General features: G+C 31.7%; 4 protein-coding genes across 24 annotated transcripts; 3 read left to right on the forward strand and 1 right to left on the reverse strand.

The window, feature by feature from the left end:
• The first annotated feature begins 22,705 nt into the window (after window positions 1-22,705).
• On the forward strand, window positions 22,706-23,994 carry LOC105766108 (uncharacterized). 2 transcript variants are annotated; one of them, XM_012585434.2, is made up of 3 exons: window positions 22,706-23,116; window positions 23,199-23,429; window positions 23,598-23,994. In XM_012585434.2, the coding sequence occupies exons 1-2, from the start codon at window positions 22,843-22,845 to the stop codon at window positions 23,378-23,380; spliced, it is 456 nt and encodes a 151-aa protein (XP_012440888.1). In that variant the 5' UTR covers window positions 22,706-22,842; the 3' UTR covers window positions 23,381-23,429; window positions 23,598-23,994. The 2 variants fall into 2 exon arrangements, with proteins under 2 accessions (XP_012440888.1, XP_012440887.1); XM_012585433.2 differs by having other exon boundaries at window positions 22,710-23,116; window positions 23,199-23,326.
• Window positions 23,995-24,087: 93 nt separating this feature from the next.
• On the reverse strand, window positions 24,088-26,706 carry LOC105766107 (protein PLASTID REDOX INSENSITIVE 2, chloroplastic). Its single transcript, XM_012585432.2, has 3 exons — window positions 26,318-26,706; window positions 26,119-26,217; window positions 24,088-24,488 (listed from the first exon to the last, which is right to left on the reverse strand). The coding sequence occupies exons 1-3, from the start codon at window positions 26,558-26,560 to the stop codon at window positions 24,294-24,296; spliced, it is 537 nt and encodes a 178-aa protein (XP_012440886.2). The 5' UTR covers window positions 26,561-26,706; the 3' UTR covers window positions 24,088-24,293.
• A 1,728-nt stretch (window positions 26,707-28,434) lies between these two features.
• On the forward strand, window positions 28,435-29,818 carry LOC105767037 (serine/threonine-protein phosphatase 7 long form homolog). The gene is made up of 5 exons (XM_052630386.1): window positions 28,435-28,491; window positions 28,605-28,696; window positions 28,753-29,316; window positions 29,403-29,484; window positions 29,582-29,818. The coding sequence occupies exons 1-5, from the start codon at window positions 28,435-28,437 to the stop codon at window positions 29,816-29,818; spliced, it is 1,032 nt and encodes a 343-aa protein (XP_052486346.1).
• An 8,948-nt stretch (window positions 29,819-38,766) lies between these two features.
• On the forward strand, window positions 38,767-42,457 carry LOC128041377 (uncharacterized). Of its 20 annotated transcripts, XR_008196380.1 has the most exons (6): window positions 38,768-39,001; window positions 39,140-39,298; window positions 39,578-39,611; window positions 40,256-40,351; window positions 40,848-40,868; window positions 40,967-42,457. XR_008196380.1 is itself a non-coding variant. In XM_052631762.1 (5 exons), exons 1-4 carry the CDS (start codon window positions 38,904-38,906, stop codon window positions 40,851-40,853), a joined length of 228 nt encoding a protein of 75 aa, XP_052487722.1. In that variant the 5' UTR covers window positions 38,767-38,903; the 3' UTR covers window positions 40,854-40,868; window positions 40,967-42,457. The 20 variants fall into 20 exon arrangements, 7 of the variants coding, with proteins under 7 accessions (XP_052487722.1, XP_052487723.1, XP_052487725.1 ...); XR_008196377.1 differs by having other exon boundaries at window positions 38,767-39,001; window positions 39,535-39,611; window positions 40,848-42,457; XR_008196383.1 differs by having other exon boundaries at window positions 38,767-39,001; window positions 40,256-41,257; window positions 42,140-42,457.
• Window positions 42,458-57,506: the final 15,049 nt, after the last annotated feature.

Consider the following 57,506-nt stretch of genomic DNA (forward strand, 5'->3'; position numbering starts at 1 on the left):
AGTTTCGAATATGACTTCTGTCTATCAAAAGCCACCTTAAGACTATCTTGAATCAGTCAAACTTTATCCTCAGTTTCAGCAACCAATTCAGGACCTAAAACCCCTCGTTCACCCAACTCAATCTAACACAATGAAGTGTGACACTTACGACCATACAAAGGCTCGTAAGTTTCCATCTGAATATTGGACTAAAAATTGTTATTATATGCAAACTCGACTAATGGTAGAAATTTCTCACAACTACCTCAGAAATCAATGACACAACTCCGAAACATATCATCCAATATCTAAATCACCCTCTCAGATTGACCATCAGTTTGAAGATGGAATGATGTACTGAAGTCTAATCTCGAACCCGGAGCCTCATGAAGCTTCCTACAAAATCAAAAAGTGAAACGAGGATCTCTATCAGAAATAATCGAGACTAGAACCCCATGAAGTCTCATGATCTCAAAAACATACAACTTGGCCAACTTCTGAAGGGCGGATATTCCTTGCTCATTATCAGACAATCACTTATTCACAAACTTAGTGTGGGGCTAATAGTTTTCATTTCCCGTCTCGTGGAAAATCCTATCTCCCTCTAAGGGTATTTTAGTGATAGGTTCTATAGGAACTGGACGATCCTATTTGTTCAAATACCTAGCGACAAACTCCTATGTTCCTTTCATTATAGTATTTCTGAACAAGTTTCTGGATAACAAGCTTAAAGGTTTTCTTATTGATGATATCGATATTGATGATAGTGACGATATTGATGCTAGTGACGATATTGATACTAATGACGCTATTGATGATAGTGATGCTATTGATCGTGACCTTGATACAGAGCTGAAGCTTCTAACTATGATGAATGCGTTAACTATGGATATGATGTCAGAAACAAACCGATTTTATATCACCCTTCAATTCAAACTAGCAAAAGCAATGTCTCCTTGCATAATATGGATTCCAAACATTCATGATCTGGATGTGAATGAGGCGAATTACTTATCCCTCGGTCTATTAGTGAACTATCTCTCCAAGGATTGTGAAAGATGTTCTACTAGAAATATTCATGTTATTGCTTCAACTCATATTCCCCAAAAAGTGGATCCTACTCTAATAGCCCCGAATAAATTAAATACATGTATTAAGATACGAAGGCTTCTTATTCCACAACAACGAAAGCACTTTTTCATTCTTTCATATACTAGGGGGTTTCACTTGGAAAAGAAAATGTTCTATACTAATAGATTCGGGTCCATAACAGTGGGTTCCAATGCACGAGATCTTGTAGCACTTACCAATGAGGCCCTATCGATTAGTATTACACAGAAGAAATCAATTATAGACACTAATACAATTAGATCTGCTCTTCATAGACAAACTTGGGATTTGCGATCTCAGGTAAGATCGGTTTAGGATCATGGGATCCTTTTCTATCAGATAGGAAGGCTGTTGTACAAAGTGTACTTCTAAGTAATTGTCTTTTAGATCCTATATCTATCTATATGAAGAAGAAATCATGTAACGAAGGGGATTCTTATTTGTACAAATGGAGTAGTCTGTCTGAACAAGAATGAAATGGGCAAACTTGGTCAGCCGATCAACGATGATCCACACAGAATCCTTCTTAATGGATGTTAAGGGCAACCCATACACGAAGCTCATAGTCTCTTGTTCTTATTTCCATAGGGGAATCTTAACTGGTTGAAGCAAACATGAAGGTAATTGGTGCTCAGCCTTAACTTACTGGCACGTCAAACATCGAGAAACAAAATTCGTTACCTCCATTTCAAACCTGACCACAATACAACTCATGTAGATCACAATACATCTTATTTTTATCGGGATGCATAGCATAAGGGCTACTATGCGCTTCCTGCAAAATGAACTGCCTCAAATCAGAGTTGTTAGGCACATAAACTTGCCCTCGAAAACACAGAACCTTATTACTGTTTAACGCAAAATCAGAAGTACTACCTTCCTCAACTTGACTAAAGCACAGAACCAAAGAATCATCCCTCCACTGCTTAACCCGAATATGCTCAATCCAAGTCGACTTAACTTGTAGCTCAGCTAATAGACTTCCATGATCAAATAAACTTAGGCGAGCAAATATCACCTTCAAATCAGATATTACTCTACGACTAAGAGCATCGACACCACATTGGTCTTATTGGGATGATATTCAATCGTGCAGTCGTAATCCTTAAGCAACTCTATCTATCTATATTGTCTAAGGTTTAACTCATTCTGAGTAAAAAGATACTTGAGGCTCTTGTGATCGATGTAAATGATATACGTCTTACCATACAGATAATGTCTCCAGATTTTCAAAGCGATAACAACCGCAACAACTCAAGATTGTGTGTGAGATAGTTGCCTTCGTGTGACTTAAGTTATCAGGACGCATAAACCACTACCTTACCGTCTTGCATGAGAACGCAACCCAAACCAACATGTGATACACCACTATAAACCACGAACTCTTTGCTAGATTTAGGCTGTATCAGAATAGGAACCTGGGTTAAAATAGATTTAAGCTTCTCAAAGCTCGATTGCTGATCATTAGTCAAAACAAATGGCGCATTCCTTTGCAAGAGTTTAGCTAGAGGAGCTACGATAAGTGAGAACCCTTCAACAAACCTTCGATAGTAACCCGCTAACCCAAGGAAGCTACATATCTCAAAAACATTCCTAGGTTGTTTCCATTCAAGCACAACCTCTATTTTCTTAGGATCAACTCGAATTCCCTTAACAGAAACCACATGGTCTAGAAATATGACTTCCCTAAGCTAAAATTCACACTTGCTCAACTTAGCATAAAGCTGTGTCTTACGGAGTATTTGAAAAACTACTCTAAGATGCTCATCATGATCATCCACAGTCTTAGAGTATACCAGAATGTCGTCAATGAAGACCATGATGAATTGATCCAAATACAATTGAAAAACCCAGATTATAAGGTCTATGAATGTAGCCGAAGCATTCGTAAAACTAAAAGGCATAACTAGGAACTCTTAATACCCATAATGAGTCCTAAAAGTAGTCTTATGAACATCTACTTCCTTAACCTTAAGCTGATGATACCAAGAATGGAGATCTATCTTGGAGAACATAGAAGACTCAAAAAACTGATCAAACAAATCATCGATCCTCGAAAGTGGGTACTTATTCTTTACCGTCAATTTATTCAGTTGAAGGTAATCTATACACATCCTCATAGTATCATCTTTCTTCTTTACAAACAGAACTGGTGCCCCCATGAAGACACACTAGGATGTATAAACCCTCGATCGAGGAGTTCCTGAAGTTGAGCCTTTAGTTCTATAAGCTCCTTCGATGCCATGTAGTAGGGAGAAATAGATACCGGAGTTGTCTGGTAAAACCTCAATACCGAACTCAACCTCCCTATCCTGAGGAAAACCTAAAAACTCTTTAAGAAAGACATCTGAAAAATCCTTAACCGTCTGAATGTCTTCAATAGACGATCCCACAGAAGCTGAATCACATGCATATGGCAAAAATGCTTCACATCCTTTACGAACCAACTTTTTGTCCACAAGAGCAGAGATCACTAATTACGACGCTCGCTGATCATAATCGCTTCCACATCATTCTCAAATCTTAGAACCACCCTCTTAGTAGCACAGTCCAAACTGACCCGATGTTCCACAAGCCAGTCTATTCCCAGAATCAAATCGAATTCTCCAAATGTTAGTTCCAACAGATTAGTCAAAAACATAACCTATTGTATATCCAGCGGTACATTCCTATAAAGCCTATTAACCCGAATTGACTGACCCGGTGGAGTAATAATAGTAATTTCTCCAAAAGTGCTCTCAACAGACATACCCAAGTTCATAGAGACAGAACTAGTTATATAAGAGTGTGTTGGTCCTATGTCTATCAAAGAAAAATAAGGATCAATATGAATGAAGAACGTATCAGTGGTAACATCTGTACGTCTCTATCTTTACGGCATCTAGTCACATATACCAGTGCAGGCTGCCTAGCCTCTATCTAATTAGTACCTCTGCCTAGTACTCTCTGACCTCTACCCAAACCGTTGCCACCTTGACCAGACCAGGGCCCCTATGTGGCTGTTGAACTACCAATTGAGGTTGAACTAAAGCTGGAGCTAGAGCTTGCACCTGATCAGACCGTTATGGATTATCTCTGATGCAATAATCCATCGACCCACATCACAGACAAGCTCGTAACTTCCTTCAAAATTCACTTGGATGGCATCTACCGCAATCCCTATACAGTTGAACCACAATAGGAGCTAGAACCTCAACCTTCGGAGGCTCATCAGATCTAGCTCGTTTCTTAGGCCTTGAAATAGAACTAGAGGACTCTGAATCCTTCTTATTCTTACCCTTCTCATGCTCTCTATTTTCGCACTCAATGCGCTTAACCTCTTCAACAATTCTTGCATTGTCCACCAAGACGGCAAAAACCGTTCCCTCTTGTATTGATACCAACCCACGAGCATATATGTTTTGTCTCAAAAATTCGGCCTTATACTCATCCCCAGTTCTATTCCCCTGAGTAAGGCTCATAAACTCGAGTCTGCGAGCATCCACACAGCTTGCACTCACATAATTACTTTGAAAAGCACTCTTAAAAGTTTCCCAAGATACCTGATTTGGCTAAGTACCCTCTTTAATCGTCAACCACCACTGATACGTCTCATTGCAAAGCAAGGATAATGCACCCTTCAATTTCTGCTCAGGCATCCATTTGATTTCATTCATAATCCTCTCTGTGACCTCTAACCAATATTCGACCACAGTTGAGGCGACTTTAGTGACACCCCTAAATAATTCAGCACCGTTGGACCGAAGTTGTTCAGGTACCGACCCACGACTCCCAGAACCAAATTGGGGTCCAACGACCCTCTTCAAAACTCTCATCATGGCTTGGGATAATGTGTCACCCCCAGCCGAGCGACTTTGAGACTTAGTCTCCACAGTAGATGTAACCAGTGTCTCACTCGTATCCAGATTGGGCATACTGCCCATTCAGGATGACTTAGCTTGAGCTCCTCTTCAGCGCCTACCGCGCCCACAGGTACTGCATCCACGTGTTCCACAAGTACTCATTGTATATATTATCCACATTACTATTTTTTATATATTAGTTCCAGTATTTATTAATAAATATTTTATACTCAAAAAGTTTATTAGAAAAATTTTCAGAGATGTTTTAGTCTTTAACTATCGCAGTACAGTTCTAATCATTTTAGAGTTTTTCTAAACTAAATTTTATCTAAGTCAGAAGTACTTACAGGACCAGCGCTAAAAACTCAGTATTTCACAAAATTATTTTTTAGATTAATGCAAAAATAAACTTTACTCGAAAAATAGTTTTCACAAAAAAATTTAAACCCGAAATTTCACAGCCCGAGTTTTGTAACCTAGCTCTGATACCACTAAATGTAGCAACCCAAACCTGGCCTAAACGTTATGGTCAAATTTGGATATGTTAAGTATAACGGTCGAAAATACATTTCTTGTAAATTTTGGAAAGAGTCATGCAGTTTTATCGTTTAAAAACCTCGATTTAAAAGAAAACATATCTAATTTTACTTTTTAGTTGAAAATGACATTTCCTTACATTTTCTAGAATGTATACTTTGCAGCAGAAATTCTAATATCTTTATGTATAAGAAAACCGAGTTTATTTCCTAAAAATCAGTTGTTTTGAAGAAAAATAAATTTTGTTGATAAAATGTTTAAGTAATATTTTATGAAAAATGAAAATAAAGTTTGAAACCCCAAACAACCAAAACATCCAAATAGTTCAAAATTTACAAAACACTTTAACCCAAATTAAAATAATAATAAACAAACTGAACGAAATACTTTTATAACCAAGCTCCGGTCACACCGAACCGCCTAAGTTTGAGGATTACTTGAAAATAACAATCAAACAGAATATGAGTTTTCGAAACTCAGTGTGTAACAGATAACATAATAGTTAAATTATATCAAACAGATTTAGCAGAAACAGATTCATATTAGAGTAGTACAGATATGGATATATAATCCTACCCCCATCCGCAACACACCAATTTCGACCATCTCAGCACACTATATGGGGTATGAAACACTCATCCAATCCTACACACCACTTAGTGTCAGTCTGACACTTTACAGAATACTTGCAGCTAAGCTGCCATATAAATAGACGAATTATCTCCTTTTACAGAAACACTTCCTCCACATAGCATAACATAATAGATACATAACATACATAACATTTTTCGGTTTACTCATAACCTATTACATAATTTACTTATCATATGACGTCTCAGATATACGAACAGATATCAGAATTCATACAAACAGATTATCGGATTTCATATTTTACAGTCTATTTGAGCACATACCGTCTCCACGGAATCCCCACTGTCTTTCAAAATGACGTGTATGGCTTTAGGGAAAAATTTAGAATTTTGGGCCGATACGGCCTGGCACACGTCCGTGGGATCCACATATCCTAAAAAGCCCAGACTATGTGACTCACATGGTTTAGCACACAGCCTTGTGGCATCGACAGACTACTTTTTCAGTTTTTGCCGATCACTATTTTTCGTGTTTTGCGTTACACACCTGATAATTCTTGAAACGAAATCAACCACGAGATGTCAAGAACCTAAATTCAGTAATTAAACAATTAATTTATCAATTCTTAATATCGTTACACCAACTTCCAAAACCTCATTCAAATCAATAAGAAACACTAAATTTATCACGCCTAAATTAAATATTCTAACATTCAAACACTTATCGTTGAACAATCAGCAACCGCTCGTTGTTTATGTTGTTGGAAGAACAACTCTCACCTCTTATTCTCCTTCTAACGAAACACAACACACACATTAATTTCTAAATACCTCCTTCACAAAAGGGATAATTAAACAAACCTGAATAGCATAAAAACCATATGAAACTTATTCTCTTGCCCAAACCACGAATACACACGAGCCCAAAATCGTGAGGAAAGAATCGAAAATAACAAAATATGGCAACACCTTTATAGCAAGTAGAATAAAGAAGAACAAAAATTGAACTAACCTTTGCTTGGGATGAAACAAAAGGCGACAATAGGAAAGAAGAAAGTAGGAAAGAAATTAGAGAAAAAAAACCTTGAACTTCTTTATTGGAAACTAATTGAAACACACAAATGGGGATTTGGGGAGAAAGAATAGGAGACGTAACTAGGTAGCAAATTTTTAGGAACCCTTTTCTTTTTTAATTTCAAAAACCAAATGAAATAGGATAAAAACAAAATTAACCAAAACATAATGAAGAAAATAAACCCATTATCTCAACAAACCCCAATACACATCTAACAGATTTCTTTGATTTCAAATTGAACTCAATTTCCTCTAGCCCTGCAACTGCAACCCACAAAATGTTAACAAAAAAAAATCCTAATAGCCTATTGCAGAGGTTCAAACTTAAGACCCACAATCCACCTTCAAGGCCCTTAACCACTCAAATAAACACTCAACTATGACATAATTTGACAAAATGAAAACTAAGATTTTTGTGGTGTTACACTAAAAAATTCATCAATTTTAACCTTGATATTTACACAAAACTATGGGATAAATTTATTAAATTAAGACCAAAATGATAAAATGAGTAAATTTTGAAGGCTAAATTTATTATTATACCAATGAAAATAATGTACAATTTATGAAAAATATTAACGTCGTGATTAAATGTCTTTAATTACTCACTTTTAAAATTGATAGAGATTAAATTATTTTTATTTTTTGAGGGGACGAATTTCCATAATTTTAAAATTGAAAGAGAAAATCGTTTCACTTGAAAAGTTTTATATCTTTGAACTCAAATCTTATTGGTAACTCAATTCGAAATCCGATATATTTATTAGATAACATAAAATTTCAAACCAAAAGAAGATTAAAAGGTAGTCAAAGATGGAAGTCGAAATGATAAAAGAAAAAAAAAGGTAAAGGCATTGTAGGTTGAAAAGAATTGACAAGCAATGAAACCATTCCCTTTAAGAAATAAAATTAGGTCATAAAAATCTTTTTATATATATAGGTGTCTGAAGAAAGAGGGGCAAACCCCAATGTTTGATTTGATACAATTCAGTAGCAGAAGGTGACAAGCAGACCAGCATGTAGTTCTTACTGTTGATGTGTCGTCGCCTAACAAATCAATAATCGGTATTAAATATGTCTATTACCTCTAATTTCACATGCATGCAAAAGGAACAATTGCAATCATATCAGCCTTTACAATCCTAAAGGAAATGAAAAAGTGATTTCATGCATGAATTTGGATGTAATCTTTTCTTGTGTGGTTTAAGAGAAAATGAGGTTGGTAGAGTTGCATTAAGTATATACTCTCAGTATTTTTAAGAAGAAAAAGTTATTTATTAATGAATGTAGTGATAGATAAGTCATCCCTTATTTATTTTTTTAATGATTTTTTGTTAAACATATTCTATCAAATAATATAATATATTATCTTAATACAGGTAATTTGGATGTATAATCTCTTATATTTTATCATATGATTTTTAAAAGTAAATAAAATAAGCCATTGATATATGTGGAATAATGAGTTACAAATTTAGGTTATGTTGAGTAAATTGAAAATTAAGTGTTGAGAAAATATATTTATGTTTTTATAAAATAAAATAAAATATAAATAAAATAAAATAATTAGATTTATTTTCTATTAAGTGATAAGTAGGTTCATATCTATTTATCATTTTCTATACTTTTGTAAAAAATTCTATCTAGTAGTTTTCATTTGAGTTAACAAACGTGCTTAAAAATAGTTTGTTGAAAATATTAATTTTAGTTGATTGAATATTTTCAACATTTTATCAAATAGGGTCTTATACTATAATGATAGATTTAGAAGGATAAATATCAAAACTGTACATTAACTTTGGTATAATGTACAATTTTATATATAAACTTTTATTTTGTACAACTTTATACATAAAATTTTGATTTGATCTCGTTCTCACAAACTATTAACCAATGCTGTTGCAGATTCATTAGCAAAATCCGATATATTTCCATCTCATATATGTTTTTTACATCCTGATGTTAACTCTGCCTCTTTTAGCATTGACGCTGTATACTCCATTTTCTCATTAATAAAAGCTTTGTCTTAACACACAAAAAAAGAGGAACAACTTTTACAACTCCAACTAACAAGAAATAATATTCTTATAAATTATTTGGCAATCAATGGTTGTCCTATCACAATTGAAAAATCTTAAGACACTTCTAGAAGAGTTAGCTGATAGCAAATGTATGCTCAACAGTAACATAGACGATACGGAGGTGACCTCATGGATGCTACTTAGAGGTGGTATAACAATTTTACTAAGACAATGGAGAAGTTATAAAGTGACCTCTGCCGAGACTGTTAAAGAAATTGGTAATCTTCATTGTGGCTATGGAAGGAGTTGATGAATTTTAAGGCGTAGGGAGTTATATATTTTCAATTCTGAAAATGCAAAATTTATATTTTAAAATGTACATCAAATTTGGGCACCAAAATAAATATGCAAGATGTGTTTTAAATTACGTGTCTTTTGATGAGTCGAAATAAATAAGTATTAATGATAAATGACATAGGTATAACATTTTATATCTAAATAAATCGTTAACCTTAAATATATACTTGAAATTACCTTTAAAATTAACATTCATTCAAACAAAAGTTTAATCTATACTACAATAAGGCATTCTTTGGCTCCTGAATTGCCTTTTTTTTCTTTTACATTCTTATGTCTCTACTTTTTAATTATATAAAATAATTAAATTTTAATTTTGATCCCTATAATATATTAAAATTTGAGATTTCATCTTTATACTTGAATTTTGTATATAATTTAGTTCATCAACGTTTATAATGTCTTTAGTTACTCTAAATATTTTATTCTAATTAAATGATAACTTAAATTTAAAGAATCGTTAACATTGTTAAATTTTTGTTAAATTCAAATCTATTATAATTCCATTTTTGTGATATGATTATCGAGTGAGTACTTTTTTAAATTTTAGAATGTTACACCAATAAATTTAACGAAGGAATTTTAACGATATTAACAATCGGACCTAAATTTTTATATTAAAAAATAGAGAATTAAATTATCAAAATAAAAATTGGGGATTAAAATTGTAACTATTTAATCCAAAAATAATTAAATAGTAGCTAGATATAAAATAATGTGTAAATAATTAAATCAAGAAAAGTTGTTTGATTATATTGGAGAAAAGATGTAGACATAAATAAGAGTAAGGGATGCTTATTTTGTAATCAAGCAATGATTGAATGTCAATTCTTAGGTGCTTAAAAGTTTAGGTAACTCTTTATTCGGAAAATCCAATCATCTTTTTTCAACACCTTCTCACTTACAAGTTGACCGCATTGAATTGAATTTTATTTTTATTTTTATTATATTTAAAATAGTAAAAATAATTTAAGATTTATCATTTTTAACAAAGATTTAAAATTTTATGATCGGATATTCAAAATCCACAAAACAAAACTTATTTTATAAAATAAGTCTTAAAAATTATAACTTAAAATCAAAAATCATATTAAGTTAAATTAAATTATAGTCAATGTTTCTTGATCAAATCAAACTAATATCACATCTATTAGCAATGTTGCTAATTGATATTATTTTATTATCCTAACACTTGACCATCATCATGTGTAAAACCAAAATAATATACATTTTAGATAGAATTTTTAACAAATTATTGGTTTGGTTGGATAGATTCAATAATAGAGATTAAATAGATTGAATTAATGGTCTCTAAATTGATTCTTACATTCTTATTATATTTTTAAATTATTAATATTATATCAACCGATCTTTTATTATTAAAATTATTAATTTAATCGTTATATAACAGATCAAATCTTATATACCATAATTTATGAAGAAAATTTTAAAGAAAAGAAAACATTATTGCATAACTTTTAAAAGTTAAAACTAAAATAAACTAAATTCAAAAAGAGAGTGAACAATAAAACTTTGGTAAAAGTTCGAAAACCTCAAGACTAAAACTTTTACAATATTCTTTTTTTTAATTTTTAATTTTAAACTCGCCATCTAAGATTTAACATATCATTTAACTATTAAATTAACGATTTTAGTGATAGAAAGACTTTATTGATATAACATCGATAATTTAAAGATGTCTTTAGAATATTTTAAAATTTGGGGACCAATTTAAAATGAATGTTATGATTTGAAAATGTATGCTTCAATTAGCTTAAATAGATTTTATATACATTTATTGTTGGGTTATTATTATGTGAGTGAAAATTGAGAACTTGTTTTTAAATATATTTTTTTCGGTTAATATGTAGTTTATCTCTTAAATTTGTCCAAAAGTACTTAGTTGGTATCTAAACTTTTTTTTTACCTAGTTGGTACTTGAACTTGTATTTCATCACCTAGGTTGGTACTTTTGTACTAACACCGTTAGTTTGTGCTAATGTGACACTGATAGTCAATCCGTTGGTGACACATGATAGCCTCTTAGTATGCCATGTGACAGATATAAATTTCAATAATTAAAAAAATTAAAAATATTCTCTTTTTATCTCTAAGGCAATAACTATTTTTGTTACTTTTTATACAGGTTGTGTAGATAACACGAGGTATGGTAAAAGTACCATGGAGGCCCTTGTACTAAGAGTTAAATTGCATTTTGCCTCCTCTACTATAAAAAAAAGGGTAAATTAATCTACATTAGATCAAAGTGTAAACTGATCTTTCGATAAAAATTTATCTATTTTTACAATTAAAATTAGTTCTTATATGTCAAAATAAAATACATGTGACACGCCACGTGTAATTATCTAATTATTCTGTCACACTAATTTTTAGTAATAAAAAATTTAAATTTTAACAGAAAAATTAATTTACTATTTAATTTAATATATAAAATTAATTAACTTATATTTAAATAAAATAATATAATTCAATTCTTAATATAAAAATTACATATCACTTTTACCGAGGACGTATCTTTTAATATTCTGCTATGATACTACATAGCCCATATCTTTGACCTTGGCTTTTGTGTTTTGAACCAACTTTTATTCTGAGCAAGTGTAAATCATTTTTCCACTTCTCTTTATTTTTAAAATTTATTAAATAATGTATTTTTACAACATCAAAAGTATACTTTAATAATTAAATAAAGATTAGACTAATTTGATTAATTTGAAAATGATGGAAAGAATTATACAATATCCTAAAAGTAATTAAATAAAATAATTAAAATTCTTAATTAATTTACTATGATTTCAAATTACAATTTATTTTTATATGATACTTTCATTTTTGTTTTCATTGTTTTAAAATTTTTAAAAAAGTATGATATTAAAACCCAAACTAATAATATCTAATAAAAGTAAAAAAATATATAATGCAAAAGATAAAATATAAATAATTGTATTAATATAAGTAATTATTAGCATAAATAATTAGACATAATATTCAGAAATTTGTGATAAAAAATTAACAGTAAGTATTATTAAATATCAAATAATTATAAAAATTAAGCATATGAAATAGTAATGAAAGGCACGCCATTTTTGCGACGAAAACAAAGCATATAAAATAATACTGGTTAGTACACCAAAAATGGAGCCCAAACATATTGAATATTGATAATGGCAAGTTTGGTTCTTTCTGTATAACCCAAAAATCTCATTCTCACACCTTTAACTGTTGGTCAAAAATAGTCCTTAGAAGTTTAGCTCAACTAAGAGAGCACACAAGGATGCATTGTCCCCAGCACCTACCCCATCGTTTTAGTGCAAACATCAAGGACTTTTAAAAACCACCAGAATGACTCTCCATCTGATCATGAGTTGAATCACTCTGCTGGAAAGTCTGCCCAAAATGTAAGAAGATTTAAATAAAAATATAGGCCTAAAAAATGGGCTTGGACAAAAAAATAAGACCTATTTAAAAAATAGGTCAAGCCTCGGGTAAGGTATTTTTGACCCAGACCCGGCCCGAATTCACTAAAAGACAAAAAAATCTGCTCTTTTTTTTTGTTTTGTTTTTGAATGTTATTCTTTTTGTTATTTCCCCTATTTTGCTACCGTTTTACTATTATGTTGCTACTATTTTGTTGTTATTGTTTAGATATTGTATAATAAAAATTATTTTATTGTTAATTTTGTTATTATTTTAAAGGCATTTGTTAATTTTGTTATTGTTTTAGAGGCATTTGCTTGTTAAGTTGCATTTATCTTAGTGTTATTTAAGTCTACATATTTTTAAAATTTATTTTCAATTTGTTGGGAAATATTTATTTTGATGTTTTTAGTATTTTGATGTATTATATATATTTAAAACTTATATAAAAATAATATAAAAATTAATATGGGTGGGTCAAGTCAAGCCCGAGTTTTAGCATTTTTATCCTGGTTGGGCTTGGACAAAATTTTAGGCCCATTTTTTGAGCCAAACTGAGCCCGAACCTAGTAAATGGGCTAAAATTTTAGTTGAACCCGACCCAGCCCGACCCATAAACACCTCCACTCCGCACTAATAAGCCTTTTATTCTACCCAAAATCATCTTTACCTTACTTTACAAACCTCTATCACTTATGAAAGTCCCAACTCCGCTCCCTTCTAACTTTTAACTATAATTACTAGATTAGGCTTATATACACCAAAATTTTAGGTTGTGTTTGATAGGGGAAAACCAATTCCGGAATTGATTTTACACGTTTTCCAGTGTTTGATAGCAGGAAAATATTTTCCTTTTGTAAAACCAATTCCGCAACACGGGAAAACCTATTACAAATTGGGGGAAAATGTCTTACGCTTTTGAACTCGGTAAGACATTTTCCGGAATGACGCCTTCTTCTCCCCTTTCCCCTTTCCCTTCCCCTTCCATTTTCCCTTCCCCTTGGGTTGCAAATCAGTTTGGTCAATGACCTCTTCCGGTTCCTCCTTAATCCAGGTAAGGCTCATTCTTCTTCTTCCGTTCTTCATTCCTTTTTCTTCTTCTGTTCTTCATCTTCTCTTCTCAGCATATTCTGTTTTGTTTCCTCTCTTTCTCTCTCGTTCTTGATTTCTAACATTTTTATTTTAATGAATTATGTTGATTGTCATCAAATTGAGAGAAAGTATAGTAGCCGATGAAGATTACAGATTATCTATTGGGCTATTCACCTCCTATTTGGGCGACTTTTCTTGCTGGATGATATTTTGGTTATATTTTGGTTATATACAGATGGTTGATTATGTCATTTAAGCATATATTCTTCATAAATCTCCCATGAAAAAAAAAAGAAAAAAGAACTTTCTTCAGTTCAATGGTGTTATTCAATGACTACCTTTTTTACCATGCTGGGTGATGTATACGCCATAGATATGATTATGGAGCCATCATCCTACTAGGTAATCATTTTGGATTTGGTTTTAGCTATTACACAAGCTTCTGAATATACAATGCTAACATCACACAACTTACTTTCTGTTTTGATAAATCACACAACTTATTATCAAATGAATATACAAGGGAACATCTTTGTGGCCAATGTCTAATCCCTTGCTCAAATTACCAGTGATGCCATGGACTTTTGATAGTTCACTATTTGTCTGCTAGGTGAGCAGATATGGAAGAGAGCAAAGCTCTTCCCCAAAACGTAGATGGATAGGATAAGAAGTGGACTAGGGTAATCTTTTATATGAAACAGAGTATTCATTGATGGTTTATTGTATTGCCTCTAGTGAGATTCATAGGCATCTTCACTAAATGTATATCATATGATAACCAGTTGGGTTTGGGTTAAGTCTAGAACTGTTTTCTACTTTTTCTTTGTGCATTTTTTGGCTAGGATGAGTTGTACAGGGCAAGTAAAACAAATCTTTAGCTTCTGAGAATTTCCTATTTCTTTTTCTCAAGAATTTTGTCACTCTACTTGATTGTACCAAAGCATCAAACTTGTATAAATATGTGAAGCAATGCCCCTAGAAATGTGCGATGTTACTATTAGCTAGTAGTCGCACTTCCTTAGAGTCTTCTATTAGATGTTTTCGTACCAAAGTTCAAAGAAGATATGATCGACGCCATATATTTATTTAACTAAAATATGGCTTGTGATATTTTCTTGCATTTGAGGTAATGTTCTTAATAACATTAAGAAAATGATAGTAATTATCCCTTCGTTTTAATGCATATTTAAATGGAAATGGTTTTTGTGATCAAGATGAAAAGAATAGAGCACATATTTCAAGTGGCTAAGGTTATCCATTAGAATGTATGGAAGTTTTGAGAAGTCATTGGACGAGTGAAATCCTTTTCGTAGAAGTCAAGGTCCGTTTGAGTTCCTTTATTAATATTTCCTTTCTTTTTAGACTGCTTGGTTTTCTTGTGCATGGACTGTGGTCTAATGGTGTTACATAAGGTCTTTTCTCTGGCTTCATTTGTTTGCAGGACTTGGTTTTCAAGAACAAGGTTTGTAATATGAACCCCATATTCTTTTAGGGAAATATAGTCATTTTTCTCATGTTGTACTAGCTGAATTGTATTGTTCTTTTATATATGTGCTGCTATAATTTTACCGGGTTGTTAGACATTATCTTAACTCACACGACTTGTACCTGATGCAAATGTCTATATATACATGACAAACACATTCTAAACATGAAAATATGAGTTGCATTTTACTAATATCTCTTGCGACTGGTGCCTGTGATATCCATATATCCAAACATGAAAATGTTGGTTCCAATTTACATATCATGAAGATGGTAGTTATATAATTTTACATTCATGTGTTTTGGTGTGATTGCAGATCAAGGATGGTTTTTTGAGGGAAAGACCTGGTTGTGTCTCATTATGTTCTGCAATGGGGAAGAGCAGATCTGTGCTCTCAAAGACATTGGTCCTAAGTAGTTTCAAATTCATTTATTGCAAATCTTAGATGGAACCATAAAAGACTTTGGCAGTACTAAATGCGGTTTTGATGTTTTGTTTTAGGTTTGGATAGAAAAAAGAGAACAACAATATAACTAGTTTCTTGTTGTGCTATGGATTACTGTTTTGCTTTTCTTTTTCAATAATTTTTATTATCTCGTCTTTAATTTTTGTGTTGGTAACATTTAAATTCTAGCTTTTAATTGCATATTACACTTGCATTAGTTACCCAATATATATTAATGTAGCAATTTAAGTTTGACATATCATTTAGTACAAGTTAATACAATATACTAGTTTTTTAAAAATGAAATTTTCTAATAATTACGATTTTTTATTTTAATTTAAATCCCATGTTAAATATATGTATCACAAGAATCGATTGGATAAAAGTAGAATCAAATTAATATAAAATTTAAATACAAATAAATGTTTTAATAATGAAGAAGTAAAATCAAATCGGTATAATCTACAAATAGATGAACATTTCAATTTAATTAGATAAAACTTTTATTAATAAAAATTTATTTATAAATAAATCATTGCAATATGTGTAAAAATAATTTAAAATATAAAAATTTATTAATATGTATATAAATTTATTAATATATGTAAAACAACTTTTCCGAAAATATTTTCAGAAATCATCAACAATGAGAAAATATTTTACATGATTCAATCAAACACCGTAAAATATTTTCCAAGAAATCATTTACAGAAAAGTAAAACATTTTCCGTAAATCATTTTACGGAAAACATTTTACTGCCAATCAAACAGACCCTTAGTTTCATTTGCTGTTTTGTGGGATTCACATTATTAAAAAAATTCAAAATTGTTCAGATTATTTTTTCAAAAATTAATTGGACAATTAAAATTTTAATTGTAATGACATAATAATTTATGTGACAATGGGTGTATACTTTATAAAAATTAAAAAATAAAAAATTTAAAACTTTCAACTAAATTCATAAAATGTCAAAGAAAAATATCCACTTAGGTAATGAAGTACATAAAATTGACATCCCAATTGTCACAACAATACTATTGAAAATTTAATAATTCAATAAATTAAAAAACAATTTAATTAAAACTTGAAAACTCAAGAGCTAAAGTTATAAAAAAAGAAATAATAATCAAAATGACAAAAAATAAAAATAAAATTATCATTATATCATAATTAAGCTTAAAAAATGAACCATGCTTAAATAAAAAGGGTTACTAAATTTATCAAATAAAATATATAATATTCAAAAAATTATTTATAAGATGGAAAGCATAGTTTTACCTAAATTTAAGTATTAATTAATAAAAAATTAAAATGAGATATGGATGAAAATTATGAAATAGAAATAGAAATAGAAATAAAAATGGAGATGATATGAAATTAATGAGCCGGTCTTTGACATATTTTTTTAGGGTTTGAAATTAGAGTAGATGAAGTTTCCATTGAATTAGTGGGACACCTTCAAATTCATCTTGTCTTTCACTTTGTTCCTTTTCCATGTTTGTCGTTTAGATGTTCAGCACCTTTGCAATCATCTTTCACATACAGACATTCTTTTAAGCCACTCTGGTCTTAAAATTCATACTTTTAATTGCTTTGTATTTATAAGGGTGGAAGAAGAATGTAGAGACAGCAACTTTAAAATTTAATGTCCTCCAAAAAATAATTATAAATGTTTTGGGATTCAGCTCAACATAAATTTATCATTTCATCAATCATCATTTGAATTTTTTGAAATAAATGTATTGATAACATAAATTCAAACACACTGAAATATGTTTATCCTCTTATTATTTAATTCAATTAATTCCATTATATCTATTTTTAAAATACCTCTATTTCTCCATAAAATAAAAACAACTTTTGCCGACTTTACAGATAACTTTTAACCCTCCATCTCAAATCATGATGAAACATGCATGCAACTGACAACCCAAAGGTGAATTTGAAGGACTTTGGCCCAAAACTATTTTTTTTTTAATTTTATCCTTAATAAAATGAAATTTTTTATGTTTAATCCCTTAAAAAATATGAAATTATAAATTAATGCATAATAAATTTATATTTTTAATCTATAAAAAATTATGATTAAATTCAACCCCTGCTAAGAGGACCTAATTTAGTGAGAAAAAAAATAAAAACCTAACTGGAATAGCAAGTTCATAAAAATTAAAACCGAAGATATAAAAATTAGAAAGCATAAGAGGCAAGGGAACATACATTGAATACCTAAATTTGGTGGCCCCCACAATGTAGTGGCTAAATTCAATCCACTCATCATTTTTTTTTATTCAATGTTGTCTTCTAACACTAACAAACTGCAATTTTCATTTTAAAAAAAATTGGAAGTCCCCAAAGCCATAGCAACTAAAGGTGGGTGCCTGGGTGTAGTCCCCTACAGGTACAGGGGTCATGTTTGAACAAAAAAAATATAGTCCTTTTCATCATTTAATATGTGAACCATGGATACCCAACATCTCACATGCCATGCATCTACTCACATTAATCCTACATGTGAGTATAAATATATCCTTTTTTTTTCTTTTACCAATTTTGGGATTCAAATAGTTTAAGCTGAATCACATCACAAGAGTCAAGGAAACTTCCTATGTAAAAAGCTAGTCTTTAGCTATAATAATTTCATTAAAAGCTCTATTTTCTATGGAAAATGTAAATGTTGAGTTTTTAAAGAGTGGTTATGTAAAATTATAATTAAAAAGTTCGTATGTTTTATATGTACATTTATATGTTACCAATAAATAATAAATAAAATATTAAAATATGTCATAAATATTTGTATTATATTGAAAAGTTTAGTTCTGACCTAAACAATAGCAATAAAATTTAAATCCAATTACTAGTCATGTACTCTTTGCATTGTTATAGGTTTAGTCCATATTCTTCAACCTGAATCATTCTAAATCCTTATACTTTTTCAAAATTTGATTCCATTCTGATGCAAATAATAGTCGCTAATTCATTAACTAAATTTTTAGCAAGTAATATGTGAAAATAACAAACTAACATGGCATTACACATATGATAATATATTTTTCGTATTCTGATTTCGAAAATAGCATAATTCAATAAATTTAATAATTCTCGTCTAGTGAGGATTAAAATTTTAAAATTTAAAAAGTATAATGACTAAAAATAATCAAATTAAAGCACAACGTTCGCAAAATATAAAAACTAATAACAGAAGTTAACCTAATTAAAAAGATGGGAAGTAAGACAGACCTAGTGGCTAAGGGTTATTCACGTATAAAACCCACTTGGATTTAAACCTCCAAGAAGTAGGGAACAGCTGGTATACATATGTAATGTGAGTATATCTCTATGATTAAGTAGGGGTGAGCAAAATTCGATTCGATTCGAAAAAATCGAAAAAAAATTCGAATTTCGAGTTAAACAAATCGAGTTATTCGAATCAACTCGAATTTTTTTTTCGAATTTCGAGTTCGAATCGAGTTGAGTTTTCGAATTCGAATAACTCGAATAATTCAATAATTCAATATCAAACTATAATATTTTACGTTTTACCTAAATCCTAAACTTTTTACTTTTCCTCAAAACTTTTACTCCTTCCCACTTTTCCCCAAAACTTTTACTCCTCCTCCCAACCGCCAATCTACCCAAAATCCATTTCCCACCAAAATTTTACTCTTCAATTCATTTTTTTCAAAATTTTACTCTCAAAACCATCAAAACCTTTTATTTTCCCCAAAATTTTTACTCCTCCCACTTTTCCCTAAAACTTTTATTCTCTTCCCATCCCACCTCCCATCTACCCCAAACCCTCCCTCCAATTTTTTTAATATTTTCCTCCAAAATTTTACTCCCCTATTTACTTTCCCTCAAACTTTTATTCCCCAAAACTTTTATTTTCCCCTAAACTTTTACTTCTCACCCTTTACTCTCAAATAAAAATTAAAATTATTCAAAAAATCACTAAACATAAATAGTAATAATTTTATTTATATATACTATTTATATTATTAAATTAAATTTCACATTTTATATTATTTATATTATTGAATTGTTTAGTCATATTGAATATTTATATTAAAATTGAATTCTTAATTATGTCATAAAATATTCGTGTTAAAATTTTATATTGGTATCAATTTCAAATTTTATTTTAAAATAAATTTTATTAAAAATGATATTTTTATATTTAATATATTTTAATTCCAAAATACATAGTGACAAGAATCCGAAGATAATTGAAACAACTAAGCAAACAAATAAGCTAACCAGTATATAAAAAATTAATAAATAAATTATGAGGTGATGAAAGTTAATAAAAAATTTGATTAAGGTGGACAAATTTTATTACGATGGGTGACAATGGTTACAAGGACCCAAAATTAATTTTTAAAATTTAACTCGAACAAATATATTCGATTCGATTCGATTCGAATTTCATCTCACTCGACTCGATTTGAGAAAACTTCAAATAAAATTAGGATGATAAAATGAGATTCGAAAACTCGATTAACTCGAAAATTTTCGATTCGATTCGATTCGATTCGATCGAATGCTCACCCCTATGATTAAGTGCATGAGTAAAAACCCTTTTAATATATAGGTAAAAGTAATAGGATTGTTATGTTGTTTTAGCTATTTTATTGCAAAGGAATTGGATTCTGTTTATTTGTTTCCTTCACCTTAAAATAATCTCCAAAACCATTCATCTTTCTTTCAAGAAGTTTCCTTGGTAGTTTGTTGACAATATCTAGTAGTTATGATGTAAAATGATAATAAATATAAAGTTTCCCACTATGATAACTTCACACAAAGACATGGATGGTTTAAATTTACTTAATTATTTATTCACATTTAAACTTATTATAAATAAATGTTTAAAATATTTTCTATCAAATATAATTATTAAAATAATTATATCTAACCACATCAATACCTATATCATCTCAAATCTTAACACTGTAAAAAAATATTGACCAATTATATCTATATATGTTATTTTTCTAATTTTCTAATTTTATAGTAATATTTATATTAATATTAATTAAAATAATTATATTAATATTAACAGAAATTCCTAATTTTGAATTTTGTTAATATTTGATTGCTTTTATGGATTCAAATAATGCAAAATTCAATAATATTCAAAGTTAAATAATATTTTAATTACTTTTCAGAGTAGATTCAAAGTGGATAGGAACTATCCTTTGAGTATTCATTATCTGAATGCAACTTTATATTTTATGAATAACAAAACGATATCATAATTTGTTTTATTTAAAAATTATTTTTGAAATACTTTTTATTTAATAAATTCATTTTAATAAATTTAATTATTTTTCAAAAAATGTTATTTAAAATAGATTTAATTTAATTTTAATTTAAAATGGATAATAAATACTAAAAATTCTATTACACATGTATGTGTCAACAAGTTAGAACTTTAGTCTAGCAAACCGCGCGACCTTAAATAATTTCCTACTATTGAAAAATGAGAATTCTCGCAGAAATCTTTTAAGGTACTGAAGTAAAGTGCAAGCAAACTCGAAAGAGAAATAAGCCATGAACGAACAAAAAAGTCACAAGAAAAATAACGTACACCAACTGTTTGAGTAAATTCTCTAAAAAATATTCTATTACTTTGAAGGTTTACAACTGAGTGAGTACAAATGAAGGGGAAGACCTTTATTTATAGTTGAACTCTCTCAAATCTAATGGTACAATTGAGTTACATCAACGATCGAGATTAGAGGCCATCTACAAGATGAGAGTATTAAGGGATTTAAACTCTATACATCTTTATTCCTTATGATTTACAGTAGTAACTCTAGTTTTACTAGAGTGTTTCATTGGTCACCAATGCTTAAAGTAGATGGGTTTCTCCATATGTACCAATGAGTCAAGCCAATTCAATCGGGTTAAATGAGCCCCATTGAATTAGCTGACCTCCATGGGTTTCTCCATATCTACCATTACTAGAGTGTTTCGCATACAATATATAATGAAACGTATGGTTTGAAACTAATTAATCATAATAACGCATGAAATATGTACGATATTAAAATAAATAAATTAGATTAAATTGTAAGTAATACGAAATTTAAACACAAATACATCATATTAACAATAATAAATACACTACAATTTTGTTATCATGATGTTGTATAAAGCTGATAAAGATAACAAATTATGCATATTAACATAAAATGAATAAAACATATTAAAATGAAATTTTAGTTGAGTGATCTAATTAGTATGAGCTCAAAACCTACCATGTGCATGTTTTATTATTTTTAAAAATAAAAATTTAAAATACTCTCAAATAATATAATTTACTTTAAATAGAAAAATTTAATTTTGTAATAGATATTTATATCTTAAAATGCATATTAAAATTTACCATTCCTAAATTAAAAGAAAAAGGAAATACAAAGGCAGGGTAATTCCTGAGGCGGAGGAGCATAAAAAATTATAATATGGCGGATAAGGCGGTGGGTTGTCAAATCATTGTCCAGCCAAAGGAATCTCCCTCTCACTCACACGCATGCTCACTTGTATTATAATTACTGTAACACAAATTATAATTATGACTTTCAACACTTTGACCCCAACTCCTCACATTTCTCCACGTGTAGCTCATGCCGGCTTTCCATAAAATAATTATAAAATCCTGGTTGTAAATTTTGTGCTGCCGTTTTGGATGTGAATAGTGAGAGGTAAGGCAAGGGTATATAATAAGTTAGTTGGGAAATGAGGAAAGGCCTGCTTGTGCTTGGTTGAGTTGAGTGAGACTCTTTGTGTAGGGTCGTATTAGAAAGAGACTGCTGCTTACTTAACCTCCTCTTCCCTTCCTTTCCTTATCTTCTTCTTCCTTTTTCAGAATTCATGGGGAATTGCCAAGCCATCGATGCGGCGGCCTTGGTCATTCAGCATCCCTCCGGGAGGCTTGAGAGGTTATATTGGCCCATTCCCGTCAGTGAAGTTATGAAAATGAATCCCGGTCATTACGTTTCTCTCATCATTCCCTTGCCTGTTTCCCAAGAGGAGGAAGCCAACCATCATCAAGATCGAGATACAGTGCGTTTCACCCGTGTTAAGCTCCTCCGCCCCACCGATACTCTTACCCTCGGCCACGCTTATCGCCTTATCACTTCTCAAGGTCTTCTTCACTTTCTTTATTTGCAAGATTGTCTTTCTTTTATATTGATTTCTCAACTTTCTCTTGTTTCCTGTCCCTGCAGAGGTCATGAAGTTCATGAGAGCCAAGAAATATGCAAAAACCAAAAGGGAATCCATGAAAAAATTGCAGCACCATGGACAAGACAACCTAACTTCAGGAGGAAAGTCTGACGCACACATCACCAACCAAGTATGGCTCTCACTTATCTTTCAAATATGTTCTTCCCAACTAAGCAATCTGTGAATATGGGTCCTCAAACACCAGTTACTCGCCATGGGGAACTATAAGCAAAGTATGATAATCATATTGGAAGGATATCATAAATTGATTGTTAAAGTTTCCATCTGCATTAAGATTAGATATAAACTTAACCAGTTTGGAAAACTTTTCATGTTTCATTTGAATCTTTCTTTCTCATTCAATCCTAAAAACTTAGGCGCTTATGTTCTAAACTTTCCAGGAACTAAAGAATGAAAGACAAATCTCACGGACATCATCTGTGAACGCTGCTTCAATGAGGTCAAAATCATGGCGGCCATCATTACAGAGCATCTCTGAGGCTGTAGGCTAATAGTTTTGTTTTCAAGTTTCTTTTCGTAAGTGCAGATTGGTTTTAGGAATGGCAATGAACTGCCTCTTTTGTTCAATGAAACCCCAAATTAGGGAAAATGGAAATTCACCAATCGAATGAAGGTGATAACCTAAGATTTCAACTTGCAATCAAAGCTCCCAAATTGAAATCTGTTTCAAGAAAAATAAACATATGTAAAGCTTCTCAGTTCAGAGGAACATTGGATCCTAAATTGTATTACAAGTAATATTCTTATATGAAATTAGGACTTTCAGTCTTTCACTCACTACTTTCATACAAATCCCAAACTTGATCACTTTCAAATAGTACAACACAATGCTATGTTGATCAAACTCTTTATTTTATGGATACGAGAATATGACTTTCAAGATCCTCCAATTGTATGAAAAACTTTAGAAAAGTTCAATCATATCCGTGTCTGATACACATCTATATCTAACACTCATATCTGAGTTTGAGTGAATATTTGACTCCAAGTAACATAGGTACAACTGATGATAATGGAAAATAATGTTATGAATGTGATGATAATGGAAAAATATGTTATGAAACATGTGGAGGAAATCATTTGGGAGAGTTTGAGTTCCAAACCTCCCAATCATGATCAAGGTGGTTTTGGGCCCATAACAAGGATGCCCGAGCAGCAACAGGTGCTCCAGGTAATTTCTTCTCCTTCAAAGCTACAAACATATCTGTGAAAGGCTCCACCAACAGTGTTCCAGGTCCTCCATACTCATTGTGCAAGAAATCATTAAATATCTGTTTTCAACAATAGAAAAAACAGTAAGCTTCGCAAAAATTTTAAGTTCAATATCAAGACTTGTATTCTTCTGTAGGTAAGGCTTTTACAGGTAGAAGTAATCTTCAACACTAACTATATCACATGTATGTAGAAGCCAAATTCAGAGAAATCCCTGAATTGGGCCAAACATTCACATAAGGAAGAACATGACTAGCTGTCAGGGAAGGAGTGATTTGTTATTTTCGTGCCAGATATTTCTTTTGGGGTCAATTATTGAACAATTTCCAGCTCAATCAAAAAGCAGGCCTCTTAAAGAGACAAAAATGTTTGATTTAGAAGAAATCATTGCTGATAAAAGCTATAAACAACCAAAAGTAGGCAATTAAAATTATGTTGTCTGGATTGGAAGATTTGAATAAAGGGCTGTGAACCACTATTCTCAAACTGTTATATGATTCTCTGATTACAGGGATTAACAGGCGAGGCTTAGTGAGTGAACATGATCACCTATCACCATTGATCACATCGTGTACAAGAGAACGGTATAAACCCATTTGGATGTGATGACAAGGAAGCCAGATGAAATCAGCTACTGTGAATGATAATATTGATGTTTGTGTTTTTCGCAGTAAAGAGCACTGCATACTAATAATACCCAGTTCACAAAATAATGTCACTTCCAGGACCATATATTGAATCGGCTTTATCATCAACAGAACAATAACGTCTTTCAAGCATGATGAAGCCTCTCAGGTTATCAAGCGTGGTAAAGCCACTTGTGCTCTACTGATATCCTCTAATATAGAACTCTGAAGATTTACTTTAACATTAATGTGTCATATTTGTTTGATGTAAAATGTAAGATATACTAAGGAATGAGATTATCGTCATCGATTCAAAAGTCCATGTAGGCCTATCTCATTCCAAGATCCTAAGATCATCTTAGGGTTTGTTGAAGTCTTCTAAGAATGAATTTTGACATCTGAAACCATCTTATTATGTATTAATACTAACCCACCATTCTTGATACTACGTCCATGAATCGTGGGTATTGACTCCTGAGAATGACACAAGGCTCCAATAAAATAAAAAATTTTGTTCAGTGGTACATTCTTTCAAGTAAGTCATGCAAGTATGGAGGATCTTCAATTAGCAATGATAACAGCATGGGCGATTTTGGAACTTGAGGAACGCAGAGCTACACGAGGGCCGTCAATCCAATCTAACTACCAGCAGTTTTATCAGAAAATACAAAGAGGGATACCGTAATACCAATCAGAATGCATCAGGGAGCAGAATTGCAATAACATGGGGCAGGAAGCCGCCAAGTGAGGGAAGAGTCAAAACTAAATTTGATGGAGCCGTTCAAACAAACAGTCGAACAGGTGGTATTGAGTATCATTGTTCGAGACTATCAATGTCAAGTTTTGGCAGGTTCGGTGAAGAATATGCAACATGTGACAAAAACAGCGAAGGTGGAAGCAACGGCTGGCTACAGGGCTTTCGTGTACGCAAAAGAGTTGGGCTTATAAAGGGTAGAGCTGGAAGGTGATGCTTTAACTCTCATTGAATTCAACAAAAACCATTCATAATATATTAACAGTTATTCGAAATTAGCCGTTGCTGGAAAAGAAAAAGGGAAAGTACCTTAACGCAAACGTCAATGACAGAATCAAGGTCATCACCAAATTTGTCTTTGTCTTTGGATAACTTGTTGAAAAGCTCAGCTTTAAACTTCTGGGTCTCCTATTATACCAAATATCCATAACAATAATCAAAAGAAAATCTATCATTGGACCTTAAAACCATAATACGTTTTTCTAAATATACAAGTGTATAAACTTACGGCTTCAGCAAACTTAGGGATAGGGTCATGGTAAACGTATTTCTGGGAATGCGAGGCTCTGAGAGCGCTAAGGAACGGTTTTACGGAGATGGGTTTTGAAGAGAGGGTTGAAAAAGAGGGAGGAGGAGGAGGCGGGTTTAGGATAAGGCCGGCGTTTCGCAGGATAAGAATGGTGGAGGTTGGAATTTTGGCGGGAGTTGAGGGTGGGTGAATAGAGACCAACGAACACGAAGAAGACGCCATTTTCGGGTGATGAATTGTAATGGACGGAGTTGGACTTTTAATTTTGGATTTTATTGGGCCTGTGATTGATTGTTAATTTGGGGGCTAGGGTTGGTATTGGGCCTTTTAGTTCTTTTTTCTTTTTTCTAGATGTATTACAAGCGTAAAACTTGGGGTTTTTACAAAATATTATAAAAAAATAAAAATTTACCAAAATATTATAATTTTTTATTTATCAAAAAATATATAAATTTTTTATTTACCAAAATATATAAAAAAAACCTGCAAAAAAAACCTGCAAAAAAAGAAATCTGACCGATGTGACGAACCTTGGTCACGCCAATGGGATTGGCGGCACCAAAGGTGCCAAAACCATTGGCGGCACCAATTGTGCCAATACCATTGGCGGCACCACTTAATAATAGGGGGGTCGGTGGTGGGGGGGCAGAAGGAGAGGGAAAGAAAGAAAGAAAGAAAGAAAGGAGAGGAAAGAAAGAAAAAGAAGGAAAGAAAAGGAAAGGAGAAGAAAAAAAAGAAAGAAAGAAGAAGAAGAAAAGGAAAAGAGAAGAAAAAAGAAAGAAAGAAGGAAAGAAAAGGAAAGGAGAAGAGAGAAAAAAAAGAAGAAGAAGAGGGAAGGAAGGAAAAAAAAAAAAAAAGGTAAATTTATTTATAAATTTAATTTTTTTGTAATATTTGTGTATTTAAAATTTATGTTATGTACATTATAGTTATTTTATTATTTTATTTAGCATATATATTTTATGAAATATATTTAGAATGAAAAAATAATGGTATGTACATTGTATGTTGATTAGGATTTTTTATGAAATTTACTTAGAATTTGAAATTAAAATTTTAGGAAAATAGCATTAAAAGTAAAATGACAAAGAAGTATGTTTAAGAAAACATAAAATACGAAAAGAAAAAGCGGAATTGTATATTTATCGAAAATAATAAAATACGGAAAAAATGCGAAAATGCACGTGTAATAGATTGAAATAATGTAAAATTATAAAATAAAAATTACGATATTTTAAAAAAATAAAATGCGGATAAAAAATACGAACAAATGGCCAAAGTAAGAGTGTATTAGTAAATTTAAAAAAATTCAGAAATAATTTATACAAATAATTCAAACAAAATGTACTGAAATAATATAAAATAATAAAATACGAAAGTAATATAGTTTTGTTGAAAGTAATAAAAATCGGAAAATAATAATACGACCAAAGGGTTTATTATGGGTTTTTAGCAAAATATTACAAAAAATACTAAAATATTATAAACTTTTTCTTTATTTACCAAAATAATAGAGGGAAAAAAAGGGTGATGGAGGGAAAAAAGGCGGCACAAATATGTGGCTAATTACCTTTTAATCCCTCATTATTATTATTTTCTTTTATTGCCCTTAACACACTAAATTAATAAATTTCAAACATGATGCATTGGAATAATGTAAAATTATAAAAGACTAAGTTTATGATATTTTTAAAGTAATAAAATGCGGATAAAAAATACGAACAAATGGCGTAAGTAAGAGTGTATTACTAACTTTTATAAAATTCGAAATAATTAATACAAAATATTTCAAAGAAAATGTACTGAAATAATATAAAACAATAAAATACGAGAATAATATATTTTATTTAACGTAATAAAAATCGAGAAAATAATACTGAGCAAAGGGCGGGGTAAGGGTTATTTTTTACACCAAATTAATTTAAATAACACACTAGAGTAATAAATTTCAAACATTATGCATGTAAATAATGTAAAATTATAAAATTAGAAATTATGATATTTTTTAAAGTAATAAAATGCGGAGGAAAAAATATGAATAAATGGCCGAAGTAAGATTTTTTTACTAACTTTTTTTTCAACTTGCAGGCATCGCAATGGCTCGATTGATACGAAGCGATATTAGACACATATCTGATGCGACTAATAACGCGGTATGATTTATTATTTGTTAATCAGGAATTCTATTTATTTAAAAACGATATACGCAGTATATACAAATAAATTATGTTATCGTAATATTTTTTCTGTAATTTTACACTATCAGGACTCGTTCCGAGTATTAAGGGGCCGTGTGAGTGTTTTAAAGATAGCTCCGGATGCACAATTTATGTTGTACCTGGAGCTGGCCGGATTTGGGTCAGTAGCATTGATCCGGTCCTCTGACTTGCGGTTTGATTTATTATCTGCGCTAGTGGAGCGGTGGCGTCCGGAGACCATACTTTCCATTTTCCGTGCGGGGAGTGCACGGTGACCTTGGAGGATGTTGCAGTGCAGCTTGGGCTCCCAATTGACGGGAGTCCCGTAATGGGAGTATCTTCATTCACCGATCCGGCTGCAGTTTGCTATCAACTCCTAGGAGAGTCACAAGATGATGGTGATAAATATTTTTCCGGCATAAAATTTACATGGCTAAAAGCCAAAATATGTGGATTATTAGCGACCGCCACTGAAGGTGAGTTGATGTGCTCTGCTCGAGCGTACATCATGCATATGATAGGGGCAGTACTCATGCCTGATGCAAACGACGATAGTGTGTATTTGTCGTACTTGCCCCTGCTAGCTGATTTCTCCACTGCTAGGTCGTATAGCTGGGGTTCCGCCGTTCTAGCAACGCTGTACCGGGAGCTTTGTCGGGCGACAGAGCCGCAAGTTAACATCGGCGGATGCCTCATACTGCTACAGTCATGGGCGCTTTATCGGATGCCGTTTTTGGCACGCGTTAGTCATCAACCCTATCTGTATCCACTGCCACTCAGGTGATAAAATACAAAATTGTCATTATTTGTAGTCATAATAAATATGGTAATGTTACCAACCCTAAACCCTATACTATTTTTTGTAGGTGGATGACTCGTCTAGGCATCGAGAAGTCGAGTGATGTCCCGATATACTGCCTCAGGATTGAACAGCATGCCCGGGAAGGGGTAAGCTGCTATTCTAATATTTGTGACATCTATTATATTTCTATATCTTACTCACATGTTATCAGTCGAACTCGTTACAATGTTATTACTCATGCAGTTTATATGGATGACATACCGGAGGCCAGAAATTACAAATGTTGTACCCTCGTTCGCACTCATTGATTCCCACATATGGTATACTAACACACCAATTATAAATTTCAATGTCGTCGAGTGGTATCACGGCGATCGGGTGCTTCGACAGTTTGGTTGCATCCAACCTATCCCGGATCCGCCGAACCAGTTGGGGGATGATCACGGCTTGACAAAGAGAGGAAAAGTTCAATTGGATTGAGGAATTAAGCACCAGAAATACGTCGCACTGTGGAACGATTGATTGCGCCGAATTCCTCATATGGTTATGGCTACCGACCTGCAACCATCATTGGAGTATGCACAATGGTACCATAGCTGCGGGAAGCTGTATTTACTTGGAGGGCAATCGACTGTAATCCCCCCTACGTGCAGCAAGTTTGGGGATCGGACGCAGCGAGCGTGCTAGATCCGGATCCGACAGCATATTATTCTCCGCAATAGGCAGAGCCCGAGCAGGACCCCCAGCCAGATCTCAGACAATCACAGTCAAATGTGGATTCACATGGCTATCATCCGGATTTGGTGGTGGGTGAATATTATCCGAGCTTCGCAGAGGGCGAATACGCCTACGAGTTTGAACTGTTTGGATCCCCCCGGCCGCAGTACGGCATGTCCGGCCCATCCGACACATATCCGCAGCATTATGGGACTCATGATGGTTCAAGTTCGTCGGCGGCGAACGAGCAACAGGACTTTTCCTCTATGTTTTTCACACCCCCACCTGCGGACGATGAGGATGTTAGTCGTCGCCCAGGCCGTGAGCGTCGACCTTCGCGTAGGTATACCCCCCGGACAACACCATCGAACCATCAATTTTAGGGGTTTCGGGTACTTTTTGTATAAATTTAATATTTGTATTTTAGTTGTTTCTTACTTCTGAATTTTATGTATAAATATCCATTATTCTATTTTTTCATTATATTAAAGCTCAATCGAATTATGAATGCCTCTATTTTCGATATAATCTTAATAATTCCAAATGCGCACATGGTATTTTATAACTTAATCTGCAAACAATTTGGATACAATTTAAGCGTAAGCATTACCCGAATAAAAAAATTTATTATTAATAAATTACCTTTTATAACAATATACATAAAAATTTTACAGCATTAGCTTAATTTCGACCTGATCCCAACGACTGTCGAACATGAAAGTTTCGGTTAGGACATTTATTTCGGCTATGACCACTTAACCTGCATATTCCACAACGCTTTCCGTCAGATTTCTCCCTAATGTCCATCTCATTATGGATTCTGCTTGACTGCAGACGACCCCTTGGATTCCTCTGTAGCCCTCTATCTGGGAAAAGCTCGAAAGTGATTGGCGGCACCTCCCACGTAGATAAGTCCGGCAGGATGGGGAACTCATTCTCCCAGACACGCAATGTGCGCTCCAGCGTGTACACATTATCGACATATTGTTCAGCATCAAGGTTGACTTTAGCACAAGCTGCCACGACATGCGCACAGGGATAATGAAGTGTTTCAAACTTCCTGCACTCGCACCGTCTGTTCCGGAGATCAACTCCATAGGACCTAGGTCGACGACCGATGTTCTCAGTAACTCGAAATGTTTCCAGTCGTCGTGAATATATTTCCACGTTCATTGACCTCGCCAACCGACGGTTTACGACCATTGCATCTTGGACATGTTCGACAAACACATGTCCCTTTGAATCTGATCGACTTGTCACGACCCATTCTTGGCATCAAAGTAGCCAGCCTGTAGAAAGTAGCAGAAAATACTGATGCAATCGGAAGATTACGTATTTTCAACAAGACAACGTTGATCCCCTCGACTAAGTTTGTGGTCATGTGGCCACAACGAAAGCCCTCGTCAAAACTTTGAGCCCACTGCCACGGCTCCATTGTGCGCAACGATTGTCGGAAAGATGTGTTTGTCTGCCCCTCCATGTCACTCTCAAGTCGGATAATTCTTTGCCGGAAAATATATGGCTCTAACTCGTACGCTACATACAAAAAATAAGTTCTAGTAAGTCGATAACATCAAACATTACAACTTATATTGAAAAGATAATATTATCATTTACCCATTGCCACGACTTGTCTCTTCCAGTCTGCATTCTTATAATCTTTATGGAAGTTAGACGCAATGTGACGAATGCAGTAAACGGATCTCCACGGTACACCGGAACGCCTAATAACTGCAATTAAACTCTTCCCTCTATCGGAGATGATGTAAATGTTATCGTTCCTAATAACTTACCTCCGCAGATTTGTGAAGAAGAATTCCCAAGACTCCATGTTCTCTTTATCTACGATAGCAAATGCTACCAGGAGCACGTTTCTGTTACCATCTTGAGCAACTGCAAGAAGCAGTATCTGTGTATATTTTCCATACAGCCAGGTCCCATCCACCTGTACAAGTGGCTTGCAGTGGGGAAATGCCCGCACACATGGATCGAAAGTCCAGAACATCCGATGGAAAATCCTTTTGCTTACAGAATCGGTCATCCGGTAGTAATATGGACTTGTCTGTAACTCAATCACAGTCCCCGGTACGTACTCCCGCATAGCAGCTATCCAACCTTGAAGGTCGTTATACGACGAATCGTAATCCCCATACAGTTGCTCATTCGCCATCTGTTTAGCTATCCATGCCTTCCGATATGAGACTCGATACTGGAATCGTACTTGCATTTCCGCAATGAGTACCGAAAGTTTAATGATCGGCATGTCCTTCACCATTGGCATGATACACGTACAAATAGTTTTCGAATCAAGTTTTCTATGATCTTCTGTCATACGTGTTGATGTGCATGTATGATGACCAACAAATTTTCGTATCTCTCACATCCGTGAACTTCTAATGAATGCAGCTCGTACCCGCCAATTGCAGCCTTCCGCTGCCTTCCAACACTCCCCAACATATATTGTTGGAGTAGGCATGGAGACTTTATAATCCACCGATATCTTCATGATGTACTGTTTAATGGCATATACGCACTCTTCTTTACAACTGAATCTCTGGCCTATGAATAACTCATCATCATCAGATGTTACGGCCAGCCCATGAGAATGAACTATTTCAGGATACTCCAGAAACTTAGCTACATACGTTGCGTCGGGGTCTATGAGCGACATGTGTGGCCCAGGATTATTGTGTATCACAATACGTCGCATCTGCTCCCCGACCGAAGAAGTGTTAATGCCTTCATCGTTGTTGACATCTTCATCGTCAATATCATTAGGTACATCGTCCACATCGGGATCAGCGTCACTATCGACCTCTTCATCCCAATGATCGCCACCACATTTTTCTTCGCCGTCACCTTCTTCTTCACCACCAACCATGTCAACATCGGGTGTAATATTCAGGTCGATACCCATCCCACCCATAGTTGATTCACTATCAACGTATGATATTGGAGCCACCATCCGCGGTTCTTCAGCCCCGTATTCTTCATCAGATGCATTAACATCTTCATTTTGCTCCATATCGACTAACTCAGCAAATAAGTGAATCGGTGCATTCTTCTCACTCCCATTCCCACAGTAGAGATCGACCATTGTCTCCACGTCTTCGTCGTCTACAAGTTCCATTTCGACGAATTTGACCGGATTTGTCGAAACTAGAAACTTGTAGAAAATTTTTGATACCCTTCTCCCATAATGTCTATGAATTTTTGCATTAATCCTTGCCTTTATTTCATCGAACGATACATTTCTATTAAATCTCATTGCTATTTGTTGCCGACATTCAAATACACATCCAACACTTGTTGTCAAGATGACTCCATCGAAATAAATGCATACAAGAAACTTAACATCCATCTTCAATATTTAATCTGTCAAAAAAATAAAATCTCATAAAAATTCTCAAACGGTAACTAAATTACTTAAAAAAAATTTAATGTTTAACCACTAATCCTTATAACTAACACACTAATAATATTAATAATTTTATACGAAAAATAATACACACTAAAATTAATAATTTGGTAAATAAAATAATAAGTAACCATAATAATAATACTAGTTTGTTGCTAACAATAATATTACTAAGTTACATCTTAATACATTAATAACATCTTAATACTAACAACAACAACAACAACAACAACAATAATAATAATAATACTAACTAATACTATTATTTTGAGTTTTATTAATCTTAAAAACTAAACTAAAACAAAAAATATTACAAAATATACAAAATAATAAAAACAATATAATCAAAATTTTTTAAAAAAATACCTTCTTTTTCTCTCATTTTCTCTTCTTTTCTGCAGCAACTCTTCTTCTTCTTCTTCTTCTTTTGATTTTTCTCCCTTCAGCTGGACAGATCTCGGATTTATAATACGAATAGTGCCGCCAAACAATATGGCACCATTGGTGCCGCCAATGGTTTTGGCACCTTTGGTGCCGCCAATGCCATTGGCGTGACCAAGGTGCCGTCACATCAGTCAAATTTTTTTTTGTTTTTTTGATATATTTTGGTAAATAAAAAAAATTATATATATTTTGGTAAATAAAAAAAAGTTATAATATTTTGGTAAATTTTATTTTTTATAATATTTTGTAAAAACCCGTAAAACTTGATTATTTCACATTATGTATTTTAAATCAATATTGGTTTTTTCATGGTTAAATTTTATTATTAGCATCTGTATTATGCATAAGTTGTGAATTTAGTGATTATACTTTAATTTAGTCATTTTTATCCTTGTACTTTTAGAATTTTAAAATTTTAGTCTTGACCAGATTGTGACTATTAAATTCATTAAGTTATACTATTTTCAAAATTTGATGCCCCAAATATATTATGGTATGTGTAATGTCATATCAACTTAGTATTTCCATATTACTCACAAAAACTAACTAATAAATTACAATTGTCATTTGTATTAAGATTGAAATTTTGAAATTGAAAAATATATCAACTAAGATTGATTTAACTGAAAAGAATACGACTAAATCTATAACTTTACGCATAATATAATACTAATAGTAAAATTTAACTAAACAAACTTAATTGTTACAGTTTGGTTAAGACTAAGATTAATCAATTCAAAAATTAAAAAAACTAAAATTAATCAAATTAAAATACAAATACTAAATCCAATTTAAAGGTAAACTTCCTTATTAATGAATTATTGAACAAAAGAAAAACGTACTTGTTAATAAATTAAAATTCACAATTAAATTAAATGGAATGTGTGTTAATTTTATTATTTCCTATTTATATTATTATTTAAATTTTGATTGATTTGGTATTACGAGTCAATTCGGTATCAATTCAATTAAAAAATATAAAATGTTCTTTTGTATTTAAAATAATTTATATTACTTTACGGCATTTTAGTTTTTATTTTTAAAAATTAATAAATAATTTGCATTAATAAAACTTTAATTTTATCACTCAACCAAACCTTTATCCCGAAATGTTTTGTATATTTTAATTATATTATGCACATTTTATTACATCCATCAATTGTATATCTAAATCTAATATAATTCTAATACTTGTATTTAAACACTTTATTGAGTTAGTGTCACCCTTATCTGAGTCACCAACTCAATTATAAAATTATAGAAATACTCTTTCTTTCCAATAATAATATGACATTTAAATAAAAGAATTAAAAACTATAAAGCTAAGGATTGAACACATGTTCAATAATACTAAAACACAATTTTATTACCACAACACCTATATTGAGAAAAATATTTTAACATAAAATATTTTCTTTCACCCATATCGTGGTATGAAAAAAATCTAGTTAATTCTCTATAACAACCATTTTTCAAAAAATTAATAAAATAAAATTTATTCCTAAATAAAATAAAAACAAATTTTAGATAAGATATTATTTCAATAAAATATTTAAATTTTACATAAAATATTAAATAATATTTTATTAATTAAAATAATCTTTAATAAATGAAATGAAATTAATGGATTTTATTAAAATATGAAGTAAATCTAACTAATTAATATTAATTTACTATATTAAATATTAATTTATTTTAAAAAAATCAAATACAATTTAAATCTCAAATATTCTTATAAATATATAATAGTTTCCTCTTTATAACAATCAAATTTTGATAGATAAATAGAGTTGTTATAGAAAGGATTGGTTATATCTAATTTCATTAATTGAAATTAGTTAGTGGACGTATAACCTAAACTTTAAATTTTTAAACTTTTATCATTTTAACTATTATTTTACATTTTTAATATTTTTATGTCTATTTTACCGTTTATATTCGCAATTCATGGTTTTCTTCCGAATATATCATTTCTAGAATTTGAACTTGTGCTCTTTCCTTCAAAGTACAATATGAACCTAAAACATGTTGGTATTTTAAATTGTGATAAAATGTACAATTTTATATATAAATTTTTATTTACATATTTGTACTATTTATATATAAAACACTGTTGATGTTAGTGTCTAATATCTATAATTATACTATTATAATAACTTTTCAACATATGAGTAGTTTTAAAAATCAGTTGCAACAATTTAATTGGAATATATAATGTAATGACTCAATTTTCTATGGTGTTAGAAAATGTGGTTTCAGAACTTCGTTTTTGTAAATCGAGTCCGTAAGTATGTTTTCATTGGCCATCTTATTTTTAAATGGTGTTAAAAAAATTGGATCAAAATATATAATGAAATGATACTTTAGGTACCAAATTGGGACAAAAAAAATTTAAGTACCAATGTGAGAAAATGAGTATACTTTAGAGGCCAAATTGTGAATTAAGTCAATTACAAACAATTACATGTGTTTGGATATCATAGAGTAATTGGATGAAAGTGTAATTACTAGAATATTAATTATACTTGATTGTAATAATAAAGAATTATAATTCCTTAGACGTGTTTGACTAATATAGTGCAATTACATCGTAATTATTTATATCATGTTTGGTAGTACAAGTTGTAATTACAAAACTACATAATTTAAAATTCTAAAAAGATACTAACTGTTATAAAAATTATCAAAATATTGGGAAAAAATCTCTAATTAAGTAACAAAACTTAAAATCAAATTATCGTATAATACATTCACTATACCAAAACAGACTTCTAGCGGCGTTTGGATAAAAAACGCTGCTAAAAATCAATCATTCGCAGCGCTATTTAAAAAATGCCGCTAAAGATCGAGTATTAGCGACGCATTTATGAAAACGCCGCTAAAAATGAGCATTAGCGGCGTTTTTTAAGAAGCGCCGCTAATGCTCTAGTCTTTAGCGGCGTTTTTGAAGAAGTGCCGCGAAAGACCCAAGCATTAGCGGCGTTTTTGAAGAAGCGCCGCTAATGCTCTGGTCTTTAGCGGCGTTTTTAAAGAAGCGCTGCTAATGCTCAGGGCTTTAGCGGATTTTTTTTAGAATCGTCGCTAAAAACATTTTATCTTAATTGGTTTATTTATATTAAATAAAATTCAATTTATTTCTAATTGAATATTTAAAATCTTCAGAAAAAAATAATGACACGTAGAAATAATTTGAAATAAAACACATGGAAAAATTAGAATACTATTATTTAAAATAATTTTAAAGTTTTTTGGGTACATGATTACTAATTGTTTTTTAGTTTATATATTAAAAATTTTCTTATATAATCGTAAAAGAAATATTATTAATTTTAAAATATTAAATTAATTATCACTATAGTTTAGGGTTTTTAGTTTAGGGAGTATGGGTTTAAGGATTATGGTTTAAGGGTTGGGATTTAAGGTTTAAGAGTTAGAGGGTTAGAGGTTTAGGGGTTAGATGTGTTAGGGGTTAAAAGTTAGGGATTCAGGGGTTGGGATTATTTTGGATTTAGATTAATTATTTTTTTAATTTATATTTTAAATATGTTCTTATATAATTGTAAAAGAGATAATAATAAATTTGTTTAGGGTTTTTAGTTTATGGTATATGATTAATTTAAGATTTAAGGCAGATTTAGGAGTTCATATTTTAAGGTTTAGGGAGTATGGATTTAGGGATTATGGATTAGCAATTATGGTTTAAGGGTTGGGATTTAAGGTTTAGGGGCTAGGGGTTTAGGGGTTAGATGTTAGGGTTTAAGAGTTAGGGATTTAAGGTTTAGGGATTCAGGGGTCGGGTTAAGGTTTTGAGTCTAGATTAATTATTTTTTAATTTATATTTTAAATATGTTCTTATATAATTGTAAAAGAGATAATAATAAATCAAATATATTGAAATTATGAGTATATAGTTTAAATTATTTAAGAGATATATAATAGATAGACTTTATATGTATTGAATGGTTAATTTAGGGTTTAAGGTCAAGGTTTACTTGAGATTTGTTAAATGATAAAATTTATACAATTAATTAATGCTTTTTATTTAAAAAATTAATCTAAACCATTTGATATATTTAAATATTAGTTTAAATAGAATTAATAAATAAGTTAAAAAAGTAATAGATTGATATGGATATTTAGGTATAATTATTTATTTTGGAGAGGACCAAATTATAAGAAAAAATACAAAATAAAAATGAAATGAAAATGATATGGATATATAGGTAATTATTTAATTTGGATAATTCCAACTTAATAATTAATTACAACCATTTTATCATTTGTTTTCTTATTAAAATATACAATATTTATTTTGAGAGTACTTGGTTTTTCATTTTTATAAAAATTAATTTATAAAAACAAAATAAAAATTTTTAGCATAGCAAAACAGGCGTCATTTGGTTCAAAATGAAATAATTTTTAGATAAGCAATAGTGTCGTTTTTTTTATAAAAACGCCGCAAAAAATAAGTCAATTTATAAAAAATAAAATAAAAAATTTTTAGCATAGCAAAACGGCGTCATTTTGTTCAAAATGAAATAATTTTTTGCGGCGTTTTTATGAAAAACACTGCAAAAATAAATCAATTTATAAAAAATAAAATAAAAAAATTTCAGCATAGTAAAACGGAAATGAAATAATTTTGCGGCGTTTATTATAAAATCGCCGCAAAAGGTAATCAATAGCGGCATTTTGACCAAAAATGCGGCAAATATGTGTTAAAAATTTTCAAAACGCTGCCGTTTTATTACATGGATTTAATTTTTTAATGGCATTTATGCTAAAAACGCCACAAAATTCATAATGAATTATACTGACTTGTTTGACCCTATATAACCTCAACTTGATATTTCAACAAAAATAATTACTATTAAACCAACAAAAGAAATCCCTAGAAGCCTAAAGAAAAGGGGGGAAAGATGAGGCCGATGCCGATGGAATTCGTGACGGACCCAGACGACCAAGGTTGAGCCATGGAAGTCAACGATGTTGACACACCGGAGATCTTCGGCGAAGGCGTCGTCGCTTCCGACGATTTTGATGACTCCGATATCGACTAAAAAAATAAAGAAGAATCGTTTCAAGTACTCATCTATCCTTTTTTTCCCCTTCTTACTTTCACTTTTTAGGGTCTAAAATTTCTTAAAACTTTGTTCAATTTAGTTGAATCTGAACTGCACTATGGATGCTTATCTGTATGCAAATCCTGTGAATCGTCACAGGTCTTCGGGTTCAACTACATAATACAAATTCCACCTCTGAACTTCATTTTTCCTTCAAAATAAAGCTTCGATTTGATCTCTTTTAGTGAGACAAATGCTGAAAATCTTATGCATGCTTTACAATATAACAGCTATGGCGGAGGCGCTGCTGCTTTGAAGGTAAAAATCTACTATTTTGCTTTTCTTTTTCTTTTTTTGCACTGTTTATCTTCATAATCTGCTGCTGAAAATCTTATGCATGATTTATTTTGCTTTTCTTTTTCTTTCTTTGTACTGTTTTTCTTCATATAATTTTGTACTGTTTTGCTGAGACGGAGAGGTTGATACTTTACAGTGAAGTGTTTAAATTTTTTATATGGACCTGCTTGACATAAACTTGAAAAAATAATGGGCAGGGACTTGATTTTATAACGCTGTGAATTTTTGTGCTTTTTACAGCATGTTGAAGTTCCGATCCTAACTCCAAATAAAGGTGAAATTTTGCTTAAATTGGATTGTAGACTGGTTTGTAGACTCTTTTATAATTTAACCAACAAAATAATAAGCTGGTTTGTAGATCTCTTAATTCAAAATGGATAGCCTTTCAATTGCTTCTGTTTTGTTTCTACTTATTGCTTTAAGCTGGAAAGGTTGGTTTTCTTTTTAAAGGAAAGTTGATTCTCCCTTAATTCTTAGATTTCCAGAACTGTGCTGTGTTCTGTTTCTTTGTGTGTGTTTGGTTTATTAACGAATATGGTTTTTTTGGGTGTTCAATTTTACTGATGAAAAATAAAGATTCCCCAAAATATTGCTTGTCATTTTCTTTTCTTTTCTTTTCATACTGGTTATTCAACTTTAATAATAAAAGAATGGAATTTAAGGGTACTCAAGAGAAGATTTTAAGTTTCTTTCTTGGGAATTTTGACTCTTTTATTTTTTTCTTTTGTCCTTTTGTTTTCTCATGCCTTCTCTGAAAATTTGAATTTCTGCCTGAATTATAGTTGAAACCGTTTACTTCTTCATTTAAAATGGTTTCTACTTTAATAATACTGAAAAATTAATAATTTTATTAGACGATTTAAAATATATAGTGTCGGGTTTTCTAGATTATTGATTAAGTTGTATGTTTGTCGGCAGACTGGTCAAGCTATGGCAAGTGTTCTCAATGTTGTACAAACATCTCATTCGTATGGGGATTTAATGCTTCTAATGAAAGCTGCTGAACTGCAACAAGTGTGTGCTTCTCTTGGTGGTTTTTTTTTTACTACGTTTTTAAGTGATAAAACTTATGTTAACTTTGTGCGGAATCGGGTTTCGTAACACATGATGCATCTGAATATCTATTTGTTTTATTGTTAATAATTCTTTTAACATTTTAACTTATCATAGATGCTATGTTTTGATTTAGCATTCTTGTTTATCATTTAAAGAAATTGTCTAGAATTTTAATAGCAAAAATTGGAATTTTTTTTATTGTTGTCTATGTTTTACTTGTGAATTGTGATTGCAATGGTTTACCTTCCTTTGGTGTAAAATCTACTTGGCCAATTGGAATGTTCAATGATTTATTTAGCCCTTGTACTCAGCAATATTACTTCTAATTGTACTGCAACACATCTATATGCCCATTTCTTACCTGTAATCATGTTGCATATGCTTTGGCTTTTTAAATCGTGAATCATGATTAATGAAAATGAGATGGATAGCTGATGCCTTTCCTGATTTTCAGGTTTGACAAGGAACTGAACAAGTAAGTTGCTATTAAAGTTATTGATTTAGAAGAATCTTAAGTGGATACCTTTGTTATATTTTCCTTGATTTATTCCTCATTAAAGTGTCTTGTAGCAGGTGCTTGCTATGAGCAGAAAAGTATGAATGAATGTGATTATCAACTTTACAAATATACATAGTAAAGTTTAAAGTATGAATCGAATTGCTATGAGCAGCAAATTTAGGGATAAAACAATGTCACACCAAATTGCTATGAGGAACAAAGAAAATTTTTTTAATTGCAGAAAACCAACTTCCCCTTTCCCATACTGCCAGAAAATTTAGGGACTGCACGACTTGTGGTTGATTTTGATAGGTGGTGGACTGGTGAGGAATCTGTGAATGTTCTCTTAGAAGCCGCAGGCCAAGGTAAAGTCTTCCCTTTCCAGATTCGGAACTTAATTTATTTATTTTTATTATTTTAGAATTTTTATATTTATAATTTTTTTTCCTTATCCTAAATTTTTTTTCTTGAAAATCACAAATTAATTTTATTAATTTAAGACAGTCTAATAAGTTTATATTTGAATTTTTTAGACAACCGTATTTTCTTTTTCTATTTCCCACACTTGGGTATGATAATGGTAGCAGTGAAGTAGAGGTTCTCACACCGAAAAAGGTGAATAAAATCACAAGTTTCCCTCTCATTATCATTTTCCTAAAATGAAATCATTTTGACTTCTTTTTATGAAGACTTTCGTGATACAATCCCATTTATCATTCATACATACCTACGTGTATATATATATTAGATTATATACATGCACGACATGAATGAAATTGATATAATAATTAAATATGGTAATACTTGAGTTATTAAAAACTATAATATTTTGAGTTTGAGTCCTATAAATATATTTTGAGAAATTATTTTGTCAATTGCTGGTGGAGTTTTTACAGCGTTGAAATGCTATCATGTGTCCTAAAAAAAATTAAAAATAAATTAAAACAAGCATGTGCCATGAACTAAATCTTTGTTTTGAGCAGGTAAGTCCATGGAACAATTTTTTATCCTTGTAGTTCATGTTTTATTTTGATTTTTCTGTGATTAAACTCTAGTACTCAGGGCAGTAGTTGTTGGGATGTAAAATCTGTTGTCTATCTGCCTCAATATATGACAAAAGGCAAAAGTACATATTGGAGATACTCTCACATGCACATTCATTCGTTTGAAACACGATATCTAGTTATTTGTCTTTGAACTGAGTTGAAGTACATATCTAGTTGCCTTATGCCCTATTTTCGTTTAAGGACTGCCAAGGAAATTCTGAAACTGAAAGCTGATTGATCGGATGTGTATGCCGGCTTTCATCAACTACTTTCGAAGGCCAATATAGGAATTGAAATGGTGTGCAAAGAGATTGCTTCTTCTGATCTGATTTTTCGATATAAATACTGGACAAAGTATGGATATTTTACTGCTGTTAGTAAAATAGGATTCTCTTCTTAGGATCTTAGTTTCTTCACTTGTATTAGACTCAACAATGGCTTGCATTGCATTGGTGTTGATTTTACCAAAATTTCGAGGTTTACAATTTTTAATTTTTATTAATTATTTACGTTTTCTCACTTTTATTAATTATTATTATTATTTAAGCTTCATTTATTTGCCTTCTTTTATCATTTTCATAGAAAATTTAATTTAAATAATATTTTTTATTTATCCTTAAAAGTATATTTAAAGTTCAAATTTAAAAATAAAATAAAATATAATATTTATCATAAAAATAAATATTATTTGATTAAAATAATTTTTTTGCATGATATGTTTTTAGCGGCGTTTTTGCGAGAAGCGTTGCTAAAGGTTTGTTCTATAACGACGTTTATGATAAAAAGCACCGCTAAAGGTCATGGTCTTTAGCGGCGTTTGTGGGAAAAGCGCCGCTAAAGGTCATGACTTCTAGCGGCGTTTATTTCCAAAAACGCCGCAAAAGTTAGCGACGCGTTCAATAGCGGCATTTTTAAAAAAAATATTCAACAATATAATTACTAATAAAATTAACAAGAAAAATAAACATCCTAAGCAAATTTATCTAATTACAATAGGATTTCATATTTGTTGAGTTATTCTCTCTTTAAAATTAAACATGTACTATTTAATTTCATTTAGTATAAATAATTTATAATAAATATTATGTAATTTAGTTAATTATTTAGTAGATAAAAAACAAGAAATTATCTCTCATCAATAAAATTTTCAAATTATTTAAACAAATTTAGTAAAATAACATATAATTATATTTTCAAAATAATATATATTAAAATTGAAATACAATTATTATTGTAAAAAAAATTCTTAAACTTAAATCATGCATGAACATGTTCGGAAAGTCATAGGGTAATTAGATATAAGTGTCATTGTTTGTAAGTACCTGTGTAATTACTCTAACTTTCACCTTTTCCCTAAAAACTGTAAAGTGTAATTGGGTGCTTCAATTACATCTAATTCAACGGACCCACTGATTATAGTAGTTACTCAAATATGCCACAAGTGTGTAATTACAAGCAATTATACTCAAATTCAATTATCATGTGCCTTTTCAAATGTGTGCTAAAATCTAATTACCCATGATTTACCAAACATGCTTGTATATGATTTAGGTTTTAAAATTTATTTTTATACAACAATAATATTTTAATTTTAAGATATATATATTATCATTTAAAATATGGGTCTGACACAAATGACTCTTGAGTAGAAGGCATTCATCTGACAGTGGTTGGTTTCCTCTTGAGCAAAAGCCTTTCTCTTGGGGTGGTAACTTGTTATGGCCTAATTTCTTGCATTTATTGCTCCTCATTCCCACCCCTCTCTTGGTTAGCCTTTCTGTTGTTTGTGGTTCATCAGATTCTTTCCTTCTCACCTTAGTAGGTTTACCAAGTGGCCTTCTTAGTGTAGAAGGCTATATTGACAGCATGTCTAACACAGACTCCATTGCTTAGGACCCCTTACTGGCCTTATGAAGTTGGAGTAAATGGCAAGTTGGGTTTGCTTGGTGTACCAGATTTTTACGTAAGTTTTAGGGTATTCATCTTTTAGATGAATGGTAGCCACTGCATGCATGCAAGGGATGCTAGTGAGATCCCAATTCCTGCAGGAGCAGGAATTCTCAACTAGGTCCATCACATGCTGACTACCTAGACCACATTCAACCTAATATCTGTCCTTACCATTGAACACACCTAAAAAATAGTCACTAAAAAATATCATACTAAAATGAATTCATGACAGAATAAATGCATACATATATTAAAAACAACATGTGATTAGCCCCACCAGCATGTGATGCCAGAATAAAGGCATAAATATATTAAAAAAATGATCTATTTACCTTAGCGAATCTTTCATATTAACATCCAACTTTTTCTTGATCTTTGGACACAAGATTCCTTTTTTTTCCAGCTTCTTTCTTATTGATAATCAACAACATAATCTTGGTCCTAATTGTTTCCATCATGGTTAGAATGAGCTTCCCTCTAATTTCCAATATCACCTACCAGTAAGTAACATAAATTATTAGTGAGGTAAGGTCATTAATAAACTGTATGTAGAAAATTAATAGGGGTTTACCTTGTTAAAGTATTCAGAAAGATTATTCACCAACATGTTAGATTAGCTCCTAATTGAGAAATGGGACCTTGACCAGTGAGTAGGGGGTTCTTTCCCTTCAGCCAATCATAAGCATGTTGATTCGTATTCAACCATGACATCCTCAAAATCCCTTGGAGTGCTCGCTCTAGCAGCTTTCCAAAGAAAATCTTTCAATTCCTTTGTCTGGAAACCAACTTTCTAGAAATTGGCATGTAGGTGTCTAACACAATGCCTTATTTTTTGCATTAGGAAACAACATGGATATTGCTTTTACTAGTCCCTGGAAACAAAAAAATAATAATTTAATTCTTTGGCATACCATCCTAAACAGAAACAACATAAAACAAAGCAGACAAATAGAGTTTTACTTTCTGTTTGTCAGACATGAAAGATATCTGATATTAGCTCACAATTTCCAAGTCCAATGTGAATTACTCCAAGAACCAGAACCATGATGCTTGGTTTTCACTTTCAACAACAGCATATGCAATAGGCTAGATGCTATTATTTGCATCTATCCCAACTCCTGCCAGTAGGTAGTCACTAAAGTAGCCATTCAAGAAACATCCATCTAAACCTATTATCCTCCTACAGCCAACCCTATATCCATCTTTGCATGCATGCAGACAAACATACATCCTTTGAAACAACTTGTTATTTGTTATCTAGATAACATATTGTTGTTGTTCCACCATTTTGGGTCCTAACCTCCAACAAATACTCATAAATCTTCTCATATTGAGCCTTATGAGCTCCTTCAAGTAATTCCAATGCCCTAAGTTTAGCCCTCTTACATTTGGTTAGTGAGACAAGGAAAATGACATCTCTTTTGACATCTTGTTACAATGATGTCAAAGATAATCAGGATCAATTGTAATGCCCTCAACCTGACCCGAATCACCGGGTCCAAATCTCTCGTATTACCAACAAATACACCTAGACAAAAATTTTAGATAGTTGAATAACCTCTTAATAAAAGCATATTTCTTATTAGTTTATCTAAGGTCTCATTATTTAAGAATTAAATAAAATTATTTACAAATAAAATAATACATCAGACATGTCACAACTTATTACAACACACAAGTTTGCTAAAGACAAACTCTTTAAAGCGTAATCCTACTATACACCTTTTATCCAAATACTCCACTGTATGCATAATAACTCGATTCATTGATTCCTTGGTGCAATCCTGGCGTCGTCCCTCTTAACATGTTCACTCTTACAGTAACACCTAAAACATAAACATGACACTTGTAAGTTACACGAACTTAGTGAGCATTAATACATAATACCTTGGCGGATACTGTTATAATATCATATGCATGCTTGTATGCCAATTTCCATACTTAACCTATCATTCATGTTTTGTGCAGATGCTTTCAAAATATTTGAACATGCGCATATACACCAACAATCATACTAATATATCAGCTTCCACTTCACTACTTGGCTGATTTCAAATCTTACAAGATAATATATTGTTATCTTCTTTCTCATAGAACAAAAAAGATACTTCTCAAAGGAATATTTATATCGAGCCCTCTTCATATAGATTTATTCTTCATACAAAAATTTTCCAGAATGGACGTTCACAGATACTACTTATTAGCAGATACTTACTATCTGAATTCACATTTTGGCGGATTCAATGCTCAAACTATCTAAAACCGATTTTGAACTATCCAAATTCATAGAAAGGATTCCAAACACCTTTGTTACAAAACATAAGAAAACCCAAGATGACAACAACTCAGATTCTATAAGATTCCAGAATGAGACATGATGCATTCATGTATGGCGAATACCAGATGAAATAGATCTCATATTTATTTAACACAGGTAAACTCAAATCAACGAATACTTATATCTTCCATGTCTACGAATACACCTATATTTTAAACTGGTAGGTTACTATGGCGGATACCCCCCATTAACAATATAGATATGTGTTTTTTTCCAAGAAATTTCTTTAAGACGCATTCGACTACATCACAGAACTAATCAAATCAAATTAACTTTAGACGTATCATATCCTTATCATAGACCTATCTATCAGATAATTCTTAGAACTTATCTAAAAATTACCACTAGGGAAGATAACCATATTATACCACATATATTATACCACATGGACATCAACGAATATGCCAATGATAGAATACAAAATTTTCCATAAAGGCTATCTAGAATATGTCACATAGGCTATAGAAAATATGCCACAAAGGATTAGTAGATCATGCCACACAGGCAACATACAGATTCACGTGTTTACTGTCTCGGTGGACTTTCACAAAAGGTGCCATGGATTTCTTCCACATAGACTTATACATATTTTCATGTGGTGACCTATTAGTCTAGTTTACATATTACCAAAAGCATCACCATGAATATTCATACTATCGTATCATGCCATGGGTCTCAGCCACAAAAACTACACATTCTCATGTCGTGATATGCTAGTCTAGCCTTCATCTTACTAGAGGCATCACCATGAGTGTCTTCATATCATACAATGTCATGGGTCTCAGCCACATGGTCGTGCGCTTATTTTATATCGTGATCTTCCAATCTAGTTATCAATATAATTGCCCTACCAGAGGCATCACAAAGGAAAATTTTACTTGGAATTCACTTACCTAGATTTGTTCATACGCCTGGATGATTTATACTCTTCCCATATCGAACTTTGCCTGCATACTTACCACTCAACTTCATATTTAGACAGTACTTCCAACATATCATCATTACACATGTTGCAACTACTAAGTTTCACATGTTTACTAAATATTTGAGGTGTTAACATTATGTATACATCTTTACCAGAATAATTCACATGAAGGAGTCAGAATAAAGACTCCTTGATACTCATTTAAACTGTAGCTCGAAGTTGCAGATTCTGACATCCATATCGAACTAACAACAACTTCTTGAAAAACATAGATTCACCATTAAAATCCATTTACATACACACTACTAACATCTCAATCATATATAACCCCCATGCAAGGCATTATTCTCATAACTTATTGTTCATACAACTCTTAACAACCTTACACTTTCAAAAACTTAACATGCAGAGCTATAATACTTACTAAGAGCTGGAACAACCACTGATTAAACCAAGGACCTTAGTTTCCATCTTAATGAGGAAGAGATACAATTAGATTTAAGAAAAAGAATTAGAGGGTAATATTGAAGGAAAAATAATTTTCCCCTCGAACCATTTTCTTACATATATATAACCTCAATTCCCTTTAATGGAACTTGATAAGTGTCAACCCTAATCAGTAGTTGTCCTTTATTTGGCCTACAATAACTGAAAGAATTATAAATGAGAGTTTTAATCGTAAGCCTTTTGACCAGTCAATTCAATTGATTCCCAACCAGTTCACACTACAAAACCCATTTGGCACAAAACTCAGACAAACTAGGAGTACTATATAGTTGGTGGTAACTCTCACCATGTTTACTATTCACTTGGCACATTCTTTTCTCTAATAAAAGAATAACCTAAAACCTTTATTCACCTCTTTGGTGGGTACTATACGCCACATTCCAATTCGCCAAGAGACTGTAACATAGGTGGATTACACTATGCCAAATAGATAATTTTGCAACTCTACACCATATTTTCAGATTCGTTAGACTCGGAATATGACAACAGCAATGAACTTGTCTTTATAATGTTGACCTAGCCAAGCGGAGGTTATATTCTTATTTTTATATACCTTAGAGCAAGTATACTTAGGGTTTGAACTCCTAATTTGCCAAGTTTGGCCAGTAGGGTTATTATGGTGTAGTCTAGAGGCCCATATGTACCAAGAATAGTTTGAATTGCAAACTGCCTTTAACCTCTTTAGATCATTTTTTAAGAACTTAATAAGATAACTATTTAGCTTACCATAATACCTGGTAGCTTCTTTTAAATTGTCTTTGGTCAAAAATAACATTCCAACCTGAAGTTTTGGATTATTCATGTCACTATTTGGGTTGAACTCAGGCCAATATTGGCCATCTGAGTCAAATTCGTGTACTATTTAACTTCTCAAAATCATGACTATTAGATAGTTCCCTACTTCTATATTATCCATGTTTAAGCCATCTAGATTAACCTTAATCCTATTGGACACACCACTATCAGACACATCAAAATCAAACATTTCTTTTTCTGTCTCATTAAATTCATCATCAATTAAACCTGCCAAACAAATTTAACATAGATAAAAGCATTGGCAGACAATAACCAAACACTTTAGTAAAACCTAGGCAATGACAGACAATAACCAATACAAAAACAATTTAATATAAACAAATCCAATTTTTTCATGTACAATAACCAAATAATTTAATACAAACAAATCCATTTTTGTTATACACATGGCAGACAATAACCAAACACTTTAATACAACCTAGGCAATGGCAGACAATAACCAATACAAAAACAATTTAATAGATTGAAATACATTTTTGTCATGTACAATAACCAAACAATTTAATACAAACAAATCTAAAACAATGTCATGCACATGGCGCACAATAACCAAAGAAGTCTAAATTTGTCATACTCTTTGATACAAATAATAATCATATTTGAATCAACATTTAAAAATGTTATTGACAACTAGGAACCGATTTAATACAATTTTATTCATATTTAAATCATATTTGAATCCAAAGAAGCTTGATCTTGTTAGTCATAAAAATAGGAATTGATTTGTCTCTTTCCTAAGGTAATTAGTATGCATCTGGCGGACAATAAGTTTACAAAATGCAAACACGCAATTTAGTTTGTTACAAATAATAATCATATTTCAATCAACATTTAAAAATATTTTGAATCATATTTGAATAATTCAATGACATACAGATTTCAAATAATTCAATAAAACTGATTGTCAAATAGGAATTGATTTGTCTCTTTCCTAAGGTAATTAGTATGCACATAATAGACAATAAGTATACAAAAGTCCAAACACGTAATTCAATTTGATACAAATAGTAATCATATTTGAATCAACATTTGAAAAAATGATTTGAATCATATATGAATAATTCAATGACATACATAGTTTCAATTAATTTAATAAAAACTGATATGTCCAATAGGAACTGATTTTTTACTAAACCCTAAGGCTATCTATATGCACATGAAAGACCATAAATTTAGAAAAATCCAAACCTGCCATGCACTTTAATAACCAACGAAATCAAAATCTGGCATACACTTTAATACAAGCAATAAACATACACAGTTTATAAACCCTATGCCAATGCAATAGTTTTCAAATTTGAAATCCAGAAAACCCTAAACCCAACTCCTCCTAAATCCAAAAAATCATAAACCAAATACAAAAATTTACCTGTTATAGTGGATAAAACAACATCGACTGCTTCTCTTCTATTAACCATTGTTGGCCTTAACCCTAACCACTGTTATCTTTTACTGTCTTATTTTCCCTCGAAACCCAAAACATCAATCCTTAAACCTTCAATCGTTCACTCTAACCTTACCCTGGAAGTTCCAATCCTTCAATCCTCCAACCCTAAACCTTGTTAATCCCAATCAATTTTTTTATTCTCCTTAATCCCAATTGATTTGTCTTTTTTTTACCCTAAATAAATCCATCTTTTCTTTTTCCCTAAACTCGTCTAAACATTTGATCCTTTGACTCCTCGTCTAACATGGTAAGTTAATTGGCCACGTCAATTGTCCCGTTAAGCTTGTAATGAAAAATGTTAATGGGTGACTGATTTATCACATTTTGATAACATTAGTGACTGATTTGTTATTTTTTGAAACTTGAGTGACTGAATTGAAAGCAGAGTGACTGTTTTGTCAGTGACATCAAAGTTGAGTGATTGTAGGTGTAATTTACCTTTTTTTTTACAAATTATGCTGATGAACTGATGAATAAAGTAGTGAAACGAAAGCATGAATTTAAGATTTTGCATATTTAAATGAATAATTGTGTGAGGTGTGATTGGTTGAATGGTGTATTTTGTGGTGTTGTGACTGAGAGTGACTTCGGTGTCTAAAATATGCAAAACTATTTAAATATGCAAAATCCTAAATTCATGTTTTCGTTGTGCTACTCTGATCATCAGGTTATTAGCATAATTCGTAAAAAGGGTAAATTACACCAATAGTTACTCAACTTTCATGTCACTAACGACATAAAAAGGGTGTTTTGTGGTGTTTGTATTTCATAAAAACTTGGTGGAGCCACGAGTTTCATAAAACTGTTGTTTTTGAAAATATAAATAATTTGGTTTTAATATTAAATTTTAAATATTTGAATTTTGGAAGAAAATACCCTTGCATAAAATTAATTGTTTGAGTTGGGGTAGGAACGAGAACATATTGCCTTCCTTAAAAAAGTTTCTTTGTAGGTTATGCCTTGGATCACTTGTTACTTCCCACTCCTGAAACTCCCCTAACCCGTATCCGTCACCGCAATAGGGTTACGGAGCATTACCGAAAAATCGTAACCAATCATTTCCAAACATTTCATAATCATAGCAAAATCCATTCAAATATATGCATATTGTCCCTTATTTGAGCCCTCGAGGCCTTAGAAACACTTTAGAATTGATTCGGGACTAAATCGGAAAGATTTAGAATTTTATAGAAAAAGAAATAAAATTTCATACTGCAGGGGTCACAAAGCCGTGTTGCCAGGCCGTGTGACTCACACGACTAAGACACACGCCCGTGTCTCAGGCCGTGTGGGCATTCGAAGTAGGGACACACGGCCGTGTCCCAGCCCGTGTCGTCGCCTGTGTAACTCTCTAACTTGGGTCACATGGCTAAGCCACACCCCCGTGTGCCAGGCCCTGTAACTCTTGAAATGGCCTCACATTCCCGTGTGCCAAGCCGTGTAACTTTTGAATAACCACCTTTAAAACCTACAGGGGACACACGGCCGTGTCGCATGGGCGTGTGGACAAGAAAAAGGCCATTTTCAAGCCATTTCTTTCTCCCAAATCAAGCTCACACCTACAAGCCATTTGCACATATAATCAAGCTTCAAAACTTACCTAAAACATGCATAATAGGACTAATTCAATATGACATCTATCCATACAACCAATATGCCAAAAGGCACCTCAAACACAACAATCAAATATACTTAAACATATGCATAATTTAGCCATTCATCAACCATACATTTATAACCTAATTCCATACCAAACTTACCACAACGACCACATGCCAAAATTACCTTCAAACATACCAAATTGGTCATTCAAAACATAACTTCTATTGACCATTTCAACACCAACCATCAAAGAATTAAAATGCTAAAAGTTCATCAACCATAATACCATTTTTATAAGCAAAACATAATGACAACCTCATCAAGCACATTTCTCCTATACATGCCATTATAACCATGACTCAAAATATCAAAATCTATCGAAATAGTCGTTGGATAGTGTGATAGGTATCTGATGATCTTCCAAACCAATCGAGCTTCCAATAATTTATAAAACATAGAAAAGAAAAATGGCGTAAGCATATAATACTTAGTAAGTTCGTAATTCATGAACAAAGCTTACCATTTCAAAGCTTAAACGTAAAATAGACATGATAAATCCAACACAAGCTTGGCACAAGCCTAAGCATCACCAACAACACAAGTTAGTGCTTAATCACATAACTTAGCAAAATTCATCACATGGTAAGGTAAATTTCGTAATCATAATACATATGAAATCATACTTTCATAACATGGCTTTCCATAATTTCATAGTGTAATCAATCGGAACCCTTACTGGTTCATCTCTTTTTATGCTCATACGAGTCATAAATGGGCTTGCTTCCACAAGTTGACGGTCGGAACGTAGCTACATCATGTCGCTTACACAAGCTGACGAGTATCCGCAACAAATTCCATAACTCAGCCATCGGTAGGACATTCAGGGCCAGCACTCGAAACATGGTAACCCTAATGACATGTCATTTGTATCCTATATATTCTTAAGGTTCAAACGGGGCTTAATAGTCGTCGTAACATTGTTGGACTTTTTGTCAAAGCATGATATGATAATTAACATAATAGCATTTAAATCAAATACATTAAAATGCTATTTAAACATATAAACTTACCTCGATCACAAAAATGATGAAATAGGATCGACTAGTCCGATACTTTATCTTTCCCTCGATCTAGATCCGTAAGAGGCTTAAATTAACCTAAATAATCAAATTCAATCCATTCAATATTAATTCTATTCAATTTAGTCCAAAATACAAACTTTTGTAAATTTACACTTTTACCCCTAATATTTTAATTTCTTTACAATTTAGTCCTTAAGCCCGTAAATTGAAATTTATGCAATTTAATCCACCTAAAAAGCTAGCCAAATTCAATATACACCCATAGAAACTCATACAATTCATTATTTCAAAATTTCTCCTTATAGTTTACACATTTTACAAATAAATCTCTAATTGACATTTTCAACAAAAATCACTTTACAAAAGTTGTTTATATATCAACAAGGATTCATTTTATTCCATCAAACATAAAAAACCACATGAATAAATTCATGGAAAAGCCCTAACCTTTTAATAGTTTTGCAAATTAGTCCTTAGGCTAACTAGATTAAGCTACAACGACCTCAAAAACATAGAAATCATTAAAAAAGGGATGAAAATTCGCTCACATGCACAAGGTAGTCTTGGCCGTACCTTCAAGGTTCTTTAATGGAGCTTCCTTAGTCTAATTTCAGTGGAGAATGGACAAAATAAAGATGAGAGCTTTGTTTCTTTAATTTAATTAAACTCATTTACTTAATTAACTTTTAACCTTTGTTTTTAACTTAAAATTAAAATATTTAATGTCCATCTTTGTCCAGTAAATATAAAAATGGTCTAATTACCATATAAATCCCTTAACCAATTAATATTATAGCCATTTGGTACCTTTAACTTATAGAACTCTAATTTTTCACCTTTTGCGATTTAGTCATTTTTTACCAAATTAAGCATGCAAACAATAAAATTTCTTAACAAAATTCTTATACAACCTTGCCAACCTGTCATAGAAACTAAAATAATAATATAATAAATATTTTCACATTAGATTTGTGGTCCAGAAACCACTATTTCAACTTCACTGAAAACGGGCTGTTACAACTCCTCAGTAATGTTTATTTATTATTTATAGTATGTCTAAAATGCCTTATAGTCAAGGTAGTGAGAGTGCACCCGAGCGAGGTATGTCGTCAGTGCCACTTGTGCTTCCTACGGAGCATGTTCTTTTAGAAGTTGGCTTTGAACACAAAAAAGGATTTTTGATCAATTTGGCGTTCCATAGCGGTTAGATGAAAGGCGTCGGGAGTTTTAGATGTTTGATAGGAATGTGCGGTGTGAGTTTTGATGAGTTAGTCTCATCCAAAGAATGCGACAGTGATTGTTACTAAAGGATCATTGAGAAGTTTAGAGTGGCCATTATGTGAGTACTGTAATTGTAGACACCCCGGTGAGTGTTGGAGGCAGACAGGAGCATGCTTGAGTTATGGATCGAAAGGGCATCAATTGAGGTACTGCTCGAAGAGAGTTATGGTTCCTCTGATTCAAAGAACTGCATTTGCGAGAGGAAGAGGTCAAAGACAAGGTGGTAATAGGTGGTCACTTTATGAGCATTGTGGTCGTAAGCATTTGGGTAAGTGTTGGAGGTTGACTGGGGCATGTTTCCAACATGGTTTAAAGGAGAACCGATTGAATGACTGTCTGAAGAAGGTTGAGGTTGCTTAGACTTAGGATTCTGCACCTAGTAGAGACCAAGACTTGACTAATGACGTAGTAGGTATTTTTACTTGTCTTCAGTCCCTTCATTTTCGCTAGTTGATCTAGGTGTTGTGTAATTGAATGTTTAGGGAGATCCTAGTCAAGAATTTCAATAAAGATTATTAAATTAGGAATAAAGATTACGAGTTCATTGGATGAGAGAGTCGTAGTGAATAGAGGGTATTGATTGAGATTTTGGCATGAGGAAGTAAGGTACTGTGTAACGGGAGGATTTTTTCGGTTAAGGATTTTATGGCGTAACCACAAAACTATAGATGCTACTTGGGAAGTAGGGTATGCGAAGAGATGTCAATAACTTTATTGATTTAGCTTAGGTAATTTCGAGGATGAAATTCTTTAGATGTAGAGAGTTGTCACATCCCGAAAATTGGGTTAGTAGAATTGGGTATTAGGTTGTGGGCTCGAGAGAAAAATTGGGTTTAATATCATAGAAATTAAAATAGGATAAAATAATTAAATAAATAATAATGGTAATAATAAAATATTGAAATGATTATTGGGTCTAAAATTAGGTGGTGAAAATTAGGATTAGGTGATCGATTACTAAATAGTTTAAAGAGGATTTTAAAAATAAAATCGAGTTTGAAAATAATTGACAAAAAAGTGTGTTTTAATTAAACTAAGGACTGATTTGAAAAATAAGGGAAAACATGCAGTTTTTAAAAGGCAATTTCCCCTTAATTTAAAAAAAAACTGTTCATCTTTTTAGCTTCTTTAAACAATCCATCACTTTCCCTCCCATTCAGTTTCACATTACAAATTTTCTCCAAGTTCAATTTTGATATTCTCTCTCAAAATTAATTCATCCTTTGTGAATTGTTAGCTATCCAAACACCTCAACACCTTCCAATTTTAAAGAAAAATCATTCAATCTTCATCAATTTTGTCATTATTCTTCTCACGTTCAACTTTGAATTAGCTTCACAACTTGTTTTCTTTAAATTGAGGTAATTTTTTTGACTTATTATGATTAGCTTAAGGTTGTTGTTTTTCTAATTTGAAATTTAATCGAGTGTGTTGAGAGTTTGTAAGATTTAAGGCTTTTTAATTAAAATTTGGTTCAACAATGGTAAAACCCAAAATAATGAGTAAACTGACAATTTTTCATTGATTTCTAATCTATTTTAACTAAACAAAAGGTATTTGAACTCAATTTGATAGATCAAGATCCAATTTTAATGAATTTTGAGTTTCTCCTTTTCGTGTGTTCATACAAGCTTAATTTTCCAAAATTTTAGATTTGTGAAATTAGATAAAATTAAAGGTTTATATTTGTAATAATAGGTTAAATAGGATGTTTAGAAACTTAATTAAGGTTTAAGAACAATAATCGAGTGAGAAACCTTCTATTTTGGCAAAATGAGTTGATTTTTGGCTTGAAAATGGTGGATATCATATTTCTTTGCTAAGCTTTGGTTTTAAAGTCATTTTAACTCATTTTGATCTAATTAAAATTTATTTGATATTAATTTATCAAATCTTTAATGAATTTAATCAAATTGAATGTTTTCCCTTTTTAAAAGATCACATGAGCTTGATTTTTTTGAAAAAATTTAGATCGGTGAAATTGGATGAAATTGATGGTTTGGATATGTAACTAGATGATATTTAGGATGTATGAAGTTTAAATCTAAGCTTAGAATGAGATTTGAGTGGGTAAACACCTATTTCGACAAAACTAGTTAAGTTTTTGGTATAGAGGTTAAAAGGCTTTGATCTATGATTTTGGAATGATTTAATGATGTTTGTTACTGTTAGTAATGCCTTTGTAATGTGTTTTATGTGTATGAAAAGTGCCAATTCATTTGGGAGACTCCACAAGCATGGGCAAAGGTAAATTAAAGCTTATTTAAACATGGTGGTTGAAGCAATGGTTGCTAAGGCGAGTGGTCTAATTTACTGCATTTAAACTGTAGTACGTAGGCTAAGGTAACATATGCGAATCCCCTTCTTAATTAATATGCAAATTTTATTTCTAATGGTGTAAACCATTGCAATTTTCTTTGAGTGTAGGGTATGCATGCTGTGCGATGTTAATGAGCCAAATGCATGAATTTAAAATGTGCATGTAGTTATAGGAATAAAATAGGCAGACCATAGCTGTAAACGATGTACTTGATGTGATAAGTGTGTGTGAATTGTACATTTAATTATTGCGTGTTTGTGTGAGCATAATATTAAAGGAGAGCTAATGTACAAAAAAGGTATGTGTATATATACAATATATATTCGTGGGTTTTATTATATATGACATATATGCGTGGGTCTTGATTATATATAATATATATGTATATATGGGTCTTGTTTTATATAATATATATGTCTATGAGCTTTGTAATGCTTTTGAATTAACAAAAAAATATAATGTGAACTCTTATAACATGTGAATTATGAGCTCTACGATAACACAAACTCTGATTAGTGTAAAATTATATTATCGTGATATGCTAGCTGCGAGCTCAATTGTAGTGCAAGCAAATTATAGTTGTGTACTGTGTTATATTGTGAACCATGTTAACTTGGCGAATTATATTATTATGAAAAATTGTGTTAATTTGGTGATCTGTATTAATATGGCAAATTGTATTAATTTTCCAAAATGTGTATTGTGAGATTTTGAGTTGTATTCTATGTAAGCTAAGCTATTGTGTGCCCTATGCTAAATAAAATATGCAAACAAGAATTTATGTGAGCTATGTCATGAATGATATGTGAATTGTGTTATGTGTGTAATATATGTTGCATGAAAGTTATATTATTTGCAAACCATGCTCTATTGCAAATTGTGAATTACGAACTATGTCATAATGTGCGAGCTCTACTTAATTACGTGCCCTATTATACTAAAAATTGTGAATGTGTTAAAGAGATATTTTGGCATTATGACCTTATGGAACCATTGGATATAGTTGGCGTGTCATAGGATTGTGAGTACTCACCCTCATTATTGCGATGGGCATTGAGCCCGGAGATAGGATTGAAGAGATAAGGGTGGGCATAGTTCCATTCAACGGAGACATTGTAGGGCTCTATGAGTCGAGAGTGTTGGAGAGTGTGAGCATTCATTCTAAACTTATATCTAAAACATCGTAAGGTTCTTTGAGTTTAAAAGTGAGGCGTTATAATGAGATCCGTTTATCCAATGTGTGATGATAGAGTCCACTTATAAGTGGTGGTAGAGTCCCCTATATGTTTCATAATCACA

The sequence above is a fragment of the Gossypium raimondii genome, chromosome 5 (genome assembly GCF_025698545.1).
Source record: "Gossypium raimondii isolate GPD5lz chromosome 5, ASM2569854v1, whole genome shotgun sequence".
Taxonomy (NCBI): domain Eukaryota; kingdom Viridiplantae; phylum Streptophyta; class Magnoliopsida; order Malvales; family Malvaceae; genus Gossypium; species Gossypium raimondii.

Excerpts from the sequence above, each read along its gene's own strand:
- LOC105766108 (XM_012585433.2), top strand. The coding sequence starts at position 22,843 with ATGGGGAATTGCCAAGCCATCGATGCGGCGGCCTTGGTCATTCAGCAT. Across the intron at positions 23,117-23,198 it reads TCGCCTTATCACTTCTCAAG|AGGTCATGAAGTTCATGAGA; the intron begins GTCTTCTTCACT and ends CTGTCCCTGCAG. Across the intron at positions 23,327-23,597 it reads ACGCACACATCACCAACCAA|GAACTAAAGAATGAAAGACA; the intron begins GTATGGCTCTCA and ends TAAACTTTCCAG.
- LOC128041377 (XM_052631759.1), top strand. The coding sequence starts at position 38,904 with ATGTTGACACACCGGAGATCTTCGGCGAAGGCGTCGTCGCTTCCGACG. Across the intron at positions 39,002-39,270 it reads ATAAAGAAGAATCGTTTCAA|CTATGGCGGAGGCGCTGCTG; the intron begins GTACTCATCTAT and ends ACAATATAACAG. Across the intron at positions 39,299-40,255 it reads GAGGCGCTGCTGCTTTGAAG|ACTGGTCAAGCTATGGCAAG; the intron begins GTAAAAATCTAC and ends GTTTGTCGGCAG.
- LOC105767037 (XM_052630386.1), top strand. The coding sequence starts at position 28,435 with ATGGCTCGATTGATACGAAGCGATATTAGACACATATCTGATGCGACT. Across the intron at positions 28,697-28,752 it reads CTGGAGCTGGCCGGATTTGG|TGGAGCGGTGGCGTCCGGAG; the intron begins GTCAGTAGCATT and ends TATCTGCGCTAG. Across the intron at positions 29,485-29,581 it reads AACAGCATGCCCGGGAAGGG|TTTATATGGATGACATACCG; the intron begins GTAAGCTGCTAT and ends TTACTCATGCAG.
- LOC105766107 (XM_012585432.2), bottom strand. The coding sequence starts at position 26,560 with ATGGCGTCTTCTTCGTGTTCGTTGGTCTCTATTCACCCACCCTCAACT. Across the intron at positions 26,218-26,317 it reads TCCCTAAGTTTGCTGAAGCC|GAGACCCAGAAGTTTAAAGC; the intron begins GTAAGTTTATAC and ends TTGGTATAATAG. Across the intron at positions 24,489-26,118 it reads TCATTGACGTTTGCGTTAAG|ATATTTAATGATTTCTTGCA; the intron begins GTACTTTCCCTT and ends TGTTGAAAACAG.